The 60,948-nt window shown below is 40.7% G+C and overlaps 5 protein-coding genes and 1 non-coding gene across 9 annotated transcripts in view; 2 read left to right on the top strand and 4 right to left on the bottom strand.

The window, feature by feature from the left end:
- Nucleotides 1-1,696: 1,696 nt before the first annotated feature.
- Nucleotides 1,697-10,496, bottom strand: ical1 (islet cell autoantigen 1-like). 3 transcript variants are annotated; one of them, XM_089008478.1, is made up of 13 exons: nucleotides 9,509-10,496; nucleotides 9,292-9,445; nucleotides 7,491-7,563; nucleotides 7,282-7,405; nucleotides 7,014-7,212; nucleotides 6,797-6,922; nucleotides 6,025-6,123; nucleotides 5,868-5,950; nucleotides 4,584-4,630; nucleotides 3,609-3,893; nucleotides 3,442-3,537; nucleotides 3,243-3,364; nucleotides 1,697-2,540 (listed from the first exon to the last, which is right to left on the bottom strand). In XM_089008478.1, the coding sequence occupies exons 1-12, from the start codon at nucleotides 9,514-9,516 to the stop codon at nucleotides 3,249-3,251; spliced, it is 1,410 nt and encodes a 469-aa protein (XP_088864604.1). In that variant the 5' UTR covers nucleotides 9,517-10,496; the 3' UTR covers nucleotides 1,697-2,540; nucleotides 3,243-3,248. The 3 variants fall into 3 exon arrangements, with proteins under 3 accessions (XP_088864604.1, XP_088864595.1, XP_088864588.1); XM_089008469.1 differs by lacking the exon at nucleotides 1,697-2,540 and having other exon boundaries at nucleotides 3,088-3,364; nucleotides 9,509-9,541; nucleotides 10,167-10,495; XM_089008462.1 differs by lacking the exon at nucleotides 1,697-2,540 and having other exon boundaries at nucleotides 3,088-3,364; nucleotides 9,509-9,541; nucleotides 10,191-10,493.
- Nucleotides 10,497-11,216: 720 nt separating this feature from the next.
- wdr12 (WD repeat domain 12) lies at nucleotides 11,217-17,406 on the bottom strand. The gene is made up of 13 exons (XM_089002095.1): nucleotides 17,221-17,406; nucleotides 16,947-17,041; nucleotides 15,989-16,083; nucleotides 15,802-15,908; nucleotides 15,603-15,718; nucleotides 14,588-14,742; nucleotides 14,481-14,526; nucleotides 14,316-14,401; nucleotides 14,109-14,249; nucleotides 12,807-12,912; nucleotides 12,594-12,726; nucleotides 11,529-11,601; nucleotides 11,217-11,429 (listed from the first exon to the last, which is right to left on the bottom strand). The coding sequence occupies exons 1-13, from the start codon at nucleotides 17,259-17,261 to the stop codon at nucleotides 11,352-11,354; spliced, it is 1,272 nt and encodes a 423-aa protein (XP_088858221.1). The 5' UTR covers nucleotides 17,262-17,406; the 3' UTR covers nucleotides 11,217-11,351.
- Nucleotides 17,407-18,233: 827 nt separating this feature from the next.
- On the bottom strand, nucleotides 18,234-24,280 carry nop58 (NOP58 ribonucleoprotein homolog (yeast)). 2 transcript variants are annotated; one of them, XM_089008450.1, is made up of 16 exons: nucleotides 24,093-24,280; nucleotides 23,530-23,726; nucleotides 23,171-23,247; nucleotides 22,547-22,599; nucleotides 22,184-22,308; nucleotides 21,967-22,103; nucleotides 21,699-21,763; nucleotides 20,792-21,072; nucleotides 20,291-20,417; nucleotides 19,934-20,097; nucleotides 19,723-19,857; nucleotides 19,065-19,126; nucleotides 18,819-18,973; nucleotides 18,626-18,738; nucleotides 18,493-18,554; nucleotides 18,234-18,390 (listed from the first exon to the last, which is right to left on the bottom strand). In XM_089008450.1, exons 2-15 carry the CDS (start codon nucleotides 23,572-23,574, stop codon nucleotides 18,504-18,506), a joined length of 1,590 nt encoding a protein of 529 aa, XP_088864576.1. In that variant the 5' UTR covers nucleotides 23,575-23,726; nucleotides 24,093-24,280; the 3' UTR covers nucleotides 18,234-18,390; nucleotides 18,493-18,503. The 2 variants fall into 2 exon arrangements, with proteins under 2 accessions (XP_088864576.1, XP_088864569.1); XM_089008443.1 differs by having other exon boundaries at nucleotides 18,234-18,554; nucleotides 24,093-24,278.
- LOC148903772 (small nucleolar RNA SNORD11B) lies at nucleotides 20,662-20,747 on the bottom strand. The gene has a single exon (XR_016117714.1). It is a non-coding gene; the product is annotated as a small nucleolar RNA SNORD11B (small nucleolar RNA).
- Nucleotides 24,281-24,478: 198 nt separating the features above from the next.
- nufip1 (nuclear FMR1 interacting protein 1) lies at nucleotides 24,479-29,469 on the top strand. The gene is given in 11 exon segments (XM_089008431.1): nucleotides 24,479-24,840; nucleotides 25,348-25,418; nucleotides 25,920-26,024; nucleotides 26,097-26,159; nucleotides 26,232-26,308; nucleotides 26,384-26,476; nucleotides 26,606-26,727; nucleotides 26,730-26,774; nucleotides 27,087-27,227; nucleotides 27,327-27,583; nucleotides 28,744-29,469. Coding segments are annotated over 11 exon segments (1,755 nt in total). The 5' UTR covers nucleotides 24,479-24,596; the 3' UTR covers nucleotides 29,281-29,469.
- A 3,289-nt stretch (nucleotides 29,470-32,758) lies between these two features.
- Nucleotides 32,759-60,948, top strand: part of LOC148903769 (cilia- and flagella-associated protein 47-like) — a 38,143-nt gene continuing 9,953 nt past the window's right edge. The window contains exons 1-60 of the mRNA XM_089016015.1: nucleotides 32,759-32,797; nucleotides 33,052-33,209; nucleotides 33,321-33,436; nucleotides 33,892-34,030; nucleotides 34,265-34,349; nucleotides 34,449-34,589; nucleotides 34,664-34,833; nucleotides 35,685-35,785; nucleotides 36,410-36,639; nucleotides 37,009-37,219; nucleotides 37,331-37,559; nucleotides 37,638-37,790; nucleotides 37,879-38,035; nucleotides 38,941-39,037; nucleotides 39,116-39,332; nucleotides 39,411-39,655; nucleotides 40,087-40,217; nucleotides 41,166-41,288; nucleotides 41,373-41,504; nucleotides 41,577-41,654; nucleotides 42,812-42,959; nucleotides 43,278-43,360; nucleotides 44,000-44,180; nucleotides 44,287-44,372; nucleotides 45,045-45,261; nucleotides 45,360-45,561; nucleotides 45,905-46,016; nucleotides 46,115-46,215; nucleotides 46,362-46,462; nucleotides 46,557-46,670; nucleotides 46,943-47,162; nucleotides 47,307-47,378; nucleotides 47,502-47,639; nucleotides 47,957-48,038; nucleotides 48,169-48,264; nucleotides 49,336-49,522; nucleotides 49,915-50,012; nucleotides 50,185-50,301; nucleotides 50,847-50,981; nucleotides 51,175-51,287; nucleotides 51,461-51,611; nucleotides 51,858-51,946; nucleotides 52,041-52,127; nucleotides 53,529-53,811; nucleotides 54,316-54,421; nucleotides 54,882-55,111; nucleotides 55,710-55,845; nucleotides 55,990-56,117; nucleotides 56,755-56,820; nucleotides 56,934-57,077; nucleotides 57,490-57,663; nucleotides 57,926-58,037; nucleotides 58,126-58,179; nucleotides 58,283-58,380; nucleotides 58,466-58,641; nucleotides 59,114-59,221; nucleotides 59,882-59,993; nucleotides 60,201-60,305; nucleotides 60,431-60,587; nucleotides 60,687-60,770. Of these exons, the coding sequence (XP_088872141.1) occupies nucleotides 32,759-32,797; nucleotides 33,052-33,209; nucleotides 33,321-33,436; nucleotides 33,892-34,030; nucleotides 34,265-34,349; nucleotides 34,449-34,589; nucleotides 34,664-34,833; nucleotides 35,685-35,785; nucleotides 36,410-36,639; nucleotides 37,009-37,219; nucleotides 37,331-37,559; nucleotides 37,638-37,790; nucleotides 37,879-38,035; nucleotides 38,941-39,037; nucleotides 39,116-39,332; nucleotides 39,411-39,655; nucleotides 40,087-40,217; nucleotides 41,166-41,288; nucleotides 41,373-41,504; nucleotides 41,577-41,654; nucleotides 42,812-42,959; nucleotides 43,278-43,360; nucleotides 44,000-44,180; nucleotides 44,287-44,372; nucleotides 45,045-45,261; nucleotides 45,360-45,561; nucleotides 45,905-46,016; nucleotides 46,115-46,215; nucleotides 46,362-46,462; nucleotides 46,557-46,670; nucleotides 46,943-47,162; nucleotides 47,307-47,378; nucleotides 47,502-47,639; nucleotides 47,957-48,038; nucleotides 48,169-48,264; nucleotides 49,336-49,522; nucleotides 49,915-50,012; nucleotides 50,185-50,301; nucleotides 50,847-50,981; nucleotides 51,175-51,287; nucleotides 51,461-51,611; nucleotides 51,858-51,946; nucleotides 52,041-52,127; nucleotides 53,529-53,811; nucleotides 54,316-54,421; nucleotides 54,882-55,111; nucleotides 55,710-55,845; nucleotides 55,990-56,117; nucleotides 56,755-56,820; nucleotides 56,934-57,077; nucleotides 57,490-57,663; nucleotides 57,926-58,037; nucleotides 58,126-58,179; nucleotides 58,283-58,380; nucleotides 58,466-58,641; nucleotides 59,114-59,221; nucleotides 59,882-59,993; nucleotides 60,201-60,305; nucleotides 60,431-60,587; nucleotides 60,687-60,770 (8,155 nt within the window). The remainder of the gene's footprint in view (nucleotides 32,798-33,051; nucleotides 33,210-33,320; nucleotides 33,437-33,891; nucleotides 34,031-34,264; nucleotides 34,350-34,448; nucleotides 34,590-34,663; nucleotides 34,834-35,684; nucleotides 35,786-36,409; nucleotides 36,640-37,008; nucleotides 37,220-37,330; nucleotides 37,560-37,637; nucleotides 37,791-37,878; nucleotides 38,036-38,940; nucleotides 39,038-39,115; nucleotides 39,333-39,410; nucleotides 39,656-40,086; nucleotides 40,218-41,165; nucleotides 41,289-41,372; nucleotides 41,505-41,576; nucleotides 41,655-42,811; nucleotides 42,960-43,277; nucleotides 43,361-43,999; nucleotides 44,181-44,286; nucleotides 44,373-45,044; nucleotides 45,262-45,359; nucleotides 45,562-45,904; nucleotides 46,017-46,114; nucleotides 46,216-46,361; nucleotides 46,463-46,556; nucleotides 46,671-46,942; nucleotides 47,163-47,306; nucleotides 47,379-47,501; nucleotides 47,640-47,956; nucleotides 48,039-48,168; nucleotides 48,265-49,335; nucleotides 49,523-49,914; nucleotides 50,013-50,184; nucleotides 50,302-50,846; nucleotides 50,982-51,174; nucleotides 51,288-51,460; nucleotides 51,612-51,857; nucleotides 51,947-52,040; nucleotides 52,128-53,528; nucleotides 53,812-54,315; nucleotides 54,422-54,881; nucleotides 55,112-55,709; nucleotides 55,846-55,989; nucleotides 56,118-56,754; nucleotides 56,821-56,933; nucleotides 57,078-57,489; nucleotides 57,664-57,925; nucleotides 58,038-58,125; nucleotides 58,180-58,282; nucleotides 58,381-58,465; nucleotides 58,642-59,113; nucleotides 59,222-59,881; nucleotides 59,994-60,200; nucleotides 60,306-60,430; nucleotides 60,588-60,686; nucleotides 60,771-60,948) is intronic.

Raw genomic sequence — 60,948 nt, 5'->3', positions numbered from 1 at the left:
TTTGATGACGAAGCTTCTTGGATAAGAAGCGAAACGTCCGACACCTTCAAAGAAGTACAGATGACGGCTGAAGAAACCTTTTCATCGATGGACCAGTCCTGTACAACTGAGAGCTTACACAGAAGTTTTATAAACGTACTTCTGACATGCCGCAAAAATAATTCTATATCAATTGAGTTGTACAAGTTAATGGTAGGGGGAGTTACAAAATGGTTCTTTGCATTCTAATTTTGAACATTGCCGTACGCCAGATTTTGAATTTGGGGGTGTGTAGACTTTTACTACTTCCCTGCCTAAACTCCAGGCTGGGTTCTCTCTTTTTTTCGGCTTGTGACATCATCGTCTAAAGAGTAAACCATGGCGGTATTCACCCCACACCGCAGGAAGGGCACTGTTGCGCAAATGGCGATGGTTACCATGGCAATGAACAAACTCAATGAACTGATATTGACAAGATGTCTCCTGCGACGATGGGCCATCATCAACAAATGGCCGCAGCAGCCAAAAAATAAAAATAAAACGGCACAATACAGAAATAGCCCAATTTACGACGCTATTTATGATGTTCCGAGAGCACATCAGCTCTACAGGTGCCATCGGAATGAACCGGGATGTAAATAATATGTCGCATTGTATGAGCTGACAAAAGACGCGTATCGGAGTGAGCTGAACAATTGTAAACAGCCACTCAAGATACAATTCGCCGCTCGTTTGTTATCTTAATTGCGCCTCTGAGTACTGTGAATTACATGTTATCATTGTGAAGAGTAATGTATTTATTTATCAAACGGGGGTCAGATTAAGAATAGGCAAGGTCATCCATCGCAAATCCCATCTCAGGTTGGGGTCAACACTCATTAATGAAAACAAGAATGGGACGAGCTGTACAAGATGGTCAGCAACCTGATTTGTTTTTTTTGTTTGGGTTTTTGCTGTTTTTTTTTTTTTTATCAATAAATAAATTGTCTTGTTCCAAAAATGCTGAATGTTTCTGTTTTTTTTTCCTAATAACTGAACCCAACGACATAACATAACATAATTTCCTCATAACTCAACCCTTTTTTTCCTCATAACTCAACCCAAACTCATGTTTGGCCTCCTTTGACCAAAATGTTATAGTCACAATTAATATAAGAAGCTTATGACCATAATTTGACCTCAAACAGTGTAAAAAAATAACTGAGCTTTCCCCAAAACTCTCATTACTGAGTTACTTTGTTAGTCAACAAGGAAGGGATTGCATTTTTTTCACATTGGGGCATTGAGATTGGATTTTTTTTTGCGCCTTAATACATTGAATTAATAAACTGAATTTTGTATTTCATTTGGTAGTCTCTATGGGGTAATAAAATTGGTTTGATGAACTGAAAAGCTTGTATGCGATAACTGCAAAGAACACCAAAATCTGTCTGTATGTCTAGCTAGCTAGCTCGTTATCTAGCTCGCTATCTAGCTAGCGACCTCGCTAGCTAACTGGCTATGTTATGAGAGGGGTGGGGATCTCGTCAACAACCCAGCAATCACACAGCAAGTTTACGCACGCTTCGTATGATTGGCCGGAATAAACATATCTGCGTGGTCACCACGCACGTACTACGTGAACGTGGCTGCCATGTTGCATGTGGCAAAAAGTAAGGACAGAAAAACCACAAATGACCAATGTCGTCAACTTTAAAAAAAAAATTACAGAAGCACAAAAGTTGTGGTCCTTTTTATTGTTATGCCGATTCCGTTTGTAAATTCTTAAGTGAAACAAAGTAAACAAAGCAATTGTGGTTCGATAAATACATTCTTTAAGAGTAACCAGTAGACGGCAAATGACAGATCAAAAAGTATGTACGACTGCCAGTAAATAACTTTTAAACTCTTCAAAGCTCAAGATATATTAAAAAGTAGCGTCACGTGAAAATGAATCATAATACAGAAGAGGAATTACAATCGACCACTGTATAACAGACCCTTCACAACAGATGCACTCAGTCATGTACACACAGAGATCATTTCATCATCTCAAAATAACCGCCATTTACTGTCACACCCCCCAAATTTTTAAAATGTAATCTTACTAGACTTTATCATTTTTGAAAAATATAACAACTGTTATTTTTCCACAATACAGTTCCAGCACATCAGAATCTTAGCGTTCAGAAAGACGGCACAGTTTTCATTCCATTCATTACCATTTATTATTTTTTTAATGCTTTGCATTTTAACCTGTGATGCAGAAGCAGAGTGACATTTGGAGACATTGTAATTGTAATAGTAATCCTTTTTGGGCGCGCAGGTTGTTTCAAAAAGGACCCGTGATAAGTGAAAGCTGTCAAGACGTAAACGTTATTTTTTTACAATTATTTCATATACAATACAATATTGTATTGACTAGATCTTTATCATATATATAGATCTTTATCGTATATATATACACAACTCATAAAGCTTTTTAAAAGATTGTACAGAACGTTTTGGAGAAAATTTGGCAAGTTGTACAGCGATGAGGCTGTTGACGGGCTCCAGTCCCTCAGGATGCAAAACACAATGCGCTGTTAAAAAAAAAAAAAATACACAAAAAAATTGACCAAACAGTAGTGATGGGCAGGTGAAGCTTCATGAGTTTTTGACTCTTCTCGATGGCAGTATTGGTTTAAAGACGCAGTGGATTGTTTAAGACATTTCCTTTGCATGAACCTTCATATTTAAATCAAGAGCACCATGTGGAAGGGTTCAAAAAATATCACAAGTGCTTCATGAAGCTTCGTTTTCCCTTTATAATAATAATAAATTTCATTTATAAGCTATCACTCCCAAACAGCAAAGCTGTGAAAGATAAATAGTGTTATAGCGAGGGATTACTGTGCATAACTCCATGTAAACTTGGCTTTTATGAGCAGCGTGTGGATGCAAAATTGTATTTGACTCCTCTAGAGGGCACTCTTGGGTTAAAGATGGATTTTTAAGACACTTCATTTGCACTCGCCTTCATAATTAAAGCAAGAGCACCATCTGGAGGAATCAAAAAAAATTATCACAAGTGCTTCATGAAGCTTCGTTTTGCCATTAGTAGTTAACAGTCATTTCGTTTTCGTCTAAGTGTGTGTGTGTGTGTGTGTGTGTGTGTGTGTGTGTGTGTGTGTGTGTGTGTGTGTGTGTGTGTGTGTGTGTGTGTGTGTGTGTGTGTGTGTGTGTGTGTGTGTGTGTGTGTGTGTGTGTGTATGCACGTATCGATGTTCTCGATATCATCCTACATAGTTTCAGGCGTTGAGGAGCTCGTCTGCGGAACGTCCGATAGCGTCGGGGTTGGCGAGAGGGTCCAGGTCGGCGAACAGGTTGAACCAAGCCGACATGTTTCTGGATCCACCTGCAGTAGCTACGACCACGTTTATATTTGAAAAACAACCGATGAGTATGACAAAAATAATTGGAATTACTCTGTTGGTGCTTTACCATTGGCTCCAGAAGCCGGAGCAGGCGGAGCGGATAGGTTCTGTGTCAGAGGCGGCTGAAGCGGCGGCGCTTGAAACATGGGCGGCGTCGACCATCCTGACAGACCAAACACACGGCGATGAGGAAGAGCTGTTGGCCTTACACCAGTAGTGAAGGACGCGGCTCACCTGTGGTACTCAGACTGTGATCCAGGAGCTGAGAAGGTAGGAAGCCCGTAGGAGTGGGGGAGGTGCACTGCGGCAGAGGGGCGGCGTGGCCCGCAGAAGGCGCCGGACCGGCTCCGGCAGCAATGGGAGCGTCAAAGAGGCCGAAAGCGTCCTGCCACTCTTTGCTGAATTCGTCAGTCGCCCCCGGGCTGGGGCTGAGAAGGTCTTTGAGGAACGCCATATCACCCTGTTCCCCATCGTCATCCTGCAGTGCCGACCCCGAGCCAGTGGAGTCAGGCAAAACACCTTTTGAGAAGCGGCAGAAGTCTTGACAACGAGTAAACCATCTTTCAGAATCATTCATGGTTCCTTTGTCTATATTGAACTCATTCACTGACAGACATGTTCAAAAATGTGTCCAGTCGATTGCCAGGGTTTTTGTCATTGTCACTGAAGTTCCGGGACCCACAGAATATTGAGTATCAGGCCGACATAAACATTCAATGCAGCGTAAGAAACCTTAGACTCTCTTCTTTCATCAGAAAAAGAGTTAATTCCTAAATTATATTGGTCTGGAGTTATATGAGCTCAAAATAAAGGTGGCTGTCCAAAATACAATGCCAAACATACATATTGGTTACAGCTGGAATAAAGCGTTAACATAGAAAAAAGGGAAATGCTGCCACTTGTGGAAGGGGAAAAAAAACATTGCCAAAGGCAATGACCAGCGCTTTATTGGCACCCAAACAAGAAAAAACAAAACCCGAACAAATTTGGGAATGACGTTCGACATCATATTTTCAATTCTCGAATAAATTCATGAATGGCAGTGAATGAGTTAAGAGCTAGGAAAAAATCATGACGTGTTTAATCGCAACAGTCACCCTTGTAGTCATTTCAACAAATGACTCCAAAAACCACAAAAAAAACGAATTCAGTTTGACCAGAGAGTGATAAGTGGATCTGAAGTGTGTTCCAATCAATCGTCTTCCATACCTGCGTCCGCCGCACTTCCTGTTGCTTCGTCATCCAAGCACACCAGACTAGGGAGGGATGAAAAGAGAATCACTTTCAGAGACCCTCAGGTGTGTCAAACAAATGTGAAGTGCAGTACAATGATACCTCAGCTTAAGAACTTAATTGGTTCCCAGAAAGTGTGTGTAAGGCGAAAAGTTCGTCTGCCAAACATTTATTTCCCATAAGAAACCATTAAAATGTGAATAATCCATTCCCAGGTCCACATAAAACAGAATTTTTTTACTAAGTAAGCCTTGAAATGACACAAAATATACTTTATTTTATGTATAATAAATGTGCTATTGTATTGTAATTAAAGAAATAAACTCTACGGTATAATAAAGTCATTTTATTGACCTTTGTGATGGTCGTTGACGTAGTTGCCTCTTGATGATATCCGAGTGAAGTTGCCGTGCTTTCTTGGAGATAATACCCTGATTCACACTGTACCCTGGTAGCTGCTTTTCCTTAATCCAAATCAACACAAGGTTTTCAACCTCTTCTATTGCCTGAGACCGTAGCTTAGACAACACAGAAACACCTTTAGCCACACGTAGCAATGGTCGAGTTAGCATAATGGTACTGGGAAGTCACACAAAGGCGCACCTTGTTCGTATTTTTCAATGATCTCCTTCTTCTGTTCGACCGTAATTTTGTTTTGTGTCCTCTTCGGCTTAACACTAGCCTGTGGTGGGGTCTTTTTCGGTCCCATAATAGCAAAAGTACTCCACTCGATAACAAACTACGGGATGACGAAAACTAGTCCGCCAGCCGCCGTGGCACTTATCGACCGTGTGGTTTGGTGTTCATCCACCGAAAACTAGTCCGCCAGCCAACGTTGCGCTGTGTGGTTTGGTTCGTCCGACAAAAACTAGTTCGTATGCCAAGATTATATTCTCGCAAATTTAATGTTCGTAAGGCAAAAAGTTCGTGAACTAAAGTATTTGTAAGCTGAGGTATCACTGTATTTTGGATTGTGAGAAAGCTGGAAAAATCTCCACAGACTCGTGATGGGAAAATGAAGCTTCATGAAGCACTTGTGATATTTTTTTTACTCCGCCAGATTGTGCACTTGGTTTAAATATGTCTACGGGATCTTTAAAACATGAGCGCCATCTAGAGGAGTGAAAAACTATCACAAGTGATTCATGAAGCTTCACTTGCACATCACTATCATGTACGTATCTATTCACCGATAAACCGAATTGTAACCACTCGACGTGCGCAATCTGTGCTGACGTGGAGTCAATTGGGTTAGCCCACCTGCCAATGTTACCCTGTAGATCCTTGTCATCTGGCTCTGCTTGTTGCGCTGTAGTTATTTGCTCTAATGGGTCACGCAGGTCCTGTCGGGGATTGGATAAATCATAAATACGGAGCTGAAAAGAGCCCGAGCTCTGCCACTGCAGCATCTACCCACCTTGAGTGTGGTGAACTGGTACGGCACGTGTCCCTGGAAGGCATCATGGATGCCGGACAAGGCTTGGGCCGTCTTTTCCCAGAAGTGTAGAAGAGTGGTCTGCAGGGATGGGGAAGGTGTGTGAAAAAAAAATTAAAGCAGAGGTGTCAAAGTCAAGGCCCAGGGGCTAAATCTGGGCTGCCACATGATTTTATTGGGCCCGCAAAAGGAAATCAAGCATGACAAGTTCCATGATGATTGCTAAAGTCCGAACCAAACTTTAAAATTGTCCCATGTAAACCATAATAACAGTCATTATTCTTGACTTCAAATTTTAAAACTAGTTATTCATTCATTTGTTGTGCGCTCTGGATACATGTGGAGTGGATTAAACATTCTAATGACTTCCCCAAATTCATAAAAGCCCTCGATAGGAAGCCGGAACGACATTGTGGCCCACTCGCTGCAAAGAAAATGAATCACACCATTGATTTAGAGCATTCAATCACCCTTCTGCGCTTGTTTTTAGAATGGTGTAGGAAACCGGAGGACCCGGAGAAAACCCACGTCGGCCAGGGCAGAGCATTCAAAGTCCTGGAGCCGAATTTGAACCCGCAACCTCTGTATTGTAAGGCGGCTGTGGTAACCAGTCAATGACCGTTTCACCGATCCAGCGTAGTTATGTGAGGCATGTGTTTTTTGGGGGACTTATGCAATGTGTAAAGTGGTTCAAGATGTCTTGATTTTGCAAATCGGCACTAGATACTCGACAAAATATTTTTGGTGGGCCAACCTGATAGTTGCAAAGTGAGTGTGACAGCATGTTGCAGCGGCTGGCACCCAGCATGTCCACCTTCTGGCACACGTCGTTCTTTAACTTCTCAAACTGATTCTTTGTCGCCCTCACCTGGCCTTGAACCTATGACGAGATCACATTGATCAGTCCAAAGGCCCCTCTCTGACCCTAAACCATCCACCAGTACAGAAAAGGACCAACTGGGGAGAGATACCTTTCTGAACTTTTCCAGTTGTTTGTAAGTATCCGGGTCAAGTTCTTGAGAGACATCTTTCATCCAAAGCAAAGCTCCTCTGTACTCTGTGCGAGCTTTCTCCATGCGGCCGACAGTCAGGTGCGTGTCCGCTATGGCACGTCGTCGGAAAGTCTCAACTTCCTGGTGCAAACGTTTTAGCGGTGCGCACAGCGCCATCCTGTGACGAGAAATTGCATTTATTTAGACATCGACAGCCGATGTGCACCTTTTGTCTGCGGCCTCGTGCCTCTTCTTGGCGGAGGTGCAAAGGGCCTTGCTAGTGGCGTCCATCATGTTGCCGGCCTTGGTGCGGTCGTGTTCCGCTTGGAAGCGGAGAAACAGGCCCAGCTCATTCTCCTCTTGCGACAGACCTGCAGAGTTTCAGTTTCACAGCCTTATTCTGTCGTGATCTTGGATGAAACTCAATTTTTGCCCACGGAGGGACTCTCGACTCACGTGTAATCCGATGCTGGTACTTCTCAATCACTTTGAGCAACTCTGTGCAGGTCGATTGGACTGAGCTGAAGAACTGCGGGAGCCAAAGAGGCAAGATTGCTGATGTATGACACTTTATGACTAACAGCAAATAAGTTACCATTTTAATTGCAGTCAGCGATACTGATGGGCAAATGAAGCTTCATGAAGCAATTTTGAGTTTTTGACTCATCGAGATAGCACCCTTGGTTGAAAGGAGCAGTGAATTGACATTTCCTTTGCACTAACCTTCATATTTAAACAAAGAGCACCATCTGGAGGAGTCAAAAAATATAACAAGTGCTTCATGAAGCTTCGTTTTAACCATCACTACCTTTCATATATCGAAATGTGCAAACATTGGCGTCCCTGATTCCTCTTTCCACGCCCATGTCAAATATGCAATTAGTATGAACAGGGAATGTTGGTGGGAATTATCATGAGTGCTTCATGAAGCTTTGTTCTCCCGTCACTCATGTCAACTGGCTAAAATATGTACCAAAATGTCAAATTGTCATGTGCCATAAATAATAATCAGCTTTTGCAATAAATTTCTTACCCATTTACGCTCGCTTAAAAAATAATTTTTAAGGAGTCAAAAATTATTACAAGTGCTTCATGAAGCTATGTTTTGCCACCGCTAGTACTAATAGGAACTACAATTTATTGAAATTTAAAATAACGCAGAATAGTTTTGTTTTATTTGACTCTGGTGTGTATTTTATTAGGGCAACACAGTGGTTGACGAGTTAGCGCATCCATCTCAGAGTATAAGTCATGGATTCGAATCCGAGGCCTCGACCTGTGTGTGTGGTGTTTCCGTGTTATTCCCATACCAGGGTGGGTTTTTTCTCCCACATTCCCAGGTAGGTTAAATGAACACGGTAAATAGTCCTTAGGTGTGACTGTGGGAATGTATGTCTTGTTTGTCTATGTGTGACCTATGATTGTCTGGCAACCAGTTCAGCATGTAACCCGCCTACTGCCCGAAGACAGCTGGGATAAGATCCAGCACACCCGATCTACTATACGGCTACAAAATTTAACCAGGCAAAACGCGCTGTATCGGAGAGGTATTCCAAACTGACTGAGCATAGTCCCATTAAAAGTATGAGAAACACTTCTCATTAATAAAATGTAAACAGTCAAGCGAAAAGCAGTGACAATGGCAACTATTGCGCATTTTTTGGAGAGTTAAATATAACCTGGGAAAACGGATGGAGATAGTCTTGTATTTTTTAATACAGTTTCAAATGAGTTTGATGTATTGTCAGAGTCATTTTATTGGCTAGACGACAAGGAAGTATTTAATTTTTGTGTCTCTTTCCGTATGTGTTACATGTGGTTCGCGTCTGTGATACGTCAAGGAAGGGAAGGGGGAAAAAATCTGACCATAAATACACATCACATCTTTACTCCAGTAGCTGTCCGCGACCCCACGAGTTGAGAATCAGTGTTTCGCCGCCTATTTTAAAATTGTAAATTACAATAACAGAATAGTACTCTTCAGAGGTGAATATATAAAAGAATCTCCTCATAAATATCAATGTATTATTAAGGAAAATAGAATGAAAACAAAAAGTGCTTTGATTCTTCGGATGGGAATATTAAATGGCCTGCTCACAATCTTTTGCAGGAGTCAACTTTGCAGCTTTAGGTTATCGAACATGTTTAAAATGTTTTTTTTTAGATTTTCCAACCAACCGAAGCAAATATAGAAATAAATATTGTTTCAATGTCTCTGGATGGTTGATTTATAGCAATCTTTACACGGTTTTTGTACCTCAAGTTTTGCATCAAGGTCAGCGTCAGAAGCCACCACATACTCGTCCTCCTTCTTGCCTGTGGCCTTGATGAGCACCTGTTTGGTTTTCCAGAATTTCTTCTGCATGCGTGCCACTACTGAGCTGTCTTCACCCAGCATATCTCCAACAAACCTTCAGCGAGAAAAAAAATGTCACTTACGATGTATTCTAAGTTGACTCTGGATTCATACATACCCATCCATGATTGGGGTTCAAGACTTTTCCACTCTGCAAGTACAAGAGGTATGACAGTTCATTAATTCATTCTAGTTAAATCTCCTCGTGGGTTTGAAGTCGATGGAATCAGAAAATTTCCTTCGCTCGCCAAGATTCATTTTCCTACATTCTTATGGTGAGGGGGTAAGTGACAGCCACTCCTCTGTCAATCTCTTCCACGGTTGACTTAGTTATGGAAAACTCGTCACATTTTCACCTTTATAGGAATTGAACTTTTGTTCGAAAGTAGTCTCGACTGCTTTGTGTACCATCGTAGTTCTTTTGATTACTCGGCGAATAGGCCCGATTCTGAAAACATTTTTTCATTGTTTTAACTGTACAGATCCAACACCAATAGCATAAGAATTTTCCACAATTTTGAGCTAATCCGGAGCATCTGCTACTCGCGCACTGCAAACAGCTGTCTGTCACTTCTGTCAAAGCAGGTGTTCACTTCCCAAACTCGGCATTCGGGGACGAATGACGCCTTCCTAATCTCGGTCGCAATAGCACATTAAGTAAAGCCACGTCAACGGTCCATAAGCAAAATGTAGTTCTCGGCGCCTGCAGCCGAAAATAAAACGAGATGACGTGCTAGTACGACGCCTAGCATGTTAGCCGCTGTGCTGTGTGTTACCTTAAGAAAACTTTGTTAACTTACGCAGTCAAAAAAATAAAAAAATAAAAAAAAAAAGTTTCGGTCCCTTATATGTGGGTCATCGGTTTGGCTAGGCGATATGGAAGGTTAGTCGAATATTGAATGTGTCCTTTCGTGGCAGCATCTGATAGTCGCTCGGCTATAAGGTCCTCTCGCGATATGCATCATTGTGTGAGTCAGAGAAACAGGATATGCAAATGAGCAATGATGTCAGATGGCACACCATTGTACATTTTTTATTTATCTGACATTGAATTGGAGTCTTTAGTTGTTCTGCCCATGGCTATACAAAAAATGAGGAATTAAAAAAAATACGGTTTTTCATTCAAATGAAATTCGACAGTCTCCCTAGGCTAATATTGCTCCTGTTATCAGAATCAGAAAAACTTTATTTGTCCCACAATGGGGAAATTTGCAATCCACAGCAGCAATTTGAAAGGGGATGGGGTGAACGGGGGGGTTTACAAGTGTCCAGTTTTTTTTCACTTGTGATGTGCACCAAAGTGATTGAGGGGTGGAGTATAGTCTCACACAATGTCTATAAAAACGAAATGGGTCAAAAAGATATATGATACGGTAGATATAAACCTTTGTGTTCGTCAAAGTGTGCCCGAAAAGCAGCAAAAACATCTGAGGTGTTTGCGTTGTTCAGTGGGCGAGAAGAGGCGAAAGGTGTGGTGGGAAAATGCACCCTTGCCAGGGTAATAGATTTGTTTTTAATATCGCTATTTCTAAATTTCATTGAGTATTATTTTTAATTTTTTGTTGGTTTCAATTACTCTCTTAAAGCATTTTTAATCATTTTGATGTTTTGGAAACTGCTTGGTTTTAGCTAGGTTTTTACTCATTGTATTTTTGTTTATGAAGTATTTGTACATTTAAATTTGAACAATATAGGTAATTTGTTGGCTTTTCGCACTCGTGTTTTTATTTTTTTCTGATAAAGATGTATTTTCTCAACTTCAACAGCAGTCAGTTTTCATTAACTGTAATAACCTTGATCTATGAAAAGAAGAGACAACATTTGGGAGATCCATTTATTTGTCAGGGAAATTACATGGCAACAACCCCACTAAAAATGTGTAATTAAAAAAGTAGGAGAGAAGACTCAGAAAAATTATTTTTGTACATGATAAGATTCCATCAACAGGATCTCAGTTGTGACTACGCTCCAGCGTCAGTCGGACAAGATGAATAATTGTAGCTGTACAATTTGTTATCAGCTCCCCCACTCAACATCAGCTGAAAGCACATACACACAGGCGATCAAAACATAAAAAATAATTACCGGTACATTTTTCTCTCTTTACATTTTCTAAACCCTGTCTCTCATTTTCTTACCCCACTTTCTGTCCAGTCCACACAGAACACTTTATCTTTGTGTGCTGCTAGGTCATACAGCGGCGCTTTGCAGCTACAAAATAAAATGGAAACAGTTAAATGCACAAATGAATTAACCCAGCACAATATACAACCACATCTTTGAATTTTCTGTCTTAAACTCATTCTAAAAGTTTTGAACAACAACTTTAAAAATGTCAAACAAACCCAAACATACTTGCGTATTAGAAGTGTTTTTACATAGCATTTAGTCGCGACTCAAATGAACTATCACACTAGAGAGAAATAGAAAGCGAGAGAGAGAAAAAAGCAAAGAAAAGGAGACAAAGGAGAGCGAGGGAAAGATAGACAGCTAACTAGCTAGCTAGCCAGCTAGAGAGAAAGAGAGAGAGAGAGAGAGAGAGAGAGAGAGAGAGAGAGAGAGAGAGAGAGAGAGAGAGAGAGAGAGAGAGAGAGAGAGAGAGAGAGAGAAAGAAAAGAATAAAAAAGGGCAGGGAGAGAAAAGTGAGAGAGGTGGAGAGTGATAAAGAGATAAATAGCTAGCTAACAAGCTAGCTAGCTAGTGAGAGAGAGAGAGAGAGAGGGGGAGAGAGAGGGAGAGAGAGAGAGAAAGAGTGAGAGAAATAGAAAGTATGAGAGAGAAAAAGAGCAAAGAGAAAAAAGAATGAGAGGTAGAGAGACAGAGATAGAGAGATAGCGAACCAGCTAGCTAGCCAGCTAGAGAGAAAGGGAGACAGAGAGAGAGTCAGAGAGAAATAGAGAGAGAAAGTGAGGAAAAAAGGGCAGGGAGAGAAAAGTGAGAGAAGTGAGAGAAAAGTGGAGAGATAGAGATAAATAGCTAACAAGCTAGCTAGCTAGCGAGAGGGGGAGTGCGAGAGAGAGCGGGGGACAGTGAAATAGAAAGTATGAGATAAATGGGCATAGAGGAATAAAAGGAGAGAAAAGAATGAGAGGTAGAGATAGATAGAGAGATAGATAGCTAACTAGATAGCGAGAGAGAGAGAGAGATTATTTATCCCTGAAATGAATCAAATAATCAAATACATAATTGCACTTCATACAGACCTTCTAGTGTCCCACAATTTGACCAGGTTGTCCAGGGATCCGGAAACCAACTGGTGCTCGTGTGACGGGGCCCACTTGACAGCGGTGACCCAACCAGTGTGGGAGGTCAGCGACAGGAGCACCAGTGAACCATCTGAAGGAGGCAAAGCGGGGAGAGTTTCTCCAGGATGTGAAAATTCTCCTAACTTTCAACAAAAGGATGGGAACAAATACCTTTGGTGCGAGGGTCCCACAGCCTGATGTGTCTGTCAGTGCTGCCGGACGCCAGCCGACGACACAAAGGCGAGTAGGAAATGCTGTTGAAGACTTTACTTCCTGTCTGCGAATTACGGCATTTCATTGCACGGTTGTCTTAAAAATCGACTTCAATTCAAGGAGAAATAAAGTCAACCAGTATTTTCAACTCCCAAAGGAAAATTCCCAATTGAAAATTACAAGAACAACTACATGATCATGCTTTACTTGTTTGAAGTTGAATGCAGCACATATTCTAAAATGTATTATTACCGTATTTTCCGGTGAATAAGGCGCACCCAAAAGCCTTCATTTTCTTCAAAAGATGACCCTGCGCCTTATACGCAGGTGTGCCTTATACATGAATTAATATTGAGCCACAAAAGGTCTTGCAACTATTGTCAGAAGCCATTGAATCTAGGAGTGAAAAAAATTCAGGTGCTTCATGAAGCTTTACTCCCCCATCACTATTTTTTGGCACAATTAATACAAATGGAAAATCTGCCATTTTTTGCTTGTTTTTGGATTTAGTGTGTCATGAAAAACAACATTTGTTTATTTCAGAAAATTTTAAGGCCAAAGTATTCCATGAAAACCTCTAAGGAACATCAACGTTTCAAAGAAACATTGGTTATCTCTGAAAATGACATTTATTATTGTATTGTGATCAATTCTGATCAAACTCTGGACTCTGACTGTTTTGCTGACATTCCCTCGCACATACAGGGGTGTCAAAGTCATTTTTTGCCGCGGGCCACATTGTAGTTATGGTTTCCTCTCGAGGGCCGTTATGAATTTGGGGAACCCATTACAATGTTTAAATCCCTTCAAATATTACATATAGAGCACACAGCAAATTAATGAATAACTCGTTTTGAAATCTGAAGTCAAGAATAATGACTTTTATTGTGGTTGACATCAAAAATATGAATTTTGGCTCAGATTTTAGCAATCATCATGGAATTTAACAAGTTGGATTTGCTTTCGCGGGCCGAAAAAATGATGTGGCGGGCCGCATTTGGCCCGCGGGCCTTGACTTTGACACCTGTGGTCTAATAGCTGTATAACATAACCCCACCTCTACTGTAGCGCCTGATAATGTGGGAGCACCTTACATATGGAAAACTTTTTTTAAACATGTCATTCATTGAAGGTGCGTTTTATACTCCAGTGCATCTTATACATGGAAAAGTTTGAAAATACATCATTCATTGGGGGTGTGCCTTATAGTCCGGTGCACTTTATAATCCGGAAAATAGGTAAACTGCATTTTCTTTTTACCAGGGTTGTCTTCATCTCTCCCGTCTCTACGTCCCACAAACGGATGGTGTGGTCCCAGGATGCGCTGCAAGCTTCCTCGCTGTCACACCACAGTACCGATGATATCGCCTCATTGTGCCCCGATAACGTCATAATAGGGGTCTGCGTGTTAACGGGAGAAATGTGTGAGGGTCACGTTCCGCCAAATTCGGATGATTTGCGACTTACCCGAGTAAGGCCCATCTGCTGCGTTTTCTGTTTCTTCCTCGGTCTGTCGGCGGGCTCCTCAATTTCATCTCCCTCATCAGAGGGAACTGGAAAAGCAAGTGTGAAATCCCTTTTGGGTGCCACCAAAGGTGATTTAGTAATAAGCCCCCGACACGAGAAACAAACCTGCCGACCATATCTTCAACATTTTGTCCCAGGAACCACTGCAGAACTGAAAAAAAGGCTGAATTAAAACCCGCTATTGCTATTTTTTTACCACTTTTCTTGCGTACCTTTGAACCAGTGGGGTCTGAAGCGACCGCGTCGACGCTCCCTGTGTGTCCCCGGCAACAGTGCCTGGCCACCATATTGTTTTTCTCAGAGTTCCACTCCCACAAGAAGATGGTTTGGTCAAGCGAGGCAGTCAGAAGCAAAGAAGTCAGGCCGTCTGGAATAAACATTTTCTCATTTAGCATGGACATTTGAAGACATGGAATATTTATCAACAAAGCAATAATTCAAAACTGTTAAACACCAAGTAGAAATACTTCGTTACTCCAACATCCAACATGCCAGTTGAGGAAATACAAAAGTATATGTGAGTCACATTACACATCTGAGCATTGGGGCTTGAGCATCTGAGAGTAGTGATAAGCAAGTGAAGCTTCATGAAGCATTTGTCATAGTTTTTGACTCCTCCAGATGGCACTCTTGGTTTAAAGTTGCAGTGGATTTTGAAGTAACCTTCATATCTAAACCAAGACCACCATCTGGTGGAGTCCAAAAATATCACAAGTGCTTCATGAAGCTTTGTTGTCCCATCACTATCAGAGAGTCATTTACATTAACAGGTATTTACACAAAATATCAAAGCCAGTCTACGGATTCTTGTTCCAAATCCAAAACCTGAATTATTTGCTCTAAAACAACAAAAAATAGGCTCATGAATAGATATAGTATACGTCGCACCCCTGAGACCGATTCACTGAACATCTCGAGTTCAGTCGAAACCAGATTAAGAACTCCTGCTATCACATATTAGCTAGCAATGTTTACGCTACCTTGTGTCAGCTATTGAGATATGATGATGTCCAATTTCTGCTTTACAGTAGACAAATTCCACACTACCTTTTAAAATTTGAAATTATTTCAAATGTTGGGCATTCTTTGCCTCTTACAAACTGTTTCCTCCTGGCTTGGTACAGTATGTGTGAAAAAACGATCACTGAAACTTCAAGGAAATAAACTCGCTCCGACTTCTGTAATTTGAACAATGGTTTGAGAGAAAAAAAAGTCTACCCTCCTTACCCCTCTTAACCCAAGCGACATCTTTGACAACATCTGTGTGTCCAACCACTTTTGTCATAGCTTTGCCCTCCAACGACCAGATGCTGGCGGTCTTGTCATAAGATCCGGTCAGGATCCTGCCAAAACAGAAGGCAGAAAAAAAATCATTTTTTTACAGTGTTGTTGAAAAGCTGGAACTTCGGAGTATCCATCATTTTACCACTCGGCATCTGCATCGACGGAACTAATCCAGTCATCGTGCATCATACACTCCTCGGGTTGTGGCGCCGTAATCCGCTCCACATACTCGATCTCCACGACATCTTCCTGCAACACTCACCCAGCTGAACATTAAGTGTTGAACTCAATGAATGCAGTCCGTATTAAGCACCGTGGCTGAGCCATACCGTTGAGATGCCTTCTGCTTCCATATGATTGAGCAATGGCATTCGAAGGAATTGACCCCTGACCAGGAAGTCAAAGTCCACCATGGTATGAGATGCTGTGGCGGAGACAACCAACACACAAATTTAAAACAATTGCAAAATATGATATTGGGTCAGGATCACGAAAAATTATTTACTGATTTACTGATTAAAATGGAGCAGAATATTTCAATTCTGGGGTGGTGTTCTGAGAGCGCAAATGGTCAGACTTCTGGGAAAACGAAAACGAAGCCTCGTGAATCACTTGTGATATTTTGCCGCCTCTAGATGGTGCTTTTGGTTAAAATGTAAAGGTTAGTGTCTTCAAAATTAACAAGACTTGCCAGTGTAGGGAAAGAGAGGCCCATTTCACGGTAAGATTAGAGCATTGTCATCAAATGGTGAGTATAGTTTTGCTTTGTTTGAATGATGCTGTGCCGATGACCATTTTGTGTTTGGGAGCCTTTTACTGAGCATCTTCATCTTTATTAAGTTCATGGAGTTGCTTGTTCTGTAGCCACAAGGGGGCACAAGGCAGTGTATTATTGTGCCGGTCCCAAGCCCGGACAAATACAGAGGGTTGTGTCAGGAAGGGCATACGTGTGTGGTTCGGACATGATCCGCTTAAAATGTACACTTTGTCACCATGAAAATTCAATTTAACTTACAAATAATTACATGTGTTTCAAATGATGTAGGCAGAATGTTAATTCAAATGCTGACTGAGCCAAAAACGTGCACCCTGTCATAATTCAAACACGTTCTTCTGTTTTCAGATATTATTAAGGCTTGACATCTTAATATCTATCGACTTTTCAACTTCCATAAGATTAAAAGGGAAATTTTAACTTCTTTGGCGTGAAAATATTCTTCTGGCAATACACACGCTACTGTTTAAATGACAAGCAATCATGTATAATTATATGAAGGATTATCAAACCATTCTTGGACTCCAGTAGTTTATTGATGACATTGCTGAGATCATTGACCTCCGAAATGGCTGGGATGGAGAATGGCACATCATCTATCGTATACCTACAGCGAGATATTTTGTTAGAACCAAGACGATACAATAAAACATCAACAGAAGGAGCAGAAGAATTGTACGCATTTCCCACCAATTTATTCATTTACTGTTCTGCATTACTGTAAGCTATACAAAGTTAGCGATCATGCTAGACATTTTAATCGTATGTTTTGGTTTGTCCTCTTACCTTGGGTTTTCAGTGTAAAACCTCGCTTGTAACTGCGACATTATTAGGATGTATGTGTACGTAACCCGCAAAAAAAATGAATAAACTAAAAAGACGCTAAACGTGTTCGTTCATAACAGTTTCCGGACCAAACGTGTCGCAGTCGTGCCATGTGGTGGCAACAGGGAGAAGCAAAAGATCTCAGGGCAACTGATGCGGGAACGGTTGCGCACGCACCGGCTTCGAATTGCATTGTGGGAAAGTACATGAGACCTGACACGAGTGTTAAACGTCAGTCGGTCATTTTTTTGGTCCGAGTGAAAAAGACGTTTATTAAACATTCAACGTCGTTTAATGTTTTCTAGTAAAACATTTGATCGTCGATCGTAGAGTTCATTGTAACACCCACTTCCGCAGTAATTAATACATTTCTTTTTGGGGGCGATATTCATTCTCGGGAAGCATATTTGCACTTGGAATATTAAGTATAAATACGCCATTATTGTTTGGACTAAAATCAGTCCCATAAAATATAAATGTATTATTTTTATTTCGTTTTTTTGTGTCCCAAATATACCAGTCACTGTTAAGGCTCATTGTGGTATATTTATAGGCAAATTGCTCGTTCAAAAACATTTACTTGATAAGGACACCCGTAATAAACAAAACAAGGATTGCAATATGTCACATTTTTTAATGGATATGGACCCCAGGTTTAAGCCCTTTGTCATAAAATGTAGCAAGATATCTGCCACTCTATCTTGGACAAGCTCTTAGGTATTGTTGGGCTTTCTTGACAGAATACTTTGTTTGCCGTTTTTGAATAACGCTGGACAAATTGTTTAATCTGTGTGCTTTGATATCTAGCACAGATTTCTTTAATGCATATTTCCTTGAACACAATCACCGCTGTGAAATCAGATTGCGAGAAATATCTTTCTTCAGGAGAGCCAGGAAAACTGTGATGTCCAGTACCATATAGCATAACCATGTCTCACAACACGCATTGCGCTACAAAACAGAAGAAAACAATAGTCTTACTGCAATACATTTATTGCTTCTGCAGTCTTCAGGTTTGTGTCTTAGTCTGCACGGGAGAGGTTGTGATATAGGTGTTCAAATACTTTTGAAAACAAACCTTAAATCATGTTTATTAAAAAGGTTCATTTTACTTTTTCAGTCTGAGCAAACCTGTCAGAAAAAAAAACAAAGGAGGAAAAACCATAAATGAGACACAAAGTTAATACATGTCCCTTAAAGAAAAAACTATGATTGTAAAAACAAAAAATATACATTGTTCTTTTTCAGTCTTCCGTCTCCTTGATCTTTTTCTTCTTTTTCTTTTTCTCTGTTGGCTAGAGATGCAAAAGTCGGCATTAATAAACATCCATCATGCAAAAACAGCTGTGGTGCAAACAAGTTGTACCTCGGACACCACAACACTCTCTTCCTCCTCTTTTGGCACCACATCACGATCTTTCTTCTTTTTCTTTTTCTTAGGGGGTTCTTCAGAGGCAGCCGAAACGTCGTCTTCTTCCTCTGTTAGACATAAGTAAAATTCAGATTAAAAAATATATATTTTTGAAAATCATACTACATTTTTCTCTTCCACCACACACCTGCTTCTGCTATTTTTTCCCTTTTGGACTTTTTGGCTTTCACGGCGGGCGTGGAAACCTCTTCTTCCTCCTCCTCTTTCATTTCTTCAAACTTCCTCTTTTTTGAAGTAGAGGGGATCAAAGAATCCCCAGACGGATCATAGAGTCTCACCTCACTGTTTTTTGGGGCAGGTCAGAAGTTAACACTGTTTATGGTCATATCATATGGAGAAAATGAGAAGTGTTCTTGACGATGACAGGATTTACCTCTTGTGCATATATTTGTCTGCCTGTGCCATGGCTTTGCCTGTTCCACTGATTCTTCGAATCTATACAAAGTAACAGAGACGTCAAAACAAATTCGTCTTATACACGACAGCAAAATTATATGCCAGGGCTTCAAAACATTTGCCGCGAAGCTATTAAAAATGTCTTTCATCACTATCCAAATTATATTCCATGTCAGAGGAAACAAAATACAATACAGTGCCTTGGACCAAGCCCTTTATAGTTTAACTTTTTAGTAAATTTGATTTTCACTTTTATAACGTTTTTACATGTTAATGTGCAAATGAGGTAACACTATTTAACATTGGTGATGTCCATTTTAAATGAAATACGACATCTGCTTTTTTCCCTAAGTGTGTGTTAATGGATGAACTGTGGATAATGTGACTGTAGCCAACACTGCTTTTTTTATTTTGTTTTTGAAAAAGCCTATGCAACAATATTTTAAATTTAGGGGTGTAAAATTTCGTTTAAAAACTTTGAGAACCTCGGTTTTAGGGATGCAAAAGTAAACAAAGATGGATAGCTAGCTAGCTAGATAGATAAAGCAAATAAATAAATCAAAACAAAGAAAGCCGGACCAATGGAAAACAAATCGTGCTCGATGGGAAGTCAAGTAGAGGATGTTTCAACTTACTCCTCTTTCCTCTAACATCCGTAACCTGGCCTCTAGTTTGGCTCGATTCTCCACCCCCATTTCTGCATTTGTGTCCTCCCCTAAGGCATCGTAGCGGATGGCGAGGGATGTTTTGGCCGCTAACATTCTGGAAATCTGGATGAGGGCGAAAGAAATATTAAAGATCACACTTGTTCCAAGCCGAAATAGTCAAATGGTCCTGGGATTTTACCTTGCCCTTGTTCTTGGCAGTGGTCTGGCCCACCAGCGAGGCGTGGTAAATGAGACCGTACTTAGGCGTGTCTTTGCGGGTCTTGAGTGCTCGGAAGAGTGCCTTTTCTGCTCCCAGAATCTGAACCGTGGAGGCTGGGTGCTTTGCCAGATTTAATAGCGAACCTGTGTCGGAAAAAGAGGATGTTAGCAAGCCGCCGGGATCTTGGGTGAAACTTCTTAAGTGGGACTATCTTTGAAAGCTCAGAAGAGGTAGTGACTTAGAAACATCAAAAATGTTTCAGTTACAATCGACAAGGGTGTCGTTTATCTTCAGCGCTCGAGCTAGCTACGGTGCCGCAATTACGACATGACTCACCAGCATGTGAGATGAGACGGGCGCCAACCAATTCACCCACCATCACTGTCAGATTGGGGGCGATCGCCATCATCCGGTTCTTCAGGTAGTCGTAGAGCTGAGCGCGGTACTCCGTAATTTCTACCACCTAGACAAAAAAAGGAGCCTTTCTATTCAGAAAAAAAAAAACAAGTGGCTACAAAGAAGAGAGCTGAGGGTAGTAATGGGAAAATGAAGCTTCACGATGCACCTGTGATATTTTTGACTGCTCCTTGGTTAGTGCAAAGGAAATGTCTTAAAAATACACTGCATTGTGAAACTAAGAGTGCCATTAAGAGGAGTCAAAAATTGCAAGTGCTTCACGAAGCTTCACTTGTGAATCACTAGCTGAGGGACCATTCAGATGAGGTAGTGACTGAAAAAATCCTACATTATTGTTTCTGGAGGAAGACATTTGTCGTCATCATCACTAAGGTCACCCGTACCTTTTTGAAGAACTAAATATTACAGCGGAGAACATACCTGCTCGCACAGGTGCCGAATGTTGCTGATGTCCTGATCAGAGACTTCTGTTCCCATGGAGATCTCAGCTGCCAGTTTCACCTCAGCTTCGATTTCCTCAGGAAGTAGCTCCGAAAGGTCGCTGCCGGCCACGTTGGTGCGGTCACCAATTTTCAAGACTGTTTTGCAGTAGGCCAAGTTGTCGGTGATGACCTTCCCCAGCTCTGGGAAGTGCCAGCCGTACCACTCTCTGCACCGCATGATGTAATTGTTCAACTCCTTGTCCAGGTCATCCAAAAGCGCTGTACAGCCCACAAAACGGCGATACATTTCAGTTTCAGCATTCCTCTTACAAAGCTCTTCTACATATCACAACTTTCCAATACACTCCCTGTGCAGTAAAAGAGGATACTACACACTTGACCTTGGTGCCAAAATGTATTCAAATGCTGCAAATTCTTTTATAACGAATGCTTCCCTATCTTCTTCCTCAAACCGAGCTATGAGTAAGTGAAGCTTCATGAAGCGATAGTTTATGAATTTTCTAGATGGCACTAGTGGTTTAAAGATGCAGTGGATCACTTGTGATATTTTTTGACTGCTCCAAATGGTGTTCTTGGTAAAAAAATAGTTTAGTGCAGGGGAAATGTTTTAATAATCCACTGCATCTTTAAACCAAGACTGCCATGTAAATGGAGTCAAAAACTATTGCAAGTCCTTCATGAAGCTTCAGTTGCCCATCACTACTTTGCTCTAACCATCATCTTTAAACAAAAAGCACCATCTGGAGGAATCAAAAATAGCACTAGTACTTCATGAAGCTTCGTTTTCTTGTACGCATTTACCACTCCCTCCGTACAGTGGCATGTCAAACTCGTCTGTGCGGCTTGGTAGAAACGCAACTTGGATTAACGCCAAACACACTTACATATCGCTTGCACGATCATGGTGTCCACTTTGTCGGGGCTGAACTTGAGCTTGTAACGGGACAGACTGGGGGGAAAAAATATGCAAACATAAATACCAGGATGAACACAATACACGCCATAAACTAACTTTTGGATTTCCCATGAGGGAGTAGCCGCCTCAGTGGTAGTGACGAACGCTGAAAGAAAATCTACAGGACGTTTCAGACAGCAACATATAATCATCGACAGCGGTTCATCAGACGACACACGAAGCGTATCGGCGTTTACCTATGAGCCAAGCCGAGTGACATGGCGCTCATTTCTCGGGGTGGAAGTCCCGAGATAAGGCCTTCCATCTGGCTCCTGATGCACCTCATGAGTTCAGCGACAGCGGGGCTGTGGATGCAACTAAGGTCCAGCTTTTCCTAAAAATGAAGGAAATTTAATTGTTACTGTCAATAGTGCAATGACGAACGAGCATGAACGCGGTGGCCAAGTCACCTACTTTGAGGACACCGCCAAGTTTTGCGTCACTGATGGCCAGCTGTTCGTGAGCCTCCTTAGCCACCATCTTCTTCAGCACCTTTTTTAAACTTTTACTAATTTTCCCCTCGACAAGGGCCGTGGCAGCTGAGTTGAAGAATTAAGCACAACTGGATTAATGAAAAGATGTAACAGGATCTGGAAAATACACAGTCTTATTGACTATCCTCGGTGACAGCATGTGGAAAATGTCCAGTTTGTGGTCTCAGTGGTAGTGACGAGTACGATATACTTCACCCATGAAGTCAGAAACATGAAATGCATCAAAGACCATCGAACTACATGTGACATTAATTAGCTCTGGTGAACAGGGTGTGTCAATTACCTGCCAAAGCCTCTGTCGTGTCCTGGAACTTCTCAAAGTGCTTTAGTTTCACGCTGAAAAACAATAACTAACTGTTACCTGAATGTTCACCTTCACCATGGGAAAACAATGACCCAAGACTGATATAAAAGTTCCTAGAATTAGCTACATTTTATTATATTAGTGAGTCCCAACCAATGTGCACCAGAAAATTAGTGTGCCATGCGATATTAGAAATTGTATCATGCATGTGAGGTGTATTCAATTAAATACAATACATATTGATTTATATAGCACTTTAACAACAGCTGAAGCTGTAACAAAGCGTTTACCATTTATTATTTTATTGAACATAACGTGTACATCATTCCAATTTGCTTGTATTTATGCTGTACACACTGGTGGAATCGGGTTTTGGGATTACAACAACAAATGTATTTGTACCACATGTTGAACGAAAATATGTGTAATGACGGTGGTAGCGTGTTTTTATGAATCATCCGACTTTTGAACTACATTGTTTTTTTTCAATCATTTTTATTTGGTGGTGTGCGGTGAGATTTCAATGGAATGTGGACCATATTTAATGATTGGGAAACATTGCATTCGATTGTCCTTGATCGTCCGTGAGATATATTTACTTACATTTTATTTGCCTTTTCGGGAGTCTCAAACTCCTTGTACAGACTGTCGATCTTCTGCAGTTTGGATTCATCAAGAACCTAGAGTCGTGGAAAAAGCTAACTTTACTCACACACGTGGTTGCAGGGCCGGCAGACAGAATACTGTAAACTTTTATCAAGACATATGTCATATATTCAAGTACAAAAGGTGGGTTGCAGTTGATTGATCTCCTACATTGGACAAAATATCAGACATAATCCTAATCTTAAAATGGGTTCGTCAAATGGACGAAATATCTCTGCAGCTAGCGAAATTGCTAATGTAAGCTAATCCACGTTGCGACAATTCTGAAAATGGAAAAGACGATTTGGATGACGTACTTTAAAAATGGCAAAGCCTGCAGCGGTCTCAAACAAGACGAGCATTTTCACATCAGGCGTGGATCGCTCCTTGTTGTTGTTTTTGAAGTCTCGGTTATCTTTACGTATTCATTCAAGTTCCGTGTCGTCCAACGACAGCGATCTTCGACTGGAAAACTCACACCACGTTTTGCTGTTTCTTCTTCGGGGGAAAAAGACTGCTCGGATGGGAGGAAATTCAGTATGTTACTGCTCTCTATCGAACAATAATGTAACTGAAGACGTCATATCCGTTTACGTTTCCCCAACTGCTCTCGTGAAAATACTGTACAGTCGTTACAAAAATTGACTACTACTAAAAATAATAATAGTAAAAATAAGATGCATGCCTGTGAATTCCAATTATTTATGTGCATTGCTGTGTATATAAGTTATTAAATCAAGAGACTTCAAATAAATGTCAGTTTAAAAAATACGAATAAAATAACAGTCAAATTTAGAACCAATCGATCCATCAATTTAATTGCTATTTTTCGCCAGTCATTACATATTGTAATGCGATAAGAAAAAAAGTGAATATTTACCTCATTTAGCAGACAGCGAGGAACACCAGCGGCTCCGGGCCCCCCTGCGACCTCGATGAGGATGAAGCAAATCGATAATGGGTGGATTGATGGTATGACAGCAAAACAAAACTGTCAATGTTTCCAAATATTCCTAACGAAATACATGTACTGTGACAGTCTTCTTCTTCTTTTCCTTTCGGCTTTTCCCTTCATGGGGTCGCCACAGCAAATCAGTGTCCTCCATCTTCCGAGGTTTGATCTGCTTGTTTGTTTTGGCCAAGCTTTAACGTCGGATGCCCTTCCTGACACAACACTCTGTATTTATCCGGGTTTTAATAGGTAACGCTATCATATTTTAACCGCTAGGGGCGGTAGAGGAATTCAATGCTAATTGCAAACCGACAAACAACAAGCAAATGAGATTGAAACACTAAAAACACGCACATGTGGACACCGGGGAAGACGTGGTGCGATACATTTTGTTTTGTGTTACTTATGTCACGGTGACTTTAAATCTACAGCATGGAGAATTTTGGCTCCTACCCTCCACCCAACTTTGACTGTCCTCCTCCGAACACCATCCAATTGTCGCGACCGAAACCGCCCAACTCAACAAGCAGCTTCCACCCCAGCATGTGGACTTGGAACGAGTCACCTCCGGAACCTCATCCCAACTGGTCTTACGGCGGCCAAGCGAACTGCAACTACCGTCCACCATCAGGAGCTGCTTTCCACTCACCAAACTATGGATCTCAATATTCACACGGTGAGTGTCGATGTTTATGAGCTGCTTTTCACGATATAAAAATCGTGCAACTTCATGAAGAGTAACGGTGTTCGTTCGTCGTGCTAAAAAAACAATTTGGGTGCATTTTAGTCCGCTCAATTTCTCCTACTTTTTCATAGAACGTAATATTAATTTTATTCGGTCCAGTAGTCGCTATTTGACATAATTGTACCTTGGTCAAGTTCATAGTCCCTCCCCAACAAGCAGGCAATCTACACGCAGAGAGCAACGTTAGTCTCAGATGTTTGCTTGAACAGCTTAAACCAGGGGTCGGTAATTTATTGCTCTCGAGCCAGCGAGGGATCTTTTGATGATTGCATCTGGCTCGCAGATACAACAAAATATTATCGCTTTTTGGTATAAAATCAATCCGATTTCAGCGACTTAGTCATTGCACTGGTATGCGTGCAAATGTTTCGTATTATTGGTGTAATTATTGTCCTACGTTTTGATGATGACTGAGTGATTCTCTCTCAAATTGGTCAGGTCGTCAATGGTATCACGCTGGACAACAAAATTGGAGCAATTACGGACCTGCTGGCAACCGTGGGAAAAGGGTAACTATTATCATATTGTTTTTTATCCTTGATGTCACAGCTTTGTAAACCTTTTGGGGAGTCCAGTTACTAGTGATGGTAAAACGAAGCTTAATGAAGCACTTGTGATATTTTTTGACCCCAATAGATGGTGCTCTTGGTTTAAATGTGAACGTTAGTGCAAAGTAAATGTCTTAAAAATCTATTGCATCTTTAAACCAAGAGTGCCAACGACAGGAGTCAAGAACTCTCACAAGTGATTCATGAATATTCAATTGCCCCTGTTATCCCTTTGAGTTGAGATATTTTTTCAAGGTCCCCTTCACAATCCACTTGCCAAATGCATGTTTGTTGGGATTTCTTTATATCTTTTTTTCGTTATCAGAAAATCTGCGACCATCACGCTAATTACAATTGCAACGTTAATGCAGACGCACTAGCTACAATTTTCTGTAACTTCTTTATTCTAACCGGTTGCTGTGTAGATGTTTGAATATGATAAGGCTGCCTTTTAACTTTCAGCGTCAAAACAAGAAAGACCCCGATTTCCAGCACTTTTGTGACACGTGCGACCGAGGATTCAAGAACCAAGAGAAGTACGACGAGCATGTTGCTCAACATGTTAAGGTAATATTTTTATTTCAGTCTCAGATTTTGACTCCTTCAAACCAGCTGAATACCGACTCTCTTCCCTTTTAGTGTTCCGTCCCAGACTGCAGCTTCGTGGCGCATGAAAAAATTGTCAGCATTCACTGGAAAAATGTAAGACTCCAGAACACTTTATCTTCTGTTATGATGTGCTCTTTGCTAATAATATAGCTTGCTATTTTGCAGACTCACGCACCAGGAATGAAGAGAATTAAGCTGGACACAGCAGAAGAGATTGCTAAGTGGCGAGAGGAGAGACGCAAGTCTGTATTCTCAAATGGATGCTGGCTCATCTTGAAGTGGTAGTCACTGACGTGTGCTTTTACTTATCTTCCTAGGAACTATCCAACTTTACAGAATATTGAGAAAAAAAGAACACTGGTGGAGGAACGGGAGAAGACGGGAGCGGTTCTGGAGACGGCTCAGTTCGGGTAGGTCACTCTAAAACAATGTGACCAATTCCAGCAAATTGAAGCTCTTTGCCTGTGGCCCGAGTTATTGCTGTGAGCTTAGTGACTCCATTTTGTGTTGTTGAACATCTTTTCTGTCATGTTGTATAGACGCATGAGAGGCAGAGGACGACGTGGGAGAGGTAATCAAAGGTTCCACGGGAAACGTCCTCAAAGTGGGCATCCATGTGACGCTGAACCTGGAGCAGAAAGACCGCCACCCCTCATCCAGCCCGACAGAATGGTGATCCACTGGGAGTGTTGGCCAAAGGCAACATTGGTGAGTGAGAGCAGGAATGCCACAAGACTAGTGATTGGCAAGTGCAGCTTCATGAAGCACTTGTGATAGGTTTTGACTCCTCTCGAAGGCATTCTTGTTTTAAAGATGAATTTTTAAGCTATTTCCTTTGGACTAACCTTTACATTTAAACCAAGAGCACCATCTGAAAGATGAAAAAATATCACAAGTGCTTCATGAAACGTCGTATTCCCATGACCACACAAGACGTCTCAAACTGACTCTGTGTGTCGGACCTAATAATTAAGCAGATTCAAATCAACATGGCAGTTTTCCCAACTCCTTCCCATTCAGATTCCGACAAAGATGATGTGGACGCTGACTCCATGGCCACTGGTCCAATTGTGGCGCCAAAACAGATGAGCGCCGCATTGGGGTCTCTTGTAACCAACTATGGCTCCATGAGCGAGAGTGAAACAGATGAAGGAGCACAGGGTGGGTTTAAGTATTTGTCCTTTTTTTCTCAACATTAGCATGATTTTGTTGTGCCTGCCTATTTTATATGATCAATTTTATCATCATTTGACATTTCAGACTCTACGATACAAAGAGCCAAAAAATTGCTCCAGGAAAACCAGGATTTGCTTGACCACAACGACGGATCTGTCACAGTTGCCAAAACTTCCACACTGGACAGGCAAGCTTCCGACGGGTCTCGTCCGTGGTCTACCTTGAAGACATCAAACAATATACAAAGAGGACAAGGGAGAAGAGGAGGAAGAGGAGGAAGGCGAGGTCGGCGTGCATATCAAGATATTCCGCAGAAACGGCGGCCCACTCTGCTCGAGATGGTGAGGAATTGATGTGAATTGTAGTGATTGGAAAATGAAGCGCTTGTGATATTTTTTGACTCCTCCAGATGGTCCTCTTGGTTTAAATATGAAGGTTCGCACAAAGGAAATGTCTTTAAAATCCACTGCATCTCTAAACCTAGAATGCCATTGAGAGAAGTCTAAAACTATCACAAGTGCTTCGTGAAATTTCTCTTGCCCATCAGTTGTAGATTGTATTGTCTGATATCTCTGGCCAGAAAAGGTGCAATATTGTTAATATAGTACAGTTCATTTGTGAAATATAGTTTGTATTTCACTCCAAGTCAAGGGTCAGGAACCTTTTTAACTAACAGAGCCATAAAAGTAAAATATTTAGAAATGTTTTTCAGTGAGAACCACACACACGCAAGCATGCGCGGCCACTTTTCAACAAAATGTCAGAATGTATTATTTAAAATAACTTTGTGATAGTACTCACCATTAACATGAATGGTTTTTCGTTCCTCATGATTGGTAAAAATCCAACCAAATGATTGGAATGAAACTCAACTTGCCGGGTCCATACGCAAAGTTACTGCTAGCCAGCCTAAACACGTCTCATTAGCTTCCATGCTTACTTTCTGATGTCTCTCGCAGAAGTATATTGATGCCAACGTTAGCATGGGGCTTATCAAAGTGCCACAGACATTCGACTGATTCGTCGATGGTATTGTTTCATTGCAAAATAGAATCACAACCTTTTGTCTCCACCAAGGTGAATCCTTCGGTCAATTCAACCTGAAGTGTACAATACTCATATTTTTTTTTTTTTACTCGTGGGCTTATTTAAAAGGGGCGTTGACCCGTTTCAACATGAACGGCCAGTATCATGCAATCTAAATTGCACTTTCCGCCAACCTAGGTCAGTATCATCCAATCAAAATTGCGCTTTCCGCCAACTGCAGCCCAACCAGGAAATGAACAGTGAAAAATCGAGAATATGTATGTAGTTTTATCGGCGAGCCAGATGCAATCATCAAAAGAGCCATACATTGTATATGGCTCGCGAGCCATAGGTTTCCGACACCTGCTTTAAGTACAATACTTTTGCATTTAGACTGGAGAAAATACACAGCATGATATTTTGTATTGGGAGAATGCTGAGCCTATTTTTTGGTGTTGTTTGTTGTTTTGCTCAGCTACTTGCTCCCGACATCCGGCATGAGAGAAACGTCCTCCTCCAGTGTGTTCGCTATGTGGTCCAAAATGACTTTTTTGGGCTGGAGAATAAAGCCCAATTCCAGCCGAGGATCGAACAGACGCAAGCTGATGGAAATTCAGTTCAGGAAGTCAGTAATGGATGCAGGACTTTGTCTGATTCTCTTTATGGTCGTAAGAGATGTTATGTCGAGGTTGGTACTTCAATTCCGGAAGCCACCATCAAGCCAGAGACACGTCTGGACCAGGGACTACTCAGTGACCAAACTGGTTCCGTAGAACTTGGTGATAAGGCTCTACAACCACCAACTGATCAAAGCGTTGAGGCCATGCCACCAACGGATCACTTCAGTACAGAAAAATCCACTCTTGTGCATTCTATTGCTAATACAGAGCAGATTGTGGATGATAAGGACCAACCAGCAACCACGTACCATCACAGTGATTCAGTGGAACCTTGTGAAAGTGAATCTACAAATAATATTTATGATGATGAGATATGGGAAATGGCAATTTGATTTCCGTTGTTTTGAAAAGCTTAATATTTTTCTTTCATTGTTACTAAATTGATGTGATGGTACAACACATTAGCTCAGTACTTTCATCATATATACTTTTTCTCCAACAGTGATTAATGTTCACACGTATTTTCCTTAAATGTACTTTAAGTACACAAATAAAGTATGTGTGTTTCCCTATTTCTCCAACATTGACTGCCTTTGAGTTTGGTGTAAATTTTGAATTAGCGACCGCTGTCCGCATTTCATTTCACAAGTATTTGGTGTCAAATAATTGTACTTAGCCATTTCTCACCACCAGCTTCCTTTGGTTTAGGTGTATGTTGTCTGTATTATTTCTTATCTGTAGTAAAAACATGTAGTACTTGTGTACCGTTAATGAAGTGTTTGTACTAAGTACTTTTCTTCCTACATATCCATTGGCATGTAGGCACATTTTAGGCACAAATGATCTCTTCAAGTACATTCGCGAAGTAACCACGAGTTGTCTATTCACCGAGAAACAACACACCGTGTTTTATTTTACTGAAGCCGAAGGTTACAAAATATGTGATCCGTTTCCCCGGAAACAAGCATTGCGTCGGACCTTTTGTCAAGGTAACGACGACTGGGTGATGCAGAAAGAAATGAAGCCGTATGCAGCATGAGTTTCACATAGCAAGGCAACATTTTTTCACTCGCAACGAAGCATTTTATTCCCATTTAAGATCACATTTTAGACGTCACGAGCTTTACATTGACGCCGCGTAACAACATTGAGTTGTCGATCTACGCGTGTACTATTTGACATTTTTTTTTTTACGCGATTGGTGTTACCATAGCAATGGATAATTTAAAACGTAAATTGAAAGTCGATATTTCAAAAAACACGAGTAAGGCTTAATACTTTTGTTCGGCGCTTTCGAGTATTAGTTAGTAGTTAATAATGGCCAAAAATTGCGTTCACGTTGACCCGCCGTTGGTCGAATTCAAGGACGTGCAACTGGGAAAAGTCTACAAAACTGTTATCACAGCCACCAACGTTGGCAGAACCACGAAGGAAATATTCTTTGAAAACCCAAAATTGAAGGTATAGTACATCGCCATGTTCTAAAACCTCAAATTGTCTCAACCATATGCAATATTGTTCATCAACACTGAGCCGTTTTCTTCAAAACCTACCACATAAACAATCTGCAATAAGGCTATTAGGAGTCTTGTTTGGCATAAGTAAGCTCAACTAAACTTTCTCCTGTTGCACCCCATTCAGGTGGAATTTCGTAACATTCATCTTCAAACATTTTAAGTGTCACAACATCACAAGCAAATTGATGTCAGGAGGCCAAGTGGGCCACTTCGGAAGACATTCATTTGTCGCCCAACCAATCTCCAACCCAATTTACACACCTAACTTTTATTTGTCATGGATTTTCTTTCCTCAACCTATTCTCTCACCCTCAACACTCATACCCGCCTCCCCCATCCTTTTTGGCCTCACCTGTCTCCTCAGGTCTCTAAATTCCACCCATTGACTCAACCCGTCGAGCCATCACGCAGCCATCTAACCACCATCAGTTCACTACCTGTGCCAATCCGTGTCTGGCCACCATTTTATAATAAATAATACATGTACATTTAATTTCTAAGCATCTTTCAAAACTCTCAAGGACACTTTACAGTCACGGGATGGGACGGAGATGACCGTCCTTAAATCTACTTTAAGTACCCTAATTTCAACCCCTCTAACGGTCTCCTTATGTCTCTCTTTGCCAAAGACCTTCTCGTTGATTCCAGTTTCACATACAGTGTCTTAAAAACGTATTAATACCCCTTGAACTTTTGCACATTTTGTCAAGACCACAAACATGAATATATTTTATTGACATTTTATGTGAAAGACCAACGCAAAGTGGTTCACAATTATGAAGTATCAAAGGAAAATTATACTTGACTTTCAAAGAAAATGTAGCATGCAAAAATATTCAGCCCCCTTTTCTCTGAGTGCAACCAGTTATCTTCAGAGATTGGCTGATGATTGCTGAATGATCAGCGGTTGACTTTTTGATCAAATGGAGTCCACCATTGTGTAATCTAACCTTACTATACATACAGCTGTTATGTGATGGCCTAAGAGGATGGTAAGAGGACACTGGTCAGTGAACAGTATCACTAAATCCAAGGAACAACCAAACAGGCCAGGGATTAAGTTATGGAGACTTTTAAAGCAGTGTGAGGTTATAAAAAGATTCCCCAAGCTTTGAACATCTCACAGAGCACAGTTCAATCTATCATCAATAAATGGCTAGAGTATGGTACAACTGCAAACCGACCAAGACATGGCCATCCACCGAAACTTAGATGCCGAACAAGGAGAGCACTGATCAGAGATGCTCTGGAGGAGCTGCAGAGATCCAGAGCTCAGGTCCATAGGACAACAATTAGTTGTGCATTGCACTAATCTGGCCGTTAATGGAAGAGTGGCAAGAACAAAGCTATTGTTAAAAGAAAGCCATAAGAAGCCATGTGGAGGACACAGCAAACATGTGGAAGAAGGTGCTCTGGTCAGATGAGACCAAAGTGGAACTTTTTGGCCTAAATGCAAAACGTGATGTGTGACGGAAAACTAACACCACACACCACTCTCAACACACCGTCCCCACTGTCAAACATGGTGGTGGCAGCATCATGTTGTAGGGCTGCTTTTCTTTAGTGGGGACAAAGAACGTGGTCAGAGTTGACGGGAAGATGGATGGAGCCAAATACAAGACAATCTTGGAAGAAAACTTGATGGAATCTGCAAAAGACTTGGGGCGGAGGTTCACCTTCCAGCAGGAAAACGGCCCTAAACATAAAGCCAGAGCTACAATGGAATTGTTTAAAACAAAACATATTACTGTGTTAGAATGGCCCAGTCAAAGTTCAGACCTAAACCCAATCGAAAATATGTGGCAAGATCTGAAAACTGCTGTTCATGAATGCTCTATATCAATCTTACTGAGCTTTTCTGCAAAGAAGAATGGGCGAAAATTCCAATCTCTAGATGTGCAAAACTGGTAGAGACATACACCAAAATACTTGCCGCTGTAATTGCAGCGAGAGGTGCTTCCACAAAGTATTGACACAGGGGACTGAATACTTTAGCACGCCACATTTTGTCTTTTTTTATATATTTTTTTAATTGAAAGTCACGTATAAATGTCCTACTTCACAATTATGAACCGCTTTGTGTTGGTCTTTCACATAAAATGCAAATAAAATATATACATCTTTGTGGTCAAAATGTGACAAAATGTAGGAAAGTACAAGGGGTATTAATACTTTTTCAAGCAATTGTAAAAGGGGTGTGTTTGTTGTTGAGCCTGTGCTGTTGCATCACCAATTCTCTGTAATACGTAATGAAGATTATGGGTAACCAACTGCGTATTTGGCAAGCAGATTAAAGCACTTGCTTTCATTTCAGTTCAGATGACCGGCAGAGTGCGAGCCAATCACAGGGTACATGGACGATCAATCATTCAGACCCACAATCACACCCAGGGTACAATTTAGAGTGTCCAATCAACCTGTTATTAATGTTTTGGAAATGTGGGAGGAAATTAGGTAACCCGGAGAAAACCCGCAATATATTGCAAGTCACGTTGTGGAAAATCAAGGTGCTTTTCAAGCTTCAGACTTTGGGCAATTATGGAGACTCCTTGGGAGAGTAGCAGCAGTGACGAATATCAAGGCTAGAAGAGCTACTGAGTGATTTCGTGAATGGATTTTTATTTTCCATCCCCACCCTCCTCACAGGTGTTTACATTCTCAGCACCCAGAACTGCTAAGAATGTGGCGCCTGGTTTATCTGTAAGTGGCTTACTGGAGTTCATCCCAGAAGAAGAGGAGGAGGTCACAGACTACATTTACGTCCATGTCGATGCATCGGAAGCCATTGAAGTCCCACTGCAGATGTATGAATGCGTTAAAATGGGAAAGAACACATTTTTTTAAAGTCAGATTGCGTTTAAGTGTGTGACGGTATTATATTTGTTTAATTCCCATTTATGAATGCGTTGATGTAGTTCTCCTCGGGGTTGCTCACTATCCATGGTCTCAGAGTTGGACTTTGGCTTTATTCCTGCCAGCAGTCAGCTCATCAGCAGATGTATTCCTATCACCAACCACGGATCGGCGTCGGGTAAGTCGCCTCCAAAGCCTGATTCTGAAACGGGAGGGGCATGCCAAACGCTTTCGTGACATTGTTTGCTATTTCATGCGATTTTCAAATGTAAAATATCTGCCATGGCATAGTAAAGGCTAAGAAACACCGCCTCTAATGGAGCATGAATGAAATATGTCTTGTAAGCATCTGATTGTGAAACTTGGGGGTAAAAACTAGTGATGGCAACCCTGGTTTAAAGTTGGAGTGGATTTAAGGATGGAGTGGATTTTTAAGACATTTCCTTTACACTAACCTTCATATTTAAACCAAGAGCATCATATGGAGGATCAAAAATTATCACAAGTGCTTCATGAAGCTTCATTTTCCCATCACTCATAAGAACCATAATCCGAGGACAATAGCGACATGTAGTGGTGAAAATATGTATTAACCTCAACATTCTCAAAAATGTAATTTTGTGGTGTTTGAAGGTTTGTTCCAGGTGCTACACGTTGGAGATTCCTTGATACGAATTTCTCCTTCCAGTGGAGTTGTAGCACCTGGCGTCACCCGACAGTTAACAGTTGAACTGCATGCTGACAAACCCCGAAAAGTTGATGAAAAGGCAATGTAAGCTTGTTTTTTATTTGATTTAGAAACTTCATGCAATTGAAACTTGAACATGTTTCTCTCTTTGAATCTGCACTAAAATTTATTCAGCACCTAATAGTATTCAGCGGAAATTTATGTTGTCGTTTTATCCATTGTCTTGATTACTGAAAAAAACAGAGATGGGAAAACAACTTCGGTAGTGCTAAAACAATTGACTTCTGACATTTGTGAATGCCATGACTACCATCCCAGGGTCAGGCTTCAGAGTTGCTCCACTGTGGTTCTCCGGATCAGAGCTCAAGTGGTTGAACAGCATCTTGAGATCCTGGATTTACAGGTTTCTGCAGCCAATTACTGTCACTTATGTGTTCCACAACTCAATGTCTTGACATTCTAATCATGTAAATATCAATTTGTGTGTAATTCTATTTTCCAGGGGGCCCCCGTTTCCCGTCTGTGCTTCGGACCTGTCTACTTTGGGACATCACGCGTGGAGCGTGTGGTCTTAACAAACAATGGGCCTCAAACATGTGATTGGGTCTACTTACTTGAAAATTCTGCCGCCGGGACAGAAAGTGTAAGTGACTCCCTTTGGAAATGGAATGAATAACTGGAATCAATATTGTTATGAAGATGATGATCCTACGTTAGGGAGCGAACCTCGACAATAGCACAGACGTCGCTGTGCTGGCCAAGATGCAGCGATACAGCCCAGCCCCCCGCTGCCCATGTCCGGTCGTGGAGTGCATTCCAAACCAAGGCCGACTGGGACCATATAGGAAAACTACTGTAGCAGTACGCTTCAGCCCCGTTTTCCATAGGTAACATCACACTTTTAATTCATTCATTTTGTAATCCACTCTCAGAACGGTCGCGAGTATGTTGGAGACACTTTCCCCGCATTTTCTTATGTTTTATTCAAAATTAAAAAAATCACCTGTGCATAAGTATTCAGAACCTTTGCCATTAACCTCAAAAATTGCTGCCAAAGGTGCTTCTACAAAGTATTAAGAAAACGTTCTGAATACTTATGCACATATGATTTCTTGTTTATTTTACTTTCAATGAATTTACAAAAATCTTACCTAAATTTCGTTCATGTTGCCATCATGGTGTATTTTTTGTAGAATTCTGACAAAAAAAATGAATGTATTCCTTTTTTTCAATATGGCTTTAACATAAGAAAATGCAGGAAAAATGAAGCTTTCTGAATACTTCCGGGTTGACTGTATATTAAAATTCTTGAGGACAAATGGTGGAGCAACACATGCACACAGATAATATACTGTAACCACACTATGTTGTTTTCCTTCCTTCCGTAAATACTAACTCAAGTCACGCCGGCTGATGTGACCAAGCATTGAAAGTGTAATTCAATGTTTGTATTATACTTCCTGCAGGTGGCCAATGCGAGCACACCAGACAGGACACACAATGTCTATTGAACAGAGAAAAAAATAGTGCTACTGCTTTAATAAAACGCACTTTGTGAAAAATGTTTTTGGGTGATGAAACAAGGTAATGGCATTGCCATTGATTGCAATGGAGAACGATGATTTGAGATTTCATTAATTTTTGCGCTATGAGCATGTTCACAGAACAAATTCATTTTATATCTCGAGGCATCAATGTATTGTAACTCACAGAGAAATTGCTAAATTGTCACCCCCAGATTACACGTGAAATCTCAATGCCAAGCCAGTCGGCAGGACTATTGTCTTTTTCTGTACCTGGACTCAGTTAGAAGCAAACATGGCTTCACTCATCGAAATGGTATTCACAAGCACACAAAAATATATTTCTTTACCTGCATTTTCCAACATTTCTGAGTGACTAAATTGAAGGCAGCTAAAGCGGTAATTTATGTAAAAATCAAAGTTTTATTTACTCATTAGATTTTGTAATTGTCGTTGCTTGTTCTGAGAAAAATATGTCATGTTACCTAATAGGGAAAAGAATCACATTTGAATGATAAATGAAAACACTTGTTTATTTCGTTAATACGTTTTTAGTTTTTTTTTCTACTCATGGGCAACTGAAGCTTCATGAAGCACTTTTGATAGTTTTTACTCCTTGAGATGACACTCTTGGTTTAAATATGCAGTGGCTTCTTAAGGCATTTCTTTTGCACTAACCTTCTTATTTAAACCAAGAGCACCAAATGGAGGAGTGTGCTTGATGAAGCTTCATTTTCCCATCACTATTTTTTTTTTTCTGTGCCACAATTTTCAAAGGATGTGGAGAATGGTTTGCAGTGCTGCCTCTTAATGTTGAAGGTCCCTCTAAAATCTCTGGGAAAGGTTTTCCCCTTCTTTTTATTGTTTGTAAATTAGCCAGAGATGAGTGAAATACTATTCAATACAGGAATATTATAAACACTTGTCTGTCTCTTCCCAGGTAAGAGCACAGTCGAGTTGGCTGTTACGGGCACCGGATTGCCTGTGGCTCTGCTCCCCAGTCCCTCCAATAGATTCGACTTTTCCACCTGTGAGGTGGGTCAGCGTGGAGAACAACTTTGCGTGCTGCAAAATCTCTGTCAGCATCTTCCGATACACTTCCGCTTCCGGAAGTTGGCACATTTTGGTGCTCAGCCCTCCACCGGCACAATTGCCCCTGGACGGTGTCAGGTAAGGCTGGTACTTACTTAGATATTGGGGTACTTTTTAATTTACAACAGATTATTTTCTTGACATGTTTCGGCGTATACTTCCGCCTACGTCAGAGTTTCACGGATGTTGTTGTGACGCGCCTTTCCGTCCCATAGTAGACCCTACTAGGCGGAAGTATACACCGAAACATGTCAAGTAATTGAATTTAAATATGAAGGTTAGTTCAAAGGAAATGTCTTAAAAATCCACTCCATCTTTAAACCCAGAGTGCCATAAAGAGTCAAAGGCTATCATAACTGTTTCATGAAGCTCCACTTGCCCATCACTACCGTACATTGAACCCAGCAGCGCTATGCATTTGGACAAATATGTTCTCTCTTGTTTCAGGACGTAGTTCTGTATTTCAACGCACGGCAGCAGGGAAAGTTCCAAATGTGCCAGAAACTCGATGTTTTGGGCTATGTTGCTCGCAAGAGGGCTAATGACACCAACGAGGTTGATGCTGAACTAAGACTTGGCAGCTTTTACACCATCTCACTCCACCTCTCAGCCATCTGCAAAATTGAGATGACACCTCCTTCGCCGAAATTAAATCCTGGTAAATATCTCAAGTATGCAAATGCTTTGGGTCAATCAAACTAAACTCTTATAATTCATTTCTATAAGACTATAAGTAACTTTTTCATTTTTAATTTTTAATTTGTTTTAGGTATTACACCAACAGTGAGCAATCCAACGGGCTTACGCCCTCACGTTGCATCCACCCAATTGGCCTGCTGCTATGGGATGGTGCGTGCAGCTGTAGTCAGCGCTCGTAAGACAACCTTCCACATGCATGACAGGAAGAAAGGGCAAAGTTTCGCTAGTGATGAGTTTCTAGCTTTGCCGAATGACCGAGCCGCCAGCGTCAGACCGGCCTCACGACAGACGCAGTTTCGGTGAGGTTTGAAAGAAATTGAACAACCATTGCCTCCGAAAAACGATATGACAATATCACCTATGATTATTTTTCTCAGGACCATCTTTACTGGAGTCCAGCGTTACACCTACGTGGATCCTGATTATGGCTTCACTTGGAAGGAGGCGGAGCGAAGACGTCTACACAGGCAGAAATATGCCGACTTGATCACGCAGCTCAGAGAAACAAGGCTGGAGAAAATCAAGACAAAGTAATATAAAAAATATCCTTCCTCCTGGCTCTATGGTTAAGATTAAAATATTTGATGAACGAGAATCTCTCTAATCTTTGGTTTCCAGACTTGAAGCGCAAGGGGACAATTTTGGGATTATTCCTGCTCAAGGCCTGGAGTCGCCTAAGCTTGTCCGTGACATGAAGGCCAACCAGAAGTCAAACAGTAGGCTGTGCTATGCTTCCCGTGCCCTTCCCAAGAGCAAATCCCCCAGTGCCAGGCAGGTCAGCATGATCCACCAACCAGTGAATTGATGCTATACTGTCAACCTATATTTAATTGAGTTCACGGCACATACGGGATATTTTATTGTTGAAGGTGATCAACTTTATTACTTTCAGCAAATAGTCACTACCAGTAATTGTAATATTGCTGCAACACGTTCCCAAAATTGAATGTTATGGGCGGTAAGTTGAAAAGGCAGCATCTGTGATGGTATGGGGCTGTGTTGGTACCAACAGGAAGGGTAACTTCCGCATCTGTGAAGGCACCATTAATGCTGAAAGGTCCCCACAGGTCTGGAGAAACAAATGCTGCTGTCCAAATAATGTATTTTTCGTGTACACTCTTGCTTTTATTAGCAAGACAATGACAAACTCCATTCTGCCTGACTGCAGTCCACACCCGAGAAAATGTGTGGACATTTTTTTTACATAAAATAAACTCTCCTGGTTGTTTTGTATTCTATTTGATTTGTCATATTGTGAGTGTGTGTGTTCGTGATTGGCAAGTGAAGCTTCATGAAGCGCTTGAGATAGTTTTAGAACCCTCTTGATGGCAGTCTTGGTTTAAAGATTCAGCGGATTTTTTAAAGACATTTCCTTTGCACTAATTTTCATATTTAAACCAAGAGCGCCATTTGGAGGAGCCAAAATATACAAGTGCTTCATGAAGCTTCAGTTTCCCATCACTAAATGTAACACAGCGCTAAACACAATCCTCTGGCAGATTTTTTTGGGACAGTGTTGCAGTCAAAAAGTTCATGTTTATTTTCTAAAAAACAAAGTATCAATATTTTGCCTTTGTGGTAATTAAATATTTGTCAAAATGATTTGCAGTCGCATTGTATCGTTATTTATGTTAAACACAATGTTCCAAATTCATTGGGATTCACTTTGTCATATGTCAGGGCTCAATGGAGTCACACGCAGTTCCAACAACTCCCCAGGAGATGACAGACTGTGACAAGACTTTGACACCTCAGGAGCTTTATCAAGTTATCATAGGTCAATTTTTCAGTATACCGCTTTTAATATTTATGACAAATTCCTAACATCCTGAAGCTCTGTCTGATTTCACAACAGGTCCAGCATTCGTGGACTTTGGTGAGGTGTGTTTCCACTCGGTGTGTGAGCAGAAAGTGGAGCTGATCAATCCCCTGCCAACGTTTGTGCGGGTGCAGTTTAAGGTGGACTGCTTTGAGCTGCAGGGCTCATCCCCTCTTTCTCATGTGCTGCCACCGGTTTCCCACAATGCACTAAACCTAATTTTTCAAAGCAACAAACTGGGTCAATTCTACCGGTTGGTTGAATTCTCTACATTGCTACTTGAGTTCGAGCCACAGCAGTCTCATTTGAATATATATTTTTTGATCCCCAGACCTGTGTCTTACACAGTGAATCAGCAGCATCGCGGACAGATTCTGATCAAGGCTCAAGTTGTCCGAAATTACCTGGAATTGTCCACCCACACGTTGATTCTTGGTCCCAACGCAAATCTGCTTGCCTCATCAGGATACAGAAACTCTGTTACTCTTCGCAATCCGCGTAATCAGCCGGCAGAATTCACATGGCGGCCTATTGTTCCAGAGAATGGAATCCTCTTCTCAATTCGACCAGCTACAGGTTCGGAACGTGTCCATATTGCAGTGGTCGTCTGTATTTTTGGTCTGAAGCCATTTAGTAGGGACTAATGATGAAAATGAAGCTTAGTGAAACACCTGTGATACCTTTTGACACCTCTAGACGGTCCTCTTGGTTTAAATATCATTTTCATTCACTTTCATTTCTTTCATAACTTTGCTGCTGTGAAATGTAAATTTCTCCACTGCGAGACTAATAAAGGCAAATCCAATACAATCCAAATCCAATCCAATCCAATATAAAGGTTTGTAAAATGGAAATGTATTAAAATGCCTCTACGTCTTTAAACCAAGAGTACCCTCTTGAGGAGTCAAAATTCGACAAGTGCTTCACGAAGCTTCACTTATCTAATACTTATCTGACTGATCACATTGTTTTAAGTGGAGCGGTTCCAATATGTTTCTCTCCCTCAGGCACAGTGGAGCCATATAGCGAACTGGATTGTGAGGTGGTGTGGCATGCGTCTTTCTCATCCCCCCAAGAAGGAGACTTTGACCTCTACTGTTTTGATGGCAATATACAACGACTACACTGCATCGCTAAGGTGTCTCATGAAAACCGTTCCGTGCGTGATCCTGCTGAAACTAAATGAAACAAAGAATTTAGTTATTGTCTCTACTTCACTGATAAATTGAATAAAACACTATACAGTATTCGGGAATAAACATCAGTGGCTACTAAAAAAATCCTGTTGAAAATTTAAATTGTAAGTTCTAAATGTCATTTTTATAATATCCTTATCTATAGGAATTTAAGTGCAGTGCATTGATGTCTTTGTGCTCATCCTACTTAACTTCTTAACAAGCAGCGATTTAGCCCATAGTGAACAATTCTTCTAAAAATAAAAAATAAACGAGCCTCCGAACAATTCTAGTTTAAGTTGACTGTCAAACAAAAACAATTCGCACATGTGCTAAGACAATGTCAAAATCAAAGGCGACTTTATGCTGCGTGAAGATTGATTACAGGAGCTTAGTGAGTCACGACAAAGTAGTTGTGAAAATTAGTGATGGGAAAATGAAGCTTCATGAAGCACTTGGAATATTTTTTTTTACTCCTCCAGATGGTGCTCTTGGTTGAAATGTAAAGGTTAGTGCAAAGGAAATGCCTGAAAATAACTGTCATAACTTTGCTGCTGTGAAATGTCAATTTCTCCACTGCGAGACTAATAATGGCAAATCCAATCCAAATCCAATCCAAAAGTCATTTAATCTTTAAACCAAGAGTGCCACCTGGAGGAGTCAAAAACTATCACAAGTGCTCCATGAAGCTTCACTTTCTCATCACTAGTGAAAATCTCCGATTGTCTTCGTGACTACATCATCTATTGATTCCAGCAACAGCTGCCATCAATTGATCTTAGATGAACAAAGTGGATTTATTTTTGCACTCAATCAAATTATGTTAGTACAATCGATAAACAACCTCCACGGGTGACATCATCCAGGTTGGAATGCTGCCAAATTGACCTTGATAGTTTATGTCCTCTCAGGTTGGCTCCACTTGCATCCGCCTAGCAGAGAACCGGCTGATGTTTGAGTCTGTGCCTCTCAACATGCCCTCCGTCAGAACGATCATCTTATACAATAATGGCCAGAACCACGCCTACTATCGAGTAAACCCCCTCCCCCCCGCTCATAGGTTTTGGCATCGGTTACCATTCACTCACAAAGAGAAGTAAACTATATGCTTCCAACAGGTGCTTGATGTATGCCCCCTGCCATGCATGGTAGTCATCCCCTGCGAGGGAGTGGTGCCCAGCCGAGGAAAGTCTGTCCTAAAGATCCACTTCAACCCTGACTCTGTCATTAAATTTGACACCAGAGTTGCGGTAAGATGAAATCCGAATGGTGAGTGGGACAAAATAGATGATTTTGTTGAACTAAATAAGTGTTGATTACAGATAGCTGTGAAGAACATGAAGCCCATCGAGGTTAGAGTCGGTGGATCGGTGGAGCCTCCCAACGTTGACATCAGTGTGGTGAGTTTTGGGATTAGTTAAAGAAAATTTACTCCGTGCACTAATAGGTATGTTCACCCCCCCCCCCCCCCCCCCCTGTCACACTCCCTCGATCTGCCTGATCAAAAGTAGCCCCAAGCAACTAGGGTTGTACAAGTGCCTACACACATTCTCTTTCCTCCTTCATGCATCAAATCAGAATGTTGCTAACTATTGCCATTTCTGCTAATCGTGGAAAAATCGTTGCTCGAGGGGCTGGGAAAAATCACAACATTTCGGGAAAACATTGGAAAGACTACTGACGAAAGTTATAGCTCCTCCTTTCTTTTGCCATTTGCGCTTGAAATGAAATTATAATCTTCAAAATAAAATATGAGCATTTTGTACTTTTTATTTTGATTTCATTGTCCCTATGAGGATGAAGTAGTACAGTGCCTCACAGGTGATGTGGAAGTATAGAAGAAATTTATTTTGTTCATAATAAAATGCCGGAAAAAGCAATTTCATTTATTATGCATATTATCAATACTGCTAGCTATTTGATAACAATTGTAATAAAAGTTACAATAAAATAGGTTTTCATTTCTCTTGATCAAAATGAAGGAAATATGGTTGAAAAAATAACATACTATAAACTCGAACCAAAATAAAAAAGTAGTCTGAAAAAGAAACGTCATGGTCATGAACAGATTTGAAATGCACTTATAAATTAAATGTATTATTATTATTATTATTATTATTATTATTATTATTATTATTATTATTATTATTATTATTATTCATGTCTTAGTATTTCAAGCCAATTTAAAAGTAAAATTCTAACAGGTGAAAATGGTTCACGTTTGTTTGTCTTGAGGGACCCAGAAGATGACACACAACAAAAAAATCGTCCCCTTCCCAAAAAAATAAATAAAATAAAAAAGTAGGGCGGGGGGGGGACACGTTGACGTTATCTTGCAATCTTTGGAATTGAATCTAAAACTTTTTCATGTTCATGTCACCTGAGGGGCTCTGTAAATTGGAGACTGTAGGATGGCAGCTCTGCCATATTTTGTCATACTTGGGCGTTGTAGCCCTGTTAAAATAACAAATGTAATTGTTCTAATCACGTTAGCATGGAAATGTATTGTGTGGCTTGAATTGCGTGTACCTTGGTTGACTCACGACCTTCTCCTCAGTCCCACTTCAATTTCAACGGTGTCCATGTTGGTTCTGAGAGACTGGTACCCTTTGCTGCGATCAACCGCTCATCATCAGCAGCTCGTCTCACCATCAACCTGTCACAATATCCAGATTTCTCTCTGCAGATTCCTCAGCCTGCTGCAAGTATGCTAGCATCCACGTGATTAGACACTGGGTCATTATGTATTTTTTTTCCACTCAGTGTTTTTACTAGAGATGGGCAAGTGAAGCTTCATGAAGCACATGACACTCTTGGTTTGAAGATGCAGGGAATTTTAAGTCACTAACCTTTACATTTAAGCCAAGAGTACCATCTGGAGGAGCCAAAAACCACAAGTGCTTCACGCAGCTTCATTTTCCAATCACACGTTTTAATTTATGTATGTATGTATGTATGTATGTATGTATGTATGTATGTATGTATGTATTATGTATTTATTTATTTATTTATTTATTTATTAGAAGAGAGCCATCCAGTTGTGAGCGTTCTGGAGTTGCAGGGACACCAGACAGTCAACTGGTCTCTTGTCTTCTCCCCAAATGAGGTAAAAAGCTCAGAAAATGAACAGAGTTTTTCCTTGAGATGTAAGCGATACATTATATATCTTATATATTTTTATTGTATTCATTTTACTTTGAGTTGCAAACCTAAACTTCAACATATGAGGGTTTGGTTGCTAGCAAATCAGAACAAGCAGATAGAATTTGTGCATAAGTAAAAAAAACAAGGGGGTGAAGGGGCTTCAATTCGTTTATTTCCACCCGCGGTTGAAGTTTCCGGCACCACAGAAATAAAACAAATAGTATTACATGATGCTTTTAGCCAGCTGGCAAGCACACCAAAAGTTATTGATGTTGGCGATAGAATACAAGCTGACAAAAACAAAGTTTTTTTTTCTATTATGGAATTACTAAATGTTTTCGTTTTAAAGCGCAATACTATAAAGTGTTATTTTTGTTGATTTGAATACACATTGCAAACATTTTTAGTGTTTTCCCGGCAGAGATAGGAATAGATTAATGACATTTTCATTCATTTCAATGAGCAAGGATAATTTGACATTCAAACATTTTGAGCGATGCGCTTTGATCACGTACCAAATTCAACTTGTATGTCAAGGCAGCACTACAGGCTAGACGGGAAGACTTGTAATTAACCGGCGGAAGAAAATGTCTCTCTGCAGTCAGCCGACTACGACTTTGACCTGCCGTTGATGGTTAATGGAATGAGATGGCCTGTTGCTTCTCCACCGCCCTCCTGCTCATCGAGCTCGTCATTCTTTTCATCTAGCAGCAAGTGTGTTGTCAAAGTGATTCCCTGGTCAATCAACATGACAATGCTACAACCACACGTACAAGCCACAGGTGGGCTCCCTCCTACAGCGATGATGATGATGATGATGATGATGATGATGATGATGATGATGATGATGCCTTTGCACACACCTAATCAATGCCTTTGCTGGAACAGTGCTGTGTGCCCCACTGGAAATGTCCCCACTGAGCCTACAGTTCCATGTTGATTCTTTTGCACTACCTTCTCAGTCCTACACCAAGGTAATTTCCTATTTATTTCTCAACCATTTTATTTCATTATTTAATCCCCCCAACTCCCAGCCGCCGCCCAAAATCAATCTAACCATCCATCCAACCATCCATCCCATTCATTCATCCAGCCACACATCTATCCAACCCACCACCCACCAACCAACCAATCAACCAACCAACCAACCAACCAACCAACAAACCAAACAAGCGATGGAGAATTAATGAATAAATAAAAATGTGATGCATAATATGCATACACGTTAGTGCAAATATATCATCATAAAAATCATCTTTATTGGCCAAGTATGTAGAACACACAAGGAATTTGTCTCCAGTAGAACACGCTGCACTAGTATCATCATAAAAAAACATGACAAATAAGTATGGAGGACACTAATAAAGGCTAATCTAATTTAATATGTGAATATGAACTACATTGTTTTGTACTGCACATAACTTTTGGATTACATTACCTTCTGTGTTTGTTCATGTTGAGTTAACCTTTTTTTCAACGCTTACATACTATTTATCGTCAACTGCTGCTCATTCTGCTCATTGACTTTGAATGACCTTGAAAATACGTATTTACATTCCACATGCTCTCTTAAATCTAAAAGTAAAAGTTGATGGGGGTTCATCATTGCGTCTTTTTTTTTATAAATGTTTCCTTATTTACATCAGACACTGGAGCTCAAAGGAGCATGCGAACAGAGCATCTGCTGGCACAGCATCCGTGGGAAGAGTGTGCGCTGGCGTTTCAATTGCAACGAGACAACAACGCCGGAGGGTAGAGGAGAGGACAAGCTACATTTGTCTGTGTCCCCATCCTCCGGTTGTCTGGGGCCTGGTCAGTCCATCTGCTTGGCCATCAGCATCACACCAGAGGCATTTGCAACTTGTGAGGAATGACAGGAAACACACATTCATCTCTAACAGGCAACCTGTTCTCAATTTTAATTGATTTATTTGTTCCCGATTCATTTGTCTTCCCTGTAGACACGGTGACCAGACTTTCCCTCTCCCTTTACCTGGCTGACAAAGAAGGGAGCAAGATGGGGCCCTACAAAAGGCTGCCCATCACTGTTATCCACCAAGTGCCCAGTATAAGCATCAGCCCGCCTCATTTACTCCTGACACCAGTTCCCTTGGAAAACAGCATCACAGCCAAACTTACCCTGTGTGCCTCAGGATACGCCAGGTTGGCTCGCAAGCCGTTAGTGATGGAGATAGGTTTATATTTACGTTATATTACATAGTTATGGGCAAACGAAGCTTCGTGAAGCTCTTGTGAACATTTTATGACTCCTCCAGATGGTGCTCTTGGTTTAAATAAGGTTACCGGAAAGGACATGTCTTAAAAATCCACTATATCTTTAAACCGAGAGTGCCATCTAGAGGAGTGAAAAAACTATCACAAGTGCTTCATGAAGCTTCACTTGCCCATCACTAAGGCTAAGCACTATAATAAATGGAAAAATAACATTGCTTAAAAACAAAAGATTTAACCGACTTCATTCTGACATATTTCATTTTGTTCGCAGAGGAACCAGTTTAACAGCTGAGGTCGATGAGGTAGATTTGGACGATGGAACGAAAGTGCAGCCAATCTGTGTCACTTTCCCCGACGGGAACACCATTCCCCCCCAAAATCACGTATGGTTTCGACTGATCACAAAAGACATTTTACACACTTTCTCTTCACTCCACTCGGTCACACTTGAAATAGTCAACTTGTTATTCATCCAAACCAGGCGGCGGATGTGACCTCACTGATCTGCAGGGTGTCATTTTTCTCCACGGTGACTCTGTCCATTTGTACAAGCATCACTTTCACTGACGAACTAAATAACAGGTAACAACAAAGTGAATATACATTTCACGTTTTTGTGATTATCATGTATTTCATGGGGCAACACTGAAAAAAAGTATTTTCTTACAAAAAAAGTGGTCTGTCATTTTGTGGTTGGTTTGCAACCTTGTTTTTGTGGGATGTTGCAGATTTAAGGCTAGGTTGTGCGCCACAAGTGACAACTGTTTGTTAACCGTTTGGCCCCAAATGGCTCTTCAACGCTCCATGCAGCAAATAGTTCTGCGGGCTGGTACTGTATAACAAAGACACACTCACACAAACGTATATGTGGAAATTCGCGAGCGGCATGGATCGACTCACCCAAACTAACTTTTTGCATTTAGGGGCCACGGTCATTGAAACCATCACACATCACACACCAAGCCTTGCATCTGATCTAACATCCTCCCCCTCCTTGTTTGAACCCATCAGCTCCACACCGAAGGACTCGTCATCAGGTCGGGGAAAACTCCCTGATAATTTATGTTGTAAATTAGTGATGGGAATTCATGGAACACTTGTGATATTTTTTGACACCTCCAGATGGTGGTTTTGGTTTGATATGAAGGTTAGTGCAAAGGAAATGGCATAAAAAGCCCATGCATCCTTCAACCAAAAGTGCCATCTAGAGTAGTCAAAAACTGTCATAACTGCTTCACAAAGCTTCATTTGCCCATCACTATTGTAAGCGTTGTTGATTGTCTAACTCTGCAAAAATATTCGTGTTCAGACTCCTCTGCGCAAAGTGAGAGCGTCAGTCAGACCAGCAGCCAAAGTTTTCGTACCACAGACACCCCACAGAGCGATATTGGTGTGCCGCACTTCCCCACCGCAACGTCAGCAGAGGGCCAATATTACCAGAGTGTTTTATTAGCGTTGGAGAGGTGGTTCAGCTTCTTCGGATGGCTGAGTGGGCCGCACCCCATCACGATACCACAAACGCTCAGAAGGTACCTTTGACCTGGTCACACATGCTTTTTTTTCTTCAAACTGTTTGTCAGTTAAATTGGATTGGATTGGATTGGATTTGCCTTTATTAGTCTCACAGTGGAGAAATTATAAAATATATATAAATACCTTATTTCCCGCTCTAGGATTATCTCGGAAGATGCAGTCAATCATCCCAAGGGACAGGCGCAGGGAGTCAGCCAAAAAAAAGATGCCAGGTGTACAAACACAAAACATTAATGCAACTGAATCAACCTGTAGAATATTTTGCATGGTTGCGGATTTCAAACATATATGTTTATTTTTTTGCCTTCCCTCTTGATTGTTATTTTATTGTTTAGATCTGCAGTGGAGATGATTCATCATTTGGCAGGGAGACGGATTCCCAATATTTCTCACTGTCAGACCTTTTCCACAGATGTTCACCAGCGGACTTTACAGCTGCTCCAACAGCATGAGGCCATTTTTACTTTTCTCAGGTAAACTTGCCTCACAACCCTAGTTCAGCTAACAACCGTGTACCACGTACGCTTTGTTTTATCTCCAAACATGCTCGACGATTTCTTATCTAAAGGCATTCTTGGGTCTCAGGCCTATCAGTAGCCTTACCTAGTATGAAACGTCTACTTCAAACACAACTTTGAATTTATTTAATATTATTATAAACAGGTATATGGCAGTTAATTAAGGCATTACGCCATTTGAGTAAAGCCTAAAAATACCGCACGATCTTATGTACTAACTAACTTTTTGTTTGTAATTCTTTTGATCCTTCATTTTAAAATTCTGTGCTCAGAGTTCAGGGAGCTTGTTTGGGTCACATCCGAGCCGAGTACCTCCTAGATGTGGTGGAGTTCAACCACTGGTGCACCTTGCAGGTATACGATAAACACCGTCATTCTACAGTTTGTTTGTGCAGCGTCACTGAAAATACACTCCTCGGAATACTTAAAAAACATTGAAATTAAAAATGATTAATGTATATAAAACAATTTGTGTGTGTTTCAGTCTGACGAGAAAGATCCATGTGTGGACTACAACAGTGTGGACTATGAGTCCCTGAGCAAACGATGCTGGACTGATTTTCTCCTGCAAATATATAAGGTGGAAATGTTTTTCATCTGCTTCACATCTTGTTGACTTGTCAAATATTTATAATTGTCTGATATTTTTTTACGCACACCATGTTCCAAATTATTATGCATTATGAATTGGATTGGATTGGATATGCCTTTATTAGTCTCACAGTGGAGAAATTTACATTTCACAGCAGCAAACAAATTACAACATATCCTGATTTATATACTAAGATTATAAAAAAATACCAGTAAAATAAACAACTATATATAAATAAATAGATGAATAAATAAATAATTAAATGTTTAATTAAATAAATACAGAGATAAATACATAAATTAATACATAAAAATATAATTACAACACATAACATAAAAACATTGACAACATTTGCAATATTATTTTTCCATAGTGGGATTATATTATGGTGCTTCTTCTGTTTTATTTAATCATTGCCGTACACCTCACCTCAGACAGGTTTTATCGTTAGTTTAATGAGAAAATCATTCAACATTTTATTTCACCACATTAAGTGGTATATGCGTTTATATATATGTATTTTGGAGAGAACAAATACTCTTTATGATGACTGTATATTAAGTGATTGTGGATATGGGACATAATACATCTTTATTTCCTCAACATATAAATTACACAATGTTAAAATGCATTCAGTATTCTCCAAAAGTTGTGTGAAGACAAAAATAGAATGCTGTCCTCCATGTGCCCTAAAAGTATGCTTTCACAATGTAGTTCGTTTTACGGGGCAAAAGTTAGTAAAAAAACAGTCTCCATTTCTCTTATGTCCATCCCCTGCTGCAGCCGAGTGAGTGCGAGCGGGGGGAAACTGTGCTTCGTCTTGCCAGTTTGTAAGTTTGTGTGTGAGGAGAGGTTGGGGCAGACAAAAACGTCATGCATGTATTGATTGATATCCATTGGTCAGGGTTGTGGACTATAGAGGAAAATGTACAAAAATAGCATTTGCATAATAAAAAAAATTCTGTTGGATCACAAAAATAACCAATGCAACAAAAAACTAAAAAAACAGAACCCCGATGTTGTTTTCTTTTGTGCCCATGCACGGACTACTTCACTCAGGTCTTGGTGTTGTCTCGCGTGTCAGAGTACAGTCCCAACCTAACTCGTGATAGATGTCAGGAAGATGAAGATGGAATCCTCAACATTCATTCACTACCCAGTAACCTCTACTCTCGACACGAACTCCAGCTTCTCTCGTGGCTTAATTCACACTATCATCACATGAGGGACACGGTGTGGGCTTCAGGTATTCAATCTCCTCACAAAGTGATCAAATCTTTTGCCTGGATTAGTGATGGAAAAACGAAGTTTCATGAAGCATTTGTGATATTTTTTGACTCTTCCAGATAGTGCTCTTGGGTTAAAGATGCAATGGATTTTGAAGACATTATCTTTGCACTAACCTTTTCATTGAAACCACGAGCATCATCTGGTGGAGTGAAAAATTATCACAAATGATTCATGAAGCTTCATTTTCCCATCACTACATCTTTCTGCCACACGATGGTAATTTGGATTCGCTTATTGTCGATATTTAAAACAAGGGTGCCATCTAGAGGAGTCATAAACTATCACAAGTTCTTCATGAAGCTTCATTTGCCCATTACTAGTTTTTACTGACCTTTTGAGTTTCTCCAGGCACTGTCCCACCGGTACGCTGGATTGTAAATTTTGATTTGGACTTGATTGACGGACTGGTGCTCGCTGCATTGCTGGCGACCTATTGCCCATACCTGGTCAGTGTGTGTTGGTGTAATCTTCTTTATTTATTTTATTTATGAATGTCCCACTGTGCAAGATTGTTGAAGGCGTATGTCACAGCTATAGTAAAAGCATTCAAATTCATTCATTCATTCATTCATTCATCCATTCATTCATTTATTGTGTGATTGTTTGTAATGCATTTAGGTCTCAAGCCATTTTCAGAGAATGTACACGACAACTCCAAGCCTGGAGCAGATTCTGCACAACAACATCATTATTGTCCAGGCCTTAACCATACTGTCGCTCAACATGGACCTACATGTACGATTCCTGAATTCGGACTCTTCCTTCTCTCTGTAATATCAAATCTCTATAACTTCTTAATACTGTACATGACAAGTATTTCATTTATTTTACAGTCCGCATGTCGTGATTATCAAAAGTATACACACCCCTGTTGCAATTGCAAGTCCTGGTGGTATATTATTTACAAATAAAAAAGGAGGGCAAAAATAAATACAATGAGATCATGTGGTCACATCAATGTGCACACTATCTTGAACAAATCCCGAAATAGGAATTAACTTCCACCCACAGCCACTTAAACAGCCACTAATTAACCCCAAATAAAGTTTTGATGTTCTAGTCGGCTTTACCTGTATGCATAGATTTGAACAATGAGATCCCTCGAATGCAGTGGACGCTCTCCACTGACCGTGGCTTGTGCTGGTGGGTGTGAAAAAATGTTGACAATATCTCATTTTTTTTAATTATACATTTTTTTAAAAAATATTTATATCACAAAACCAGAGAATTGCATAGCCCAACTTGTTAGATCTGATGTTATGTAATAAGTGTGTATGCAGCCCACAGACTTGTCAGATCCCAACCCGGTGCAAATGTTGATGCTATGTGTTCATTTATACGAGAGGCTTCCTCAATACCGGCCTGTTAACACCATCACTCTCTCTGGAGGCCTGCACAGAACTTTGAGCAAGCAGGTAACGCACAATTACATGATACAGTAGCCGCACGTTAAATTCTATGACTGTGCAATAACTAGAGTTCATAGAAGATACACAAGTGAAACAAAAACGTCAAGGAAAGAAACAGATTTAATTGCTTAGTAAGAAAATGAAGACTCCATAGTGACAAAGCTAAGATTTCTGTGTGTATCTTGTTTGTGTATTTCAGGTGCATTTGAAAAACCCATCCACTTGCCTCGTCAAATACCGGACCGTCCTTCTCGGACGGGATGCCACTCTGTTCTCTGTTCCCGATGGCTCCGATGTCACCATTCCTCCGACGTAAATACGAATCCAAAAGAGCTAGTGGTTGTAGCGCAAAATAACATGGATCCTTTATTCTTTCCTGTGTCTAAATTTAAAGTCTAAACACCATCTTAACAACTATAAAGTTCAATCATTAGTTCCATTAGATCACGGGGCTTTTTATCCAACTGCTTTTGTTGTCTTCACAGAGCAAGCACTGATCTGACGGTGCAGTATTGCTGCTCATTCCTGCAGCCGAAGGAAGCTGTCTTACTGCTCATCTCCACTTCAGCTACTGGCCTCCATGGCACCACTTTGACTTTCAAACTAGACACATGTGTTCGTCAGCTCACACCCACAGTGAGTCGACCATCTATGTTCGCGTTACTGTACTGGCTCTATCTGACTGTCTGATTTTAGTTCAGACGCTTGATAGTGTGTCTCCAGACTGGGTCCAGTAACTCAGGGGTACCGACAGATTTGGGTCAAAAACAACCTGCGTGTGCGTGTGTGTGTGTGTGTGTGTGTGTGTGTGTGTGTGTGTGTGTGTGTGTGTGCGTGTGTGCGTGTGTGTGTGTGTGTGTTGGTATCCACCTCTCTTCTCAGAAATGTGTCAAGTGCAAGACTCCATGCTACGTACTGAAAATGATCAAACTTCCAGTCACAAACACGTTCAATACGGAAGCTAACTTCAGGTAGGTGATAGCGCTGAAGGAATCTGAATAAATTTGTCTCGTCACAAATTGCCGAGCTGATTGTTGACGCAAGTGACAATGTCTTCCTATTCAGAGTAATTCTGATTGAGTCGACAGTCAACCCGTTGGAATCGGAACAGGAAACCTACAGCCTCATTCAACAGGCATCCTTCAAAATTAAGTAATACCTACACAATATTAATGCACACTCTTAGGCTATGATCGCAGTGTAGGGCAAAATACCAAATTCCATGTTTTTTTTGTTTAATCAAATTTTAAATAATTCACCTCAAAATTTAAACCCAACCTCTAAAGGTCACAATATTGAAGTGTACTACGAATGGCTGAAGCAGACAGTGAAGTTGGGTTTTTGAGAGGCGTTCATGGCTCCATACCTAAAAGACATGAATGTTGTCAGTCGTGATGGGAAAACGAAGCTTCATGAAGCACTTGGGATATTTTTTTGATTCTTCCAGATGGTGCTCTTGGTTTAAACATGAAGGTCAATGCAAATAAAATGGGTTGAAGGCGTAGGAGTCAAAAAAGTGCAGTCAAAAGTGCTTCATGAAGCTTTACTTAAACTTCACTATTTTTCAGCGTGGAAAGAATAATACGTAGTACAGTAGTCAGTAGTTAGTCAAAAGTGGCAACGCAAGATGGCTGCCCTGTAACTACAGCTGCCGTGATAGTTGAAACAAAAAAAGTCCTTGACTTTATTTCATCATTTTATGTGAGCAAAATAAATGTGTAGATAAATAAAATACTGCAGTGTGAAAATAGCCTAAAGTTGAAACAGAATGACATTATGTTCCAATTTTCGGATACTATTATGTCAACCAAACTTTTGGTAGATTCACGAGTAACACTCATTTATTTCAAAAATTTGGTGCACGGACACAATACATGAGTACAGCATGTTTATTAACTCATCAGAATCAGAATTCACTGCCATTCACAAATGTATTTGGGAATTGACAATATAACTGAGTGCCATTCCAGAATTTGTAAGGGTTTTGTTTGTTTTTTTCATTTCTTGGGTGCAGATAAAGCACTGGCAATGGCCTCTGGCAATGGCCTCTGGCAATGGCCTCTGGCAATGTTTTTTATTTTCCACAAGGGCGCACGATTTCCCTTTTTTTCTATGTTAGTGCTTTATTCCAGCTTCAGCTGTTGTTAAAGCGCTATATAAACCAAAATGTATGGATAGCATTGTATTTTGGACAGCCACCTTCATTTTTAAGCTCATATAACTCGAGACCCATATAATTTAGGAATTAACTCTTTTATATTCTCTGAAATACACAATTTAACGATTTATTGAATGTTTATGTAGTCCTAAAACTCAATATTCTGTGGGTCCTGAAATTCAAGTGACAATGACAAAACCCTGGCACTGGAGTGGACACATTTTTGTACATGTCTGGCAGTGAATTCATTAATGTATGTGTACTACAAAAATGTAGAATTGCATTGTACTTTTTTCCACTTCCGAATTCATTGTGATGTTATGTAAACATCTACATGATGTGTGTTTTTGTCTTCTTTTTGAGTGATCCCCATTTGCATTTGCCTTTTTTTCCAGGAATGAAAAGAAGACTTCAGAAATGAGCTGTCACGAGGCGATGGCAGGAAAGGGCTCTCATCCTAGTTCGCTGTCACATAAAATAGAGAAGCGCACCAATGCTTGTGCGGCTTCAAATGTGATGCGTATTTGTGTGTCATTTGCAGACGATGACGGCGGCGAGTTCATCAGCACATTGAACAGCGTTAGTCTGAAGCCGGGTCAGTGCGCCATACTCAACCTGCAATTCCTTCCCTTCAGTCCAGGAGCCAAATATTGTGCTGTGTTGCTCATATGTCCCCAGGTCAGTATCGCATTTGCAACAGCACATTTATATATTGTCTGTCTAAACCGTCTCATGGGATCCAAGAGGTCTGGTGTTGAAGGAAAGCAAAATTACAACCTTCCCAAAACAACCTTGCCTTCTGTGATAAAATTGTTCTTGTGTAGTGACATGCTCCATTCTACACACCACAATAAACTTGAATGAGTAAATTAAAAACACATTGTAATGTGGAGGACACTATATTCCCCTGGCCTCAAGGCTATTGAGAACCTGTAGAGTGTCCTTAAAAGAAAGTTCTATGGTGATAGACTGCAATAAATCTTTGATAGAGCAGCAGGAAATTCTACACCCTCAAATAAGATACTGTTGAGAGAGTAACTAACTAAGCAAGCCATGACAATTTCAAAGGTTGAGAGAGTTCTTTCTGAAACCGTTCTGATGAAACCAAGAGTCAAAAAATATCACAAGTGCTTCATGAAGCTTTGTTTTGCTAATTAATAACAAGTGTGTGTATTTCTGCAGGTCGGCGATATGGTCTACATGGTGAAGGCAACTGCAGACTTGCCACTTCCTTCCCCTCTCAGAGTTCGGCACAGCTCAAACATATTCATCATCCCTGGGAACTCTGGTAAAACGCCGACAGGCCAACTATCGCCAAGCCAAATCTGAAGTCTCTGGGAGAACGTTTCTACGTCTTCAAACATTTTGGAATCCCACAAACTAATTTAGCCACATTGTCGATTTATAAATGCCAATTTCTAGCTTCTGAATTATATGAAGCCCATGGGAGTCAAGATACAGAAAATACAGCATTAACTGTTTTCTTTGCGACTGGGTTACATAGCTGGAAATGTGTCAAACTCTTGTTTGAGGGCCAAAATCGGCATTGAGATTGCCCAAGGTCAAAAGATCTAAATCTACATGCTCTCACCAAACTCTCAGGTGTATCTGGGGCATATAATAAAAAGCCCAACATAATGTAAATTGTTCTAGTTAAATCGCAGTCAAGTGGATCTGTACTCTGACATCGTAAGAGCTGTTTTATTTTCACAGTGAAATAATCTCATAGAAGTTTTTGTCCTCACCAGTGGGCTTGGGCGGCTGTGTATCAGCCTTGCGCCTGCGCTGCGCTGTCGGACAGACCTGCGAGGAGCTCATCCGCCTTCCCTTAATCAATTCGTCTTGGGAAAGTGCCCTTGCCATGTGGGCGCAACACAGAATGACCGCCATTGAACTCCAGAGGCGAATGCTGACTTATACTTTGCATAGCAGCAGCGTGAGAGCAAGCATGGCGGCATGCATGCTTTCCAAAATGCAGGTATACCCGTATAACTGTATTTACCTTTGAACAGTGGCAAACCTGAAATGGGCTGCTGAGTTATACACCTTAACAGCCCACATTGGTTATATTGCATTCATAGAGCGAAATACTCAATCAGGACTCTGCAAAAATAGAAATATAGCATAAGATGTGTGTGCCACGTGGCACAATTTTGGAGTCAGTTGAAAACATTTCATCTCACAAAATTGACAAATTGCGCTATGCTGTTTGTTTGTTCCACAACTTTGTTTCTGATCACTCTACTTACTAGTGATGGGAAAATGAAACTTCATGAAGCACTTGTGATATTTTTTTTGACTCCTCCAGATGGTGCTCTTGGTTTAAAAATGAAGGTTTGTGGAAAGGACACGTCTTAATAACCTACTGCATCTTTAAAGCAAGAGTGCCATCTAGAGGAGTCAAAAAATATCCCAAGTGCTTCATGAAGCTTCACTTTCCCATCACTACTACTTACTGGAGGATGATGCAATTTGGTTGAGGGGGCTATTATGTACCACGTGAGGTGCGTGGGGAACAGTTTGACACCACCGAATATCCGCTATCTTGATTGACATCACACTTTTCCCTCTGATAGAGCCAAATGAGAGGCGTTGACTCCAAAAATGGGGTTATATACAGCGTGGAGGTTTCATTGCCTCGATACTTTGCCGTACCCAGCACTGTTACAATGCCGATCAAGAAAGACACCAACATATGGAAGAACCCTGCAGGTACCCACTGTGGATTGAATTGTGATCCTATCTGTTAGTTATCAACATGATGTGGTTGTTATTGTACACATACAGTTGATTTAATACTTTCCTCGTCATAGTTTGGTTTAAAGATGTATGAAAGATGTATGAATGTTTCAATAGATCACGATTGTGTGGAAATCCCCTTGCGGTTCATGGCGGACTCCGTGGGACAGTTCTCGTGTCAAATGATTCTGAGGTCCTGCTTTGATACCAGAGTCTACTTGATGGAGGCGTTGGTCACCTCACTGGTAGGTAATGACGTTATTGCTAGTGATGGGGAAAACGAAGCGTCATGAAGCACTTGTAATATTTTTAACTCCTCCAGATGGTACCAAGTGTGCCATGTAGAGGAGTGAAAAACTAGCGCAAGTGCTTCATGAAGCTTCATTTGATCCTTCTTAGTTATCAGGAGCTTATGGAAATATGTGAAAAGCATTGAGGTTTTAATGTTAATCTATTCCAATATCACCAAAATTCCCACCCCCAAAAGCAATAAAATAAAATAAGATAAAATAAAATAAAAACACACACACACTCACACTTGTCACCATTGCAAAAAATGGTTCGAATTGCCAATAGTAATCGATTCAACAACAGATGTTAGTCAAGGGCAGGGGCCAGATCTGGCAGCATTGGCATTTTGTATGTTCCGCTAGAGCAAATAATCAATCAGTGGTTATCCTTACTTAAATCTGTACTGAAATCTGAAATTGTCAAAAAAAGTGTGAAAAAATTTGTGAGTTGGTTCACACATACTTGTCATCGTTAACAATATGCAAGGAGGTTCGCATTTCAGCATATCGTTGGAGAAAATAGAGTTGAGCGATTACTGTACTTTAATTTCGCTGCTGAAAAAATAATTGAAAAAAATATCGGTTACTTTAGGGAGGATCTGTTCATTTGGACTTCAGTTCACCCGCTCACCATTCTGTCACCCAAGATATACCTCTGGTGAGTTGACTTACCTGAACTGTTTTATTAAACCTTCTTAATAATTACTGTACAATGTATACTTCCAAGCAGTGAAAAAAAGTATGTCTATGATTGGTTCCCATTTCTTGCAGCAAAACGAGACGCGTCAGGACTGGACCTTGAAGGCCGACTTGTATGGTAACGGCTTCCACGGCCCGACGGTTTTGAACGTACCAGCTGGCACGAGAGCTTGTTACCCTCTCACTTTCCATCCCACTTCACAATGCGTTGTCATGGTTTGTCTTGTTACTTTTACCTCCCTCATCGTGTACTACAATTCTAAATATGAAAGCTTTTCACCATTTTGCACATGAGTATGAAAGGTTGTCTGTATCTATTTGTGCTTTCTTCTTGAGTGACAACCAGTCGGCAATGCTCCAAGAAATGATCCAAGCCCATCTATTTGCTCTGAAAATTGTGATATTTTCACGATGAAGGATCTATGATAAAGAATATATGCTGGTGGCATGTGACTGGCAGAAAAATTAAACTTTTTCCAATACGTGGCAAAGTCCAAGTCCAGAAAGTAGTGATAGCCAAGTGAAGCTTCATGAAGCACTTGTGATAGTTTTTACTCCTCTGGATGGCACTTTAAGGGTGCGGTAGATGTTTAAGACAATTCCATATTCTAATCGCTATTCCCGACAGGGGAAACTGTCTTTGCATAACAGCTACAACGGGGTGGAGCATGTCTTTACAATCCGAGGGGTCGGTGAGCGCCCCCTGCCTGTGGAGCATCTTGTACTGCGCTGTCCCGTTGGCGAGACCACTCGCAGACAGCTGAATGTTCCCAACTACACTCAGAAGACGCTCACTCTTCAGGTTAGTTTTAATTCCATTGCATGGCCAATAAGATGCTGTCAATTTTGAAATAGGAGGACTTCATTCAATTATGAAAGTTCAAAACAATAACAAAGAAAGTTAAAAACAATTAAATAAATAAATACAATAATTAAACGCAAAAAAATAAGTGCTCCAGTTTCATGTTGTGTTGAACAGCAAGGAATAAAAATTAGTTTCATGAATGAGCCGCATAAAATAATGTGCACTGTGTGTGTGTATGTGTGTGTCTGTGTTTGTCAAGGTGCTGACTGACCTATCTATTGTCAGCGGCAATTCATCCTTCAAAGTTCAACCCGGTCAAAGCACTCTGTACACCCTGGCTGTGTTGCCACGGAAACGTGGGGAGCTATCAGGTGACCTTAACTTTGACTACTTTTTCACAGAATTAGAATCCAAATCGTTAAGGCAAGGGTGGAGTGAATGTTAAACTGTTTGTAACAGGTTATCTATCATTTGATGAGACTGATGAGAGAGATGAAAGATTCATTGACAAAGGTATTTTTTTTTGTTTTTGTGTGTTTTTAGTCGCACACAGCTAGAGTCTACTTCAGCACAAGTGTGAATGAGACCATTTGCCCTCTCTGAACTTCCCTTTTAGATAATATTGTTGGACGCTACCAAGTGTTCTACACTCTGGATATAAAGTGTGAACCAGGATCACCTGTGAACACTTTGAATGTGCAATGCACTGTTCACGTAAGCTCAAAAATGCTCCGGTCCGACAATCTGAGTATTCGAGAAAAAAAATACCAATCAGGTTTTGTCTTTGCAACGTCTCCAGAGTTCAGTCGCCATTGAAATCCCCGTCAGTAACCCAGGACAAGAACTCATCCTGCTCAACGTGGACCTGGAAGGAGATGATCTGTGCGGAGCGGACTGGGTTTTAATTCCCCCGGAGGAAACATTTACCTACAAGGTCACATTTTCTCCAGGAAAAATGGGGAAGAGCATAGGCAGGTTAGAGTGGTTCTCTTTTGTTTTTCCACACCCGCACACTTGATCTTGAACAGTGATGGGCAAGTGAAGCTTCATGAAGCACTTGTGATAGTTTCTGACTCCTCTAGATGGCGCTCTTGATTTTTAAGACATTTCCTTTGCACTAACCTTCATATTTAATCAAAGAGCAGCATCTGGAGGAGTAAAAAAATAGTGCTACATGAAGCTTTGTTTTACCTTCAGGAGTAAATGTAGATTTTTCCAGCAATAACATTTGACTATTTTACAATATTTTGTCCTTGGGTAAATGTTTCACTTTGCAAAAATTTTGGGCATCATGTTTGAATTTAATGACCATTTAATTGCGTTGGTCATGGAATATATTAAATTTATATCTTAACGCATCGCTGCATTGTTTTGTTTTGTTTTTGGAGGGGGGGGAGTTGTAATTTGTGCTTCTAGTCACACACATTTACTTTTTTCTCTCTTTTAGCGTGGTGTTCCAGTCGGAATCAGTCGGAGAGTTTTGGTACCAGCTGGAGCTTTATGCCCTCCCCGCTGCTGTTGTGACGCTACCGCAGGCTAGCTGTCCATTGGGCAAGTAGGTAGCAGCACAACGTGCCACAATAGTTTTTTTGGATAGTATGCAAAACTGTTCCCCGGAGTTCTGTTGACGTTGAATTTCTTGCAAGCTATTGTGCATGAGAAAATTGCTCAAACGCCTCCCCACCAAAATAAATAATAATCGCCATTGCTGAACTACTTAATTAAAAAAAACTGATTCAGCTCATGAAGTGAAATATTTTCCAATGTCAAATAATTTCTACTTCCCTCTTTTATGGGGGGTAATGCCAAGAGGTATACAGTACCTGAAAATAAAACTTCCTAACATGGGTTCAGATTGGCCCTATTCTACTGAAATAGGCATTGTTGCAGTTTGCCGTAATGATGGGAACACGAAGCTTCATGAATCACTTGTGATATTTTTTTTGCTTCTCCCGGCGCTGCTCTTTGTTTAAATATACAGGTGAGTGCAATGGAAATTTCTTAATAATCCACAAAGAGTGCTAGCTAGAGGAGTCAAAAAACTCACAAGTGCTTCATGAAGCTTCACTTGCTCAGCACTAGTTTGCCGTGATGGATGAATCATTTTTACAGCTCCTCACTCAATATTTTTTAAATTAGGACTGCTTTAAAATGCAGTTGGTAAAGAAATTGCGTTTTTTGTATTCTCTTGTATGTTTTTGTTTGTTTGTCTTAGGTGGACGCGGCAGTCTATTGCAGTGGTCAACCCAACAGCAGAAACAGTGATGGTGACGGTGTCCAACACCAATCCCAGAAACTACACGCTGGAACTCGGTTCAGAAAGCACCGTTAGTATTTTTTTTCTTGACTAAACTATTCACTCTGTTCCGCATCCACATAAAGAAAGAAGTGATGATGGTGTCAGTCTTTTAATGTATGTGTGTGTGTGTGTGTGTGTGTGTGTGTGTGTGTGTGTGTGTGTGTGTGTGTGTGTGTGTGTGTGTGTGTGTGTGTGTGTGTGTGTGTGTGTGTGTGTGTGTGTGTGTGTGTTTCAGCTTACTGTAGAGCGCCACTCCGCCACCCAACTCGGGGTCCTCTTCACCCCATCATCTATTGGAGAGTGCAACCATGGAACAAAGATCACTTTCACGTGTCCTCAGGTGACACACACTACTTTTTTTTTGCTCCCTATTTTTAATACTTGACTCATTTGGTTTAAGCTGTTGCCATTTTCTTCTTTTATCGCCTCCCTGACTTTGTTTTTTAACCTTTTTCCTCACTGTAGTTGCAGCAATGGAGTGTGTTGTTGTTTGGGCGGGGTCTCATGCCCGTACGAGAAGAGACTTTAAGCATCTCATGTGCACTCGGTGCCAGCGAATCTTTCATCATTCGCTTCAAGAATCCCACCGAACACCCAGGCACACTCGAGCTCTCAATTACAGGTCACATGGCAAATGTTGTCATGACATGCCCGCACACACCCACATAAATTAAAAGACTGACACGATTATGACTTTTTTCTTTTTGTGTATGTGTCACAGATAAAGATCCAAACGCTGGCACGAGCTTGGTTCCAATGATTCCTGTCAAGGATGTGTTCTCTTTGTTAAGGAGCCAGGCGGAAGGTGTGTTCATTTTATTTCAAATGAGCGCTTTGTGAACGCGTTTAGCTTAGTGCTCACAATGCAAACTTCCAACTCATTCATTGTCTTTCTGCTCCAAAGGACACGAAAGAACAGTACATAGAATTGCAGCACATAGTTCATATACTCGTTCAGTCAACAACCACACAGGGGGTGAACG

Source organism: Hippocampus bargibanti, linkage group LG01 (assembly GCF_051943395.1).
Source record: "Hippocampus bargibanti isolate YZ-2025 linkage group LG01, ASM5194339v1, whole genome shotgun sequence".
Classification (NCBI taxonomy): Eukaryota; Metazoa; Chordata; class Actinopteri; order Syngnathiformes; family Syngnathidae; genus Hippocampus; species Hippocampus bargibanti.
Note: the sequence above shows the minus strand (reverse complement) of the source record. Positions and strands in the feature narration are given on the sequence as shown.

Coding starts and splice junctions, on each gene's coding strand:
- ical1 (XM_089008478.1), bottom strand. Junction 3,894..4,583: donor AGGAAGTGCGGCGGACGCAG/GTATGGAAGACG, acceptor GCTTCTCAAAAG/GTGTTTTGCCTGACTCCACT. Junction 3,365..3,441: donor TCCGGCTTCTGGAGCCAATG/GTAAAGCACCAA, acceptor ACGTGGTCGTAG/CTACTGCAGGTGGATCCAGA.
- wdr12 (XM_089002095.1), bottom strand. CDS start 17,261: ATGTCGCAGTTACAAGCGAGGTTTTACACTGAAAACCCAAG. Junction 15,719..15,801: donor GTCGATGCAGATGCCGAGTG/GTAAAATGATGG, acceptor CTGTTTTGGCAG/GATCCTGACCGGATCTTATG. Junction 11,602..12,593: donor AAATTGTGGGACACTAGAAG/GTCTGTATGAAG, acceptor TTTATTTTGTAG/CTGCAAAGCGCCGCTGTATG.
- nop58 (XM_089008450.1), bottom strand. CDS start 23,574: ATGCTCGTCTTGTTTGAGACCGCTGCAGGCTTTGCCATTTTTAAA. Junction 22,309..22,546: donor CACGACAGAGGCTTTGGCAG/GTAATTGACACA, acceptor TCTTCAACTCAG/CTGCCACGGCCCTTGTCGAG. Junction 18,555..18,625: donor AGAGTGTTGTGGTGTCCGAG/GTACAACTTGTT, acceptor TTGCATCTCTAG/CCAACAGAGAAAAAGAAAAA.